General features: G+C 39.0%; 1 protein-coding gene and 1 pseudogene across 2 annotated transcripts; both read right to left on the bottom strand.

Annotated features, from left to right (window-relative positions):
• Positions 1-31,618: 31,618 nt before the first annotated feature.
• On the bottom strand, positions 31,619-32,065 carry LOC145995360 (protein GVQW3-like). The gene has a single exon (XM_083131968.1). The coding sequence runs from the start codon at positions 32,063-32,065 to the stop codon at positions 31,619-31,621; it is 447 nt and encodes a 148-aa protein (XP_082988094.1).
• A 64-nt stretch (positions 32,066-32,129) lies between these two features.
• On the bottom strand, positions 32,130-41,908 carry LOC145995359 (protein DDI1 homolog 2 pseudogene; annotated as a pseudogene). The gene is made up of 3 exons (XR_014442441.1): positions 41,782-41,908; positions 35,099-35,949; positions 32,130-32,195 (listed from the first exon to the last, which is right to left on the bottom strand). The product of XR_014442441.1 is annotated as a protein DDI1 homolog 2 pseudogene (transcript).
• Between the last annotated feature and the right edge of the window lie 30,181 nt (positions 41,909-72,089).

Below are 72,089 nucleotides of genomic sequence, written 5' to 3'. Positions count from 1 at the left end.
GTACCACTTTTAAACATAAAGATATCCATAAATATACCTGGTCTTCTCCAGATGGTAAAACTCATAATCAGATAGATCATATTCTCATTGATAAGAGAAAGCATACTAGTATAATTGACGTTCGTACACATAGAGGTGCTGACTGTGCCAGTGACCATTATTTAGTAATTGCTAAATTAAGAGAAAGACTCTCAGTGATAAATCATAAGCAACAAAATCTAAAAGTTCTAAAATTTGATACAGGAAAGTTTACTGATGAAAGAATTAACAAAGATTACCAAATTAAACTGTCAAATAGATTTGATGTTTTGCAGGATTTAAATGATGATCAAAATATAAATGAAACAGACGTAAATAAGAATTGGGAGCACATACGTAATGCAATAGAATCAGCAGCTAAAGAAAGTATAGGATACCATAAACCGAGAAAAAGTAAGACATGGTTTGATAATGAATGTCATAATCTAATAGAAATAAGAAATCAGGCTAGACTTAGGTGGTTAAATAACTCTGATGATACAAATCTAAACAATTATAATAGAATAAAGCGAGAAGTTAACCGCACGTTTAGAAGTAAAAAAAGAGATTACTTGAAAAGCAAAATTAACGAAATTGAAACAAACAGCAAAAATAAAAATATCAGAGATTTATATAAAGGTGTAAATGAATTTAGAAAGGGGTGGCAACCTAAAGTAAACTTGATAAAAGATAAAGACGGTGATTTTCTAGCTGACCCAAGCGATATTCTAAATAGATGGAAGAACTACTTTAATGACCTTTTAAATGTCCATGTAGGAGATAAATCAGAAGTGAATGAAGTACACACAGCAGAACCTTTAGTCCCAGAACCTAACTTTACTGAAGTTAAAGATGCTATTAAAAGGCTAAAGAATAACAAAGCACCTGGCATTGATTTAATACCAGCTGAGTTAATTAAATATGGTGGAAATTCATTAATTTGTCAAATTCATAAATTAATTTGTTTAATATGGAATAAAGAAGAAATCCCTCAACAGTGGAAAGAATCCATAATTGTTCCTGTGTTTAAAAAAGGTGATAAAATGAACTGCAATAATTACCGTGGAATTTCTCTACTCTCAACAACATATAAAATATTATCTAACATTCTTTTTAACAAGACTAACCCCATATGCTAATGAAATTATAGGTGATTATCAATGTGGATTTAAACGCAACAGATCAACTACAGATCAAATTTTTCACATCAGACAGACACTTGAAAAAAAGTGGGAATATAATCAAAATGTCCATCAGCTATTCATTGATTTCAAAAAAGCATATGATTCTGTCAAAAGAGATAAATTATATAATATATTAGTAGAGTTTGGAATACCTAAGAAGCTTGTTAGTATGATAAAAATATGCACCAGTGAAACAGAAAGTAAAATTCGTGTGGGTATTAATATGTCTGACAAATTTACAATTCATGATGGGTTAAAACAAGGAGATGCATTACCTCCATTGCTCTTTAATTTTGCCTTAGAATATGCTGTAAGGAAGGTAAAAGAAACTAAAGAAGGACTAAAATTAAATGGTGTGACTCAGTTGTTAGCATATGCAGATGATGTAGACTTACTGGGGGATGATGTGAATACAATTAAGAATAATGCTAAAATATTTTTCAAAACTGCTAAAGAGATAGGTTTGGAAGTTAACAGAGAGAAAAATAAATATATGCTTACAGGCCGAAACCAAGTGTTAGGTAATAATCAAAATCTAATTATTGATAACAACTCGTTTGAAACAGTTTCCAAATTCAAATACTTAGGAGTAATATTAACAAATGAAAATTATATTAAAGAGGAAATAAAAAGTAGGCTTAATTCAGGAAATGCATGTTACTTCTCTCTTCATAAACTTTTGTCTTCTCGTTTAATATCTAAGAATCTAAAAGTTAAAATATACAAAACAGTAATTTTGCCTGTAGTATTATATGGGTGTGAAACTTGGTCCCTTACATTGAAAGAGGAACATAAATTGAGAGTATTTGAAAATAGGATCCTTAGGAAAATATTTGGACCTAAAAGGGATGAGGAGACAGGTGAGTGGAGAAGGTTACATAATTTAGAACTACATAATTTGTATTCATGTCCAGACATTATTAGAATAATTAAATCAAGAAGACTTAGGTGGGCAGGCCATGTGGCACGAATGGGAGAGGAAAGAGGAGTTTTCAGGATTCTTGTTGGGAAACCTGATGGTAAGAGACCAGTAGGAAGGCCAAGACGAAGATGGAGGGACAACGTCGAGATGGACCTAAGGGAAATCGGTAGGGATGGAAAAGAGTATATAGATCTTGCTCAAGATAGGGACAGATGGAAGGCCTGTGTTGCTGCAGCCATGAACCTTCGGGTTTAAGAAGGCTAGAGAGTTAGTTAGTTAGTTGGTTAGTTAGTTAATGTTTTTCATATAAAGTCAAACTACGCACTGTTGGGGCTTCACTTCCGTATAATGAGTTTTTCGCTTGACTTATGGGATGATAAGAAAAAAGTGTATTAGATATGAAATGAGTGTTGTTATTATCTGTGGCTTGTAGACGATGAAATTGCTGTTTTTAAATAGCAAGAAATCCTAGGTAACAGTTCCGAATGTTTCATGATTTTTCGCAAGTTGTATTGGAGTATTCGGATATGTTTAGAATACTGGAAACGATTGTGGGAGTAGGTTAAAAACTTAGAAAAACTAATTAGCACAATTAAAACTTTTACTAAGTATTAGTTAAAAGATAAATGATGCTTTGAAATGTATCGTGCACGAGCAGGAATGCATGGTTTCTAGTCGACTCGGACAAAGAGATTTTTACAGATTTTCATGCGAAGCTCGAAGGTGGTAATGCTCAAAGATATTACAAATCGCAGGAAGTCCTATTAATTTCGGAACAAAAAGGATTTCGTCTCGAAATTTTTCGCGCTTGCAAAATTTCAGCTGAGGCTTAAAAAATAAACTTAACTTACAAGGAGGTGCTAACAAACTGTGCCTACTTAACTTAACATGCTTGTGGAAGTGTATTTTCATATAAATCAGTGCAAGATATGGGTAATTATTATTATTACTACCTTGAATTACAGGAGGTTCAGAACAATACTTTTGTTCGCAAAATGTTCCACAATTCTGCACAATCCTTGACACCTCTTATTCAGTCTCCAATTACAATGTAGGTATTTATTTTCCGAAACAGAAAAATGATTGCCGATATCTCTAAGATGTCTTTAAACTACACGCAAATGCTCACTCTCTCTCTTCCTTCTGCTTTCCGAAGACGTCAAAACACAGATTGTGGGCCATTTTGGTATCTCTCTTTTCCTTTTTAGTCGTTGGATATCACATCACAGCATATGGCGAATGTGGTCTGCTGTAGCCCGCTGTAGGAGGGTAGAGAAGGGTCCTACAAGAAGTAACCACATCTGTGGCCCGATATGTCGTCGACTACAGCTTGTAGATCGTATCGAGATTAAAGTAATCTAATGGACGAGCTCCGAATACACAGGCTTGACGATCCAAGGACAGTCCGCGACCTGCTGCTGCTCTGGAAAATGGGAAACTTCGCTCTCCTCTTCGGATCTCACAATTTAAATTACGCGTTCCTAACAATAAGACGCGACCTAATCATCAAACATTTTTTGTGAATAGAGCGCGAACAAACATTTTCAAGAAATCCCAAATCTGGAGAATGAGTGTTCTCTACAATGCCTTAGGAAAGCGTAACAAAAATATTGATTTATTCTGTATGTCTTATATGCAATTTAAAAACGCTGTAATGAAAACACTATCAAATAACGCTCACTGAACCATGTATGAAAAACTGTATCTCTGATCCATAATGTAACCTGAACTCTTTAAATGGGCGTCAGCCTGTTGAGTTCATTAATGTAAATAAATAAATAAATAAATAAATCGCAAATTGAGGAAATGTCTATATAATTAACTACGAGCCTGTCGTGGCTACATATCAGACTACATGTCAGACTACATAAATTTCGTGGATCGCCCTGTAGATCTTACTTCGAGTAACTTTTGAGTGTTTCTAAAAATCAAATTTGTTCTTAAGGGAACCCTTTTCACACCAGTAAAAGAAGTCAAAAGAGAAACGAACTTTCAGTAAGTGACTGTCAGCTTTATTTCAAACAATGGTAACTTCTAACAACACTCGTCACAGCAGACAGAAAATACATTGAAGAAGATACCATCCGCTTCGAAGTGTATCGGGCAAACACAGTGAGTTATGCTAATAGTCCCGTATCTTTTGCGTCACACTTTGTTTGATCGTTTGTCTGTGTGTTCAATTATATTGAAAAATACAATTGCTCTATCTCTGATTTGTTGTGCAACTGTCAACAGGACTGTTTCCTATATACGGTAGGAACTATAAAAAAAGAACCTTTTGATGTCAACCGTAACTACAACGTCGGGATTCAAAGGTAATCTTTCAACCACATCAAGATAACCGCTCAGCACACAGAACTGAAGTATCTGTGTACAGAGATGTCTGTAATTAATGCACTTTGCAATCCCATGCACTGTTTATATCTCAACAGGTTTAATGATTTATTGACTGTTAATTGACATAAAAACGGATTGAAAGTTCTTTTCCGAGAACTGATAAACACCAAAGCCTTTTGATGTCATTAATAACTGGTCTAATTCTTCACCTGTTGTCTGTGGTTTTCGTATTGTCACCAACTAATGAGCCAACGAGAGAATAAATGTGGGGTTCATACACTGCAACCCAGTGTTTCCATATCGGATTATTTAAAAAGAGCTAAATTGTAACGAAAATGGAAACGAAATCGTTTTAAGATTTGGAATGTGTGATAACTTGTCTCCTTGTCAGAAGTATTGAGTTTTGAGTTGTTTTTTAAGTCCACTTTCATGCACAGATAGGCAAATTTGGACTGGACAGTTTAAAGGGGAATCTGAACCACTATGAGCCTCCACCAGGTATGGAACCCATGACCGTTTCCATGCCAGATAGACGATTTTGTTCATCTGTTCTGTTCACTAAATACTCCTACAACCAGCAACACATGGTGCATTCTTTATACACAACCTCTCTAATGATTGAGAACATTAACATCGATCTCAAAATAAACAATTTGCCTATTGTCATGAATAAAATTGCCAAAAATCTTGGTCTGGTCTTTGATGAAACATTGGACTGGTCAGAACATGTAAAGACGCAATATAGGAGAGCTTATGAAACACTCAGGAGTCTGAATCCGTCAGAACATGTAAAGACGCAATATAGGAGAGCTTATGGAACACTCAGGAGTCTGAATCCTTCCCGTGACTTCCTCCCTGTTGAATGAAAGCTAAGACTCATCCAAGCATTCACTACCCATTTTTTCACTATTATGATAATGTTTACGGCTCTCAACTCTTACAAAAGCTCAGTAAAAAATGCAAATGGTGCAAAATGCCTGCATCAGATACATTTTCCAACTAAAAAGGCCCAATAATACATCCCGATTTTAAATAACAAACAGGTTTTTACTATGGCAAACAGAAGGGAACTGCACTGTCTCTTTCTCGCCTGCGGTATATTAGCAGAAGGTAAACCGAAGTATCTGTTCAAAAACATGCAATCTCGAAAGGATATCCGTGAAAAGCTAACCGCAAGCGGAACAATTTCGATTTACCCCATCATTCTACCACGGCCTACAAATCATCTTTCTCCTATTCCGCTCCCAAAGCTTGGAATGCATTGCCTGCAAACATCGCATGCATAAAGAACCAAGTAAGTTTCAGAGGTAAAGTAAAAGGTTTACTGTTAATGGAGCAATGGCAGAGTCGCGGCACATATGAAGGTACCAAGTTACTACATGAAATTGTATTTTTATTGTTACGTACTATTTTTTTATTTTTAGTATTACTTATTATTTTGTCTTTGTAGTTAATCACTTTGTGTATATATTATTTTACTTGCAGCTTACTGCTCCACATGTAGTTTATTAAATATGTTTCATTACATTGACTAGGGTTAGGTGGCAGAGCTGCCTATAGTCTGAACCTCGCCTGCTTAATAAAAAAATATATTATTTCGAGCTTGCTCTTTCCTTCAGTGGATATGTTGACTGATGTGATTTGATTTGATTATTTGTTGCAGATGCATTTTTCCCCAATTACAGTGCACAATAATTGACTATTACTAACAGATGCACAATTCACACACCACCGATAACACAACGCGATAAATTTGACGAACATGGTCAAAAGAAAGAAAGCAAAACAAAAAATCCGAATAGACTATGTATTCATCTGATTTTTCAACATCACCGAAAAGGCAGTATATTCAAAATTGGCACTTATTTCTAAAATAGGCAAAATGGCACTACACAACTCATGTATTCCTATCAGAAATGGCCTAAAACTGTTTTTAAACTTACAAGCCTACTCTCCTGACCAAGGACAAAACATTAGCTTAGTTATCACGAAGCACGGAGAAACGTGAGGCGTAACATTTAACGCTATCGAATTTCTTAACAACAAAGCAAGAACGTGGAAATTATGAATATGATTGATTGATTGATTTGATTTATTTTACTTCGCTTTTCTGCCACTTCGGGAAATCGTGAAGATGAAGATTATTGATGAAATTGATGAAAGACACTCTCAAAGAACACTCATGTCCAGGCCAGGATTGAAGCCCTTGGCGTCATAGCGCGCTGTGCTAAACCCTCCGCAATTGAAGTCAGCAATTATAAATATTGTAACATGAGGGGCATTGGGGCACAAGTGATGAAGAAGCGAGAGGAGAAAAAAATGACTATCCACTTTAGTTTGTGAGTTTCTTAGGGTCTTTGCCATCTTTGTGGAATTGTGAGAGTATAAAAGATGCATATCTGGCTCCTAAAGTGGCAGGTTGGCAACATTGTCGAAGCCCGATGCCAGAACATTACGTTAGCATTAGATGGGACAGTTCAAATTCAGCCTCACAGCCACACAAGCTGTTCGGTTCTGTTGAAAACTGTTGCCTTCCTTCATCAAACGGGGTTTTAAAAATTAACCTTTGTTGAATTCCGTACCACAAATCTTTATATGTGCCGCCAAATTCCTCCTAATAACCGCGATACGTCTAACTGTCACGCTAACATGATAATGTATGAATGGGTCCGGGAACAAACTTGGTTCAGGGATTCGGGTTCCATTCCAACATCGCTGTCAATGCGGTATCTCTCACTTTTGTACGCCATTGTTATTTATTAGGCTTCATTTCCAATCTCCACCAAAGTAGATAAAGCCGGTCGCTTTCGACACATTAATTATATGCCTGATTAGGCCGCCATTGCAATTCGTCATTCCCTTATCTGGCTTTTATGACCTCGTACATAGAGAGTTTATTTGTTTGGAAGCACGACAACAATGGCCCATTTTACAGAAATACAAAAAAGTGGATTCTTTTGTTGGTTGGTTGAGGGAATCGTGTACAAACAGAAACAGCTTTGAATATATTAATGGATCGTTTTTTACGCGGCAAAACGAATGAGTTATATCTGGTATAATTCTGAAAATAAAACAAAACTTTATACAATGGTGCTTGTCTTGCTCGTTTTGTGAATCCCGTGCAAAATTGGAATTCATAAAATACACTCATAGTTTAATTTATTTATTGTCTGTAGCATAGACAATTTCTCCTATTACAGAAGGCCTGCATGCAAACAAATATACACATAATACCTAGGTATAATGAATAATGACATGCATAGGGGAATTTACGGAGTAACAACGGTTTCGTTCAACAGATACATTTCAAAGGCCCGCGAATTAATACATTATTATTAATAACATACCCGGGTTCTATTCCCGAGCTGGCCGGCCTCCGTGGCGGAGGGGTTAGCGCAGGGTGCTGTGACGTCAGGTTCCAGCCAGGGCATGTCATCAGCTTCATAATTGAGTTTGAGTTTCTTTCTCAGGCCACTTTATGCATAGATAGGCTAATAGGGACTGGACCTACAGTTTTAAAGTTAGATCCGAACCACTGTGTATTGTGCCTCCACCGGGTGTCGAACCCTAGACTCCTTGCTTACAAATCAGTTTCATCATATCATGACTCATCCTCATCTTCGGAATTAGCCAAAAGTAGCAGAAAAGTGCAGTAAAATGAACCAAATCAATCAATCAATGTTCTCTATACTCTATCCCGGTAATCTCGGTAATCTCTGGAGCAAGGCTTTGCAAGCAAGGTACAGAAGGGGAGAAAGCGAATGAGCGGAGCGTAGTATTACACGCCACTGCAAATGTTGGTAACTGCAGTCGCTCTCCTCCTAAATGCATACCAGTCCCACGCACGAGTTTATTGGTCGAGCCGTCCTGCGTCACTACTCGCTCGCTCTAGAGATTCCTGGGACAGAGTATAGGTGTATGATTTCAGGTCGTAATTTCTCCAGCAGTGTCTCTCATGGAGCTGTTCTGGAGTTTATTAGGTCTCTAATGAATGGACACACAGAGAGCTCCGGGGAGGAGTGAAGCCATCCGTAGCGTGGTATTGATCACACCACATTCACAAATGGCCTAGATTTTGTATGTGTGTGCGGCTCTTCCCAACATCCGCCCATGTTCCTTCACAGCAATTTGAAGGGGCAGGTTTATCTATTTATAACACAAACGATCGAGCAAGTATCTGATTTGTCTATTGTTATTTACAGTTTTTCTTCCACTTTTGGCAAATAGCGACGATGAGGATAGGTGATGATATAATGAAAATGATGAAGAGGCACACATAAAGAACGCTCATGCCCAGACCGAGATTCGAACCCGGGACACCAGGCGTTGCAGTGCGCTGTTCTGAACACTCCTCCACGTATGTCGGCAGCAGCTCATATCGAAATAATCTTTTGTATAATTTCGCGTCTTGTCTGCATAATTTCAAGGGTTAGCATGACTTTTCTGTCTAATACAGGGTTGTCCGAATAGCACCTTCGGCCAAATTTTTCTGCTCACGGACTCCATCGGTTCAACTTGGGCCATGAGGAAGCCTGCTTGACTCTACCCCTCCCCTCCACGCGGGAGGAGTTTGATGCACAGGACTCGCGGGTCTACGCAAGTTCTTTTGTCTGTAGTTCCACGATAATTAATTCTTCAGGTTACCTTTTTTGGGGCCAATCTGTATTATGGTTCTATTTTAATGAACCTGACAAGTAAACATCAGAGTTGAGGTCTCTGTACAGAACACAACAGATAATATCCCGCCAATGAAAGAAAGCCCGAAGCAAATAACAGTTTTACAATCTGGAAGACGTGACACGCTAAGGAACAATACTACATCCTCTAAAGACAAAACAAACAACGTTCCTCTCTTGTAGCAAATCCGCGAACAAGGGTATTTTCCCGGCATAATACGAAGCTCAAACAAACAAACAGAATGAACTTTGCGGAACGTGACTGATTGTTTGCAGTGGGTCGGAGGGGGAGAGGAGGCAGAAACAATAGCAAGAACCTCGGGGAAACAAGGTGGAAATGGGGACGAAGACAAAATGAAATAATTTCTCCATACCTTCACGCAGGATTCTAACATAAGCAATGTGGTCCACGTGGAGTATGTGCCCTCCAGCGGCTGAAATGGGAAGAAGAAAGGTCCATAGAGAGAATACGCACTTCATTTTATCTCCTGTCTGGATTGGAGGGAGGGTGCAAGGCAGGAGGGCGGAGAGACTTCCGTATCCTGTAAACTGCCGATAAACTTAATCCCGGTGTTTCATTGGGTGGAAAAATTGCTTTTGGGGGACAGGCTGGCGTACGTTTATTGTCTTTCAAAAAGACAGGACTCAGTAGGAGGAAGAGGATTTTATGTGTGTTCTTTGGTAAATAATTGAAGCTTCAAGGTTCTTCGAGCTGATTTTCAAAGCTTCGTAAACTTGAACACGGTGAGGATTGTCCTGCAGTCGATTCTATCAAAGCGATCCCCACCCGGTTTATGGCTTGCGATCAATGGGAACGTAAATTGAATATATCGGAACAGCGACTGCCGTACGCAGGGTGGAGCTGATGGGGGTAGAGCCCCTCCCGAAATTTGAGATTTTTTTCCAAATGAAAGCAACAAGAAACTCGTGAAATCCAAAGTGGTAAACGGAAACCAGTCTTAAAATGACCCTCTGTTATCATTTGTGTCTCTGAACAACAATTAAAACGATGGTTAAAAATGCTAATGACAAACTATGTTATTGTGTATGCCACCACCTAGAACGCGTCTATATATTAAAAGAGCCAAGCGAAAACCTTAAAAGTCCAATAAAAATTGTAAGGTATACTACATACAGCTCAAATTCACATCAGCTATCTACTGTTATTTACAAAACGACCTCAAGGCTGCAACACTAATCAAGCAAGTTTAATAACGCTATTTTTGTTATTTTATAGATTGCGTCTCATATTCATACTTGCACAGTGTAGAGCAGTATTCCATGCGCTGTGTCAGCCTAAAACGTACAGACATTTGTCGGCAAATGATAATTCAATATCTCTGTGCATGCTTACCACAACAGCAAGTTTACTAATGTAGGAGAAAGTTCGATAATGGCCTCAGTTCGCAGGCAGATGGGTGGAAAGGCCTTGGCAGTGGCTCATAAGTGACTGCACGTGGACCCAAAGACTTATTCTTCTTAAGGTATGCAGGCACTAACTCAAAGTTGAAAATACTGTAGATCAGCAATAGATCTGTGCTAAAATGCAGCTCACTTGTGCAACCCTAGAGACAGAAATCTACTAGATAAGAAACAAAAACAAATGAAGGTTTTAATTTTACTCTGCCTTATAATATCCACCTTTACAATTGCAGCCCCTCCGAAAAATAAAACTTGCCTACTCTGGTGGAAACAGGTCGAATTAGCATTCTTTCTCCTTGTGCCATCTTGTTAAAATGGTGTTAAAAAATTGTACCTTCGTTATGTTTTAGGCTATTATCTCGAAAACGGTTAATTTTGGAAACAAAACAAATTCGAAATAGTAGACAATTAAGAATAATGCTAAAATATTTTTCAAAACTGCTAAAGAGATAGGTTTGGAAGTTAACAAAGAGAAAACTAAATATATGCTTACAGGCCGAAACCAAGTGTTAGGTAATAATCAAAATCTAATTATTGATAAAAACTCGCTTGAACCAGTTTTCAAATTCAAATACTTAGGAGTAATATTAACAAATGAAAATTATATTAAAGAGGAAATAAAAAGTAGGCTTAATTCAGGAAATGCATGTTACTTCTCTCTTCATAAACTTTTGTCTTCTCGTTTAATATCTAAGAAACTGAAAGTTAAAATATACAAAACAGTAATTTTGCCTGTAGTATTATATGCATGTGAAACTTGGTCCCTTACATTGAAAGAGGAACATAAATTGAGAGTATTTGAAAATAGGATCCTTAGGAAAATATTTGGACCTAAAAGGGATGAGGAGACAGGTGAGTGGAGAAGGTTACATAATTTAGAACTACATAATTTGTATTCATGTCCAGATATTATTAGAATAATTAAATCAAGAAGACTTAGGTGGGCAGGCCATGTGGCACGAATGGGAGAGGAACGAGGAGTTTACAGGATTCTTGTTGGGAAACCTGATGGTAAGAGACCAGTAGGAAGGCCAAGACGAAGATGGAGGGACAACGTTGAGATGGACCTAAGGGAAATCGGTAGGGATGGAAAAGAGTATATAGAACTTGCTCAAAATAGGGAAACATGGAAGGCCTGTGTTGCTGCAGCCATGAACCTTCGGGTTTAAGAAGGCTAGAGAGTTAGTTAGTTAGTTAGTTAGACAATTTCATACTAAATAATGTCTTCATATTGTGTCTAAGACTTTCCATTGTCGAGAAATGATGGTTGATTTCCGATGTTCAGTGTTACAAGGGCAGATGCAATGAGTTCTTTGAAATTATTGTTGAAAGAAATGGTTAAAACGGTGCTGGTTTGCAACCATATATCTCCGTTATTTTAACACTATTCAAATTAAAACTTGTGGTTTGTTACTCAACGCAATAGCAAAAAGGTGTTGACCACCCAGTGGTGTCTTAGCTAATAGACGTGCAGTCTGGAGTGAGGCAAGAATTTTATCACCCACAATGTTCCTGATTAGATGCGAAATGTAATAGGAGGGAAAAGACGTGGAATCCAATAGGGACTGAATACGTTACCAGAAGACCTTGATTTGGCAGACTATTTGTCTTTCTTGTCTGAACCACATGGTAATATGTAAACAAAACTAGCAGATTTGATAGAAAATGCAAACAAAGTAGGACTTGTGATTAACTCCAAGAAGACCAAGGCGCTGAGGATCAACTCCAGAAAACAGACCCCGTTTAGTATCGGTGAAGAGATTATTGAAGATGTGGAAAGCTTTACTTACCTGGGTAGCATGGTGGCAAACGACGGAGGGGCTGCACAGGATGTTTCTCAACGTATCCAAAAAGCAAATGGGACCTTTGTGATGGATGCTCTTGTATCGTGCCGTGCCGATCAACCACTACCTTCAGTTTTCCTTTCCTCCAATTCCAAGGGGAGTCCTTTCTTCTTTCAGGGCTGCCAATATTCCTATCAGCACATATCAACAGGTGAATGACTATGAAGAGCGACGCATAGCGTTACGCAAAATTGGGAAGGAAAGCATAACAACTGATGAGGGAAAACGCTCAAAATCAAAATAAAACAAATAATATATTTTTAAAATCATCATTGCTTAGCTGCATGGCTGGGGAGAGACCTGCGCTCGATCGCCAGCTATAAACTTCGAAGGAGACGAAGAAAGTGAGCGGAAACATCCATCGCGACACTTTAGGCTGCTCTCATACTGAAACTAGGCTTTGTGGCGGTTCTTCTCTCGAACCTTTAGGCCACCCTCTGTCGTCAGCGTCCTCGAGCATAAATCGCCTTCGAAAAACTATACAATCGCAGCTATTACATTTTAAAAAATCACGAAGACAAAGCGTCCATCCTCATCTTTACCTTCCTTTTCTTCAATCACCTTTCAATATCCTATGTCATCTGTTTCTTCACCTCGGCTAAAACTCAGTGGGCTAATGGGATACTCTGACCCCTCTCAGGTACGGGTATAGTAGTAGAAATACGTGGGATATGAAGCTTCGACTGTTATGTACTAAATCATTTGACAGGCTATGGAAAAGGGAGATTTTATAAATGAATAACATCTGTTTCCGAAGAAAGTTCTGCGTCTTCAGTAGGCTTCTTTATGGGCAATTATTTTCCTGAAGATGGTTTATTTTCAAGATACTTTTATAAATTTACATCTTAGTTACAGATCTCCATAAATAAAGGACAGAACAGATTTCTTTCTTATAATTAAATCTACGCGACTTTTGCAGTTTATTTACATAATATGGATCAAGCTGTCATATCAGTTATATAAAGACGACCAGGCGCTTGCTTGGAACTTTATGAACGCTCCTTGACATAATGAAGCATAACTTTGACGTGACTGGCGAAGGTTTTAAGTATTGACTCCGAGTTTAATATAAATTGGACATTATGGTCTGGCTTCAAGATATATGCAGAAATACAAACTGCTATAATTCGTAAAATATTAGAGACATCGACTTGATATCGGGTATGGCATGTTAGCATGTTCACAGGGCGAAACCTAACCATGCCAGATATCAATAATGAATAACCTGATCAATAAATAATAATCATGGAGACGAAATAATCTGAACTTATTCTTCCGTATGATGGCATGTTAGCATGCCCACAGGGCGAACCTACTCATACGGCAGAATAACATTAAGTCCTGTTGCATTATGCAAAAATTGAAAATATATTACGTATAAGTTTCGAAGAAATCAAACTGAATTATCACAAAGTTGTGAGCAATCGTAAATTAACTTATTCTCACGCATGGTGACATGTTAACATGTCCACAGGGCGAACCTACCCATGCGTCAGAATAACAGTAAGTTCTGAGTCGAAATTTAACATTATTTTGCGAAGATTTAATTTAAAATTTCATAAAACTTCAAAATAAAGTTGAAATGAACTTATTCTTTCGTATGGTGACATGTTAGCATGTCCACAGGGCGAACCTACCCATACGACAGAATAACTATGTCTCTAAGCTCATTTGGGAACGAAGACTGAGTTCTTGAACCCTCCCATAAAGGGAGCTGTGTATTTAAGATGTTAATCCATCGGAGTCGGTGATGAAAATGCCCCAGAATTAGGTTCCGAAGCTGTATTTATATCCTTGCATGTCAAGCAGAGCGCCTCCCGTGACACAAAAGATAAACATAGCTACAGCTGTGATATGCAGAACTAATTTGTGTATAATGGCAATATTCTAAAGATTAAACAGTATGTTCCATAAGGTTCATTTTTCTATGTCTAAAACAACAATTATGATCCTTGAAGTTTCTATAATATTATCTACTACAAAGTTGTCACATTCTTAAAAACTTCTTTCCAATGTCCATAAGGCTTATATTACTAATAACTCCAACTGAAATTTAGCTCTTATGGCTTTCATAATACAAGTAGTTTGATTCTAAAACTGAGAACACATACTTTTGACTAATTGTCAACAATGAAAGCTTTTGCTTTCAAGAAGCTTGCAAATAACAAATTCTAAACTTCTCGAATGATAGAATTAGGTCATTAGTTCAAATATTAAATAACTCATCTTTCATAACGTTTTTTTATAGTGAATATAAAAGTAAAATAATTAAGAATAATATTAAATATGACCGAATCCTTGATATGGTTCGGGAGGATCATATCACTCTATCCAGTATGAAAAAAAAGAAAATATCTATGAAAACCAAACTTCGTATTTTTCGATGTAATGTTAAGTTTGTGCGGTTATACGGATCTGAGGCATGGAAAGTAACAAAAGCAATCACCTCTAAATTACAGACATTCATCATTCGCTGCATGAGAAAAAAATTGAATATCTCTTGGCCAGAAGTGATTCAAAACTAAGAACTTTGGAGAGAGAGAGAGACTGGAGAAACCGAGGTGTCCATACAGATAAATTGGCGGAAATGGAATTGGATAGGGAAAATGAGAGTGTCGAGAAAAAGCCACTAGACTGGAACCCGCAGGGAAGAAGGAAAAGAGGGTTGCCGATAGAGACGTGGAGAAGATCTGTTCACCTGAAGCAGCTGGAATACATTGAAGAGAATTGCCGTCAGTAATATCAGGTGGAGATGCTTTGTTGATGCTCTATGTTCCACAGGGAACAACAGGAATTAAGTAAGTAAGTAAGTAAGTAAGTAATTAAGTACCCTTCGGTATAGACCTTCTGATACCACCATCTCTTAGGTTTAATCAATCATAAGCAGATTACAGAAAAATTACCTAAGCACTCTTCATCTTCTTATCTCTCTCGATTTTTAATTTTCTTATATCTACTTCTCAACTAATTTCTCACTTTTAATTTACTTTTTTTCGTACTTACTGCCTCTCTTTCTGATCGTTTCTTCTTGTATGTTTTCCTTACAGTTTTCTATATCATTGTTTCCTTTAGTTAACTTTCCATATCGCTACCGAAGTTTTCGGTTCGAATCCTGACCTGCTGTTCATTTTCAGTGTACTTTCATCAATTTCACATAATCATCAGTCATACTTACCGTCACGATTAACCAAAAGTAGCAGAAAAACTCCGTAAAATAACAAAATATACAAATTATCTTTCTCTCTTACTCGTATTTTGGTTTTCTGATCTACCTGGTTTCTTTTTTTCTCTCTTTCTTTCTATTCTTATACTTCCCTCTCTCTATCTTTCTTTATATTCTTATCTTTCTCTCTCTCTCTATCTCTCTGAAAATAGCTTATTAATTTCTTTCTCTTTATCTTTCACTCATTCTCTATTGGTCATTTTATATCTCTTGTTTTCCTCTTCCTTAAAAAAGTTTCTTTCATAAAGTATCACGAAAACTGATAAAAACATATCGTATTAAAAACTTATAAATCTGTGTCCCGTAAGACAGGCTGAAACTGCACTGGCAAAAAAATAGGATACCTAGATCATGAAATCGCAGACAAAGTGAGTGCAGAAAGGGCCATTTTTATAAAGTACAGTCACCAGCAATAAAAATAGCACACCTAGATCCTGAAATACTCACTTCCCAGCTAGACGTTATGTGTGTTGCCTAAGTCTACGGTGATAAGTGGATTTTAATAGCAAATGTTCATGTCTAGCAAGGAAGTGAGTATTTCAGGATCTAGAGGTGCTATTTTAATTGCTGGTGACTGTACTTTCTAAAAATGCCCCTTTCCGCACTCACTTAGCTTAGAAACTCTACTTTAACAAACCAAAGAACCAAGCGACAATTCAACTCCGAAATGTGAAGGGATGAAGGGCTCTTTTATGCATCCTTACTAACTGTTATGTGTCTAAGTACTGAAGAGCCTCTTCTTACAATAAACAATTCCCCGCTAATGAACTGAAAATTAAACGGAATTAGGTCTTGCCCATCTTTTGCAGAACAAAGGCCCTTAGGCCGAAGTCGTGAGTCTACAATGCCACAAGCAGAATTCCATCTGGGGTTTTTGTTTCTTGCTGTTCTGGTTCTAGGTCTTGTCTCCCGAGTTTTAAGTTGCTGGAAATGTCAAGAAAGACCTTTGTGGGTTTGTACGCGCGTTATAAAACAGAACAAGGTCTCGTATCTGTCAAAGAAGTCTCCTCAAGGCATCCGCGATACTCTGAAAAAGTATTTGTAAGTTGGTGCGTGTTTTGAATTCTCCTCTTCCAGACAGTCCCTTCCTCAACACTGACTTCTCTCTCTCTCCCTTTTTCTCCTTTCCCCTCTCTCTCTCTCTCTCTCTCTCTTCTTCTCGCGGTACTGCACCAAGAGCAGACGTGTTCCTTTTTCTTTCTGTTCCCTTCCGAGGAAGGCAAAATTGGATTCAATTTTAGGGACGAACCACGAGCTTTAGAAATGTTGGAAAACTTCTTCCTACCAACTACTTCCCTCTTTTGTCCTGTCGTGCAATTATCTCACACTTCCCTATCTTCGTTTTCCCTTTTAAGTGTACCTTCTTCGTGTATCTCATTTACCAGTTCGTCCCTTATCGCTTTTGTTTCAACAGACCCGCGTTTCGACTGCAAATGATGTTTCCTATTGAGTTCCTTTTGCAACTCCCTGATTCCTCCCACAACTCTCTCTGTTTCTGTCAAATTTACTTTCCGAACTTCATTCTTCTCGGCGTGACTTTCTAGTTTTCTTATTTTTTAAATCGTTTTTCAAAGTTTCTTGCATTCTTCCACTGATATTAGCTTGTTAACTGCAGCGATCTTTACAGTTCTTCCATGCATGTTGTTTTTAATTATTATAGGATTACTTAAACTGTGTATCTTTTTGTACACCAGAGCAACTCATTTGGACTTGTGGAGGCCAGCGAGTGCTTCTGTGCGGTGTGAACTTACCGCCTGCACACCGCACGAACGCCACCGACGAAGCCTCCTGCCTCTCTCACTCACTTCTCTCCGTTCCTCTTACAACGCTACAGTACCGCCGCTCTCTCAGCAGTCCGCACTTGCATACGTGTGCGCTCTTGCACAATTTCAGCGGGGTGAACAGGCCTGGTATAGAATTTAAAAATGGAACCGAATAGCTATTCTTTATTAATCGGACAGCTCTTTCATCTGATATCTAACGGTCTCGCTGGGTGAGGGCGTTGAGTGGGAGATTCATATATCGACCCTGGTTCGATACCCGGTGGAGGCACATCGTGACTCGGATCCCACTTTAAACTGTAGGCCCAGTTGCGATTAGACTATCTATGCATGAAGTGGACTTAAAATAAAATCTCAACTCATATATCGACACTATAAGTTCCAGTTTCGAATCCTGGCTTAGGCATTCTCTTGTAAGCAGCCCTTCACCAATTTCATCATTTCAACATTCTAGATTGCCTGGGTTGCATATTCGGTGGAAGCACCTAGCGGTTTGAATCGAACTCTAAACTGTAGGCCTAGTCCCAATTAGTCTATCTGTGAATAAAACTGAACTTAAAACGAAACTCAAACAAAACAAAATAATTTAGTCAAAAGCGGTAAAAAAAAATGATGAAATAAAAGAAACATAATATGTATTCATATTTTCACACCTTCACATTTCTAAAGAATAGTGCTTTTTTCCTACCACTACATCAACATTCTAACCGTAATCAAAATTTCTTCAGCCTAGTATTAGGCGCATCCAGAAAGTAAGTTTCCTTGGGCTCGTGCACAAAAAGGAAACATTATTGCATTCAATGATTTATGGCCACAGATACAGCACTTGTCCAGTAACTTGTCAACATAATTCCCGTCGGAATTGAGGCACTTGTCATAGCGTGGAACCAACTTCTGTATACCTGCGTCGTAGAAGTCCATCACCTGGGCGCCGAACCACTGAGTGACAGCCGTCTGAACCTCTTCGTCGCTGTCAAAATGTTGACCGGGCAGGACCTTGTTCAGGTGCAAGAAGAGGTGGTAATCACTGGGAGCGAGATCCGGGCTGTACGATGGATGATCGAACACCTCCCAGCCGAACCTGTCCAGAAGGGCTGCAGTGCGCCTAGCCATATGCGGCTTCGCATCGTCATGCACATTTTGCCGGCCTTCAAAATGTCCTGCACTAACGACGCACCATCTGCTTACTCATGACGTCTAGCCCATACACCTGGCACAGCTGACGATGAATTTCGATCGGCTGTATATTTTGTGCGTTCAAGAACTTGATCACCGAACGTACCTCGCACGCGGCGGGAGATGGAATAAGAGCCGCCTTGTTTCTTTGCAGCCGCGACGCTACTGAGGACTTTCGGGAGGCGTCTTCTAGGAAATTCACTAGCCAGGGCATGTGCCTCTCACGCATGCGCAAAACCTGTTTCAATACGCATGGCCTGCCACCTGTGGGCGAGTGGGAAACTTACTTTCTGGATGCGCCTAATAAATGTTTGTTTTTCTAGATAAACAGAGAATTGAGGGTAATTCGTGTCTACTTTCAGAATTTCTATTAGTGTCATTTGTGTTCGATAGACACACAAAAAAGGGGTCAAAGTCTATTTTAGTCCACTTTATGCTCAGAGAGGCTAATCAGTATTGGAACTACAATTTAAAGTGGGATCCAAACGACTATATAATGGGCCCTCCAACGATAATCGAACCTACAACCTTTTGATTACAAGACTACAGCGTTACAAGTACGCCATGAGGAAGCCCTTTGCAATGCCAAGGGCACGTGGACAAGTCATGCATTAACGATCGCCTTGTAGAAAAAAAAACGGTAGGACCCACTTCGTAGACTCACCAGATTTATCACGGCATTCCAATGATTCTAGTGTCTCCTAGACAGTAATTAGCTTGTTCTGAAACTTTACTGTCTGAACTTCTAAATTCATTTTTAATTGATCTCCAAAGCGAAGACCAGTCGTGAAAGGGATGTGGAAAGCGAGGGAGAGAAGCTAATTGCGATTATAAAATTAATTCCAAAGAGATTAACCTAGTTATGAATATCCATGTAGAACTCCAGAAATATGCGGGGGAAAATGTTAAAAAAGCGTCATAGTCCATGAACGACTCCTCCTTTATTTAAACAAAAAGAGTTAGTTGTTCTCAACGAATACGTTTCTGTTCAACCAGTTATCAGAAATTCAAAATAATATTTCTATTGCAAAGTATTTCGGTCTACGTATTCTTTCTGCTATGCTGTCTTGAACGAGAATATCTCTATAACGTCTTTGATATTCAACGCAATACCAGTTTTAGTTTTAAATTAGTAAATGCAGTTAAAGTTGAATTATAATTTCCCTGAGAATGCTTAGAGAAGCTTTGCTGAGTTGCCTTGTTTATTGCGACAGGAGTAAGTGTGTGACATGAGCGTACGTCACAATGGGTCTTATACGTATTAAGGTACTCCTGTACGTTAGGAACTAATTAATGACAGTATGCGCTCCGATGAATATTTGTACTATTTTACACTCGAATATATTTCGAGCCATCCAACATCATAAGCTGTAAAATTATCCTAGCGATGCTGTTCGGTTGACTTCGGTTGATCCACACGTACAGCAACCTCCGTAGCACAGCGTGCTACGACGCCAGGGGCCCCGAGTTTGAATTTAGCCCTTGGCATGGGTGTTCGTTGTGAATGTGTCCGCATCGATTTTATCATATCATCACGCCACCTCATCGTCGCGATTAGCCAAAAGTTGCACAAAAGCGACGGTAAACAACAAAATTGAACTAAATTATTCGCACATACAGACATTCACAGTGGCGGCGATTAGGTGAGGTGCATCCCCTCATCTTTTGCTCCACTCTATGGCCTCTTAATACAAAACCAAGAGAACGTCAACTGTTCTTGCCCTCCAACCCTCAGTTTTGGCACCCAATCGCCGCCACTGTACACTTATGCCATCTATTCATCATAGAGGATCGAATTAAATATCCCCATCCTTTTGTAATGGAGTTAAGGTCTTCGTTTCAATTCAGAAATGATCTCATGTTCCTCAACGGAGAACTCCACATTTCAGGGTCTACAAAATCCAATTTTTAACATTTCTTTCGAGGAATCCTTCTCGCTTTCACCTTTTCGCCGTACTTCCACTTTCACGTGCCATTTGCTTCTTCTTCCTCCATCATTTCTTAACCCTTCCACTTCTGCCGGAATCTTTAGCATGGAAATCTCCAGATCCACTTCCTATTTTATATTCCTGACCTGCCGAAACACTTTGCACAAGACCGTGTTAACACACTGAATACGTGATTGACAACCCGTTTCTTCAAACTAAAGATCTGAACTTTGTCAGAGTGAGGGAAAGTTAACCTGCGCGCTTCTGGTTGCGAGGAAAGCTTCGGAAATGGGGTGAGAAGGGGAAAGGGTGAGGGGTGGATGGGTGTGGAGCATAATGAAAATCTCGGAACCAAAGTTCAAGATGTCAGGAGACGTTCGCTGAAGTTGGTTCCAAGATTAAACTTCCAAGCAAACACAAAAGACGGGTGAAGTTCGTGCACGAAATATCTAATTCGTGTTGGCATTGTCGATGCCGAGAATGTGAGGATGGGATGTTCACTGAGTTACTTGAAATGTCCGGATTCGCACCTTGATCCATTTTCACGAGAAGAAATAATGTATCAACTGAAAGCTGGAGATAAGCCTGATGATAGTGAGAGCAGAGTTTAGCTAAGGACGACAGAGGAAAAGTATCCATACACTGGATGGATGGACAAATGTGGATACTCTGAAGGAAACTGACACATTTAGCATACATAACCCAGTAATCATGTTAATGTGAAGTTTGCTTGATAAAAGGATTCACCTCAATATTATGAAATCAACAATATCGTAAGGAAAATTCAATTTTTATTAATAGATGGTGTCGTAACAGGTTAAACTTGCCGACTTCAGGTCTCAGTCCCACCAGTTTCCGTGGCCCGGTCACGCTACTCATTCGTGGCTCCCCACTTTCTTCACGCTGTTGGGTGGCCACCGATTCCATATACAAACCGAAATCTCAAAAGGAAAGTTATTACGCTTCCTCCAGGAGACTCGAATCTGCGCTCGTAGCCGGGACCAAAAGTTTGCACCCTAGACCGCACAGGCACGGTGCGGGACGAAATTAAATAATTATGTACAGTGTAATTACGTTCGATTACTTCAGGTTAGTCATATATATGTAGTTAATGAAACTATCTTATATTATGATCTGAGATACAACTTATTATTTGGCCTCCCCGATGACGCAGCGGTAGCGTCGTAACCTTGTAATCAAGGGGTCCCGGGTTCGATACCCGGCTGAGGCACATATGGCTCGGAACCCACTTTAAACTGTATGTGCAGCCCCCATTAGCCTTACTGCGCATAAAGTGGACTTAAAACACCAAATCAACCAACCAACAACTTATTATTTGCAGATTCGAGTGTAAAATTCTTCTTTTGCCATACTGTGTGTGCTTTGAAGCTTTCGTAGAATTCTAATGAGCTGTAAAATGCCCAAAATTCAAAAATTAATGTGGATAATGCGTTAAGGAGCAAATATCCGCAATGGTTAATTCTACAGATTAAATTCTGAATTCGTCTCTCCTCCATCTTGGTTACACTCCTGGAATTTCCATCCTGTTACTAGTACTTAAAAGTTAGTGCTCCTTTAATAATTTTAATGTTCTTTCAATACCAAAAGATTATCGCAAATCCCACAAGGTTTGTACATTTAGGTCGGTCAGTATACTTTGACGTCATCATCATCGTTGGTGATTAATGTTGCGGTTGCAATTTTTAATATTAAGCTTTTCATTATTCACAATATTATATGCTCAAGCCTATTGCGTGCCATTTTAGTGACTACTGTCCTGATTTTCTCCAAATTTTATCGCCTTCTTGACTACGCATGTTGACGGATTGTACTGCCCTGAGATCTGGACTCTAGTGATTAGTGATGAGCGAATTGCTTTGCTTGACTTTACAATTAGATACTGATCTTGCTGTGAAGCGTAAAATTCAGATTGGTATAAAATATCAGAAGAATGACATTACATGGTTGAATTCAAGAAGAGCATTTGTTGTCTCTCCAGTATTTATCACGGTCAAATAACCCATGCTCCTACAAAGGAGAACAACGAGACTTACTACGAGAGCACCTCAGACATGAAGCAAACTATGGAACAATTGATAAAATGTCATATGTATCCATACTGCAGTATTACCATTCCTATCAATCAAAACTATACGCAGGTTTCTCTGTTATTAGTTCGATGATTATACTTTTAAAAGAAACACGGAAGCAGATAACATTAACATGAAGGAAACATTCATCAGTTTACACTTGTCAAAATTTCACAAAACAAAACCGTGCCGTTTGGAATCAGAATATAAGCACATCATCCTCCAAAAGCAACCGAAAGAACCTACAGATTAGTCAATAACCATTTGCCAAATTTCTACAGTTGCGTTGTAATAGAAATGAATACTTAACATTAGTAAAGTATTCTGTTTTAAACCTTATTAATGATGAATTTGCTAAATCAGTGGTTTTCGATCTCTGTGAGGTCGCAGCCTGGTAAATTTGCTTTTAAAAATCGATGCCTTCGCCATAACAATATTACTCGTAAATACAGGGTTATTACAAATGATCGTTCCGATTATAAACTTGAATAACTCACGTTTAATAACACTCAAATACATGAAAGTGGTATCAATGGAAACGGAAACTCAAAAAGTTTTGTATTACATTTGGTTCACAACATCACATCACATGTGCTCAATGTGAGCTCCATGTATCACGCGACACACATCGAGCCTCTAGTCCAATTCCTGCCACACACGTTGTAACATTGGACGATCCACTAATGGCCTCTGTGATGCGAACACGAAGATCCTGGATGGTAGATGGTAAAGCTGGCTGATACATTTGTTGTTTGACAAAACCCCAGAGAAAAAATTCACAGGTTGTAAGGTCGGGGGAAAGTGCAGGCCAACGCAAACGTTGACTATCGTCAAGGCCAGCACGCCCATTCAGTTCACTTCTGACATCTAAGTGGAAATGGGGTGGTGCCCCATCCTGTTGAAAAATTAAACCTTGCAGAATACAACTTACGGATACTGGGCCCACTGGTAAATCTTCACCAAACTTCCTTCTAATATTACGTTGCACAGTGATAACAGACTGGCAGACGTGAAAATCCAGCACACCTTCCTGTCTTCGTTGGCAGCCATTTTCTTTCCTATTGCCCCTAGCGACAGTTATACCAACCACTGAAACTTTTTGAGTTTCCCTTTCCATTGTTACAACTTTCATGTATCTGAGTGTTATTAAACGTGAGTTATTCAAGTTTGTAATCGGAAAGATCATTTGTAATAACACGATTTGAATGTTTTTAACATTAAACGTTTATTAATATGTACCCTTGAAATTTAAAATTAATAAATACATTATTGCATAATCATAGAGCGAATTATGACTAGCCTTGATAAATACAAAATGAGGTTTAAAATTACTTGGCAACGACTGGGTCAAATAGAATCTTTAAATTCCCTCTAGCCAATATTATTAAATTAGTAATTCGGTCAGTGCTTGTTTTCATTTGCATGTTCCTTTTCCGACATCCAAATATTCCAATTCAACAGAATATTTCCACTTGAATATATTTGATAATGATAATTGCTGCACAAAACAAATTGACCGCGCTGTCCATCCAGCAATCTCCAAATTTCGAGAAAGAATTTCCTCTTATCGCTGGTGAACCCCGAACGAAACTCCATGTTTCCATGTGCTTGCCAGCAGTGATGTGCCGTACATTATATTTTTACGTCTACATGCGTTGTCTACATAGCAGTTTACATAGACTACGTAGACAATTTAAAGTGCATTAAAATTAATTTTCAAGGCTTTCATGAAAGGAAAGTGACATTTTCAACTGTATTGGTTCTTAACGAACTGACAATAATCCTATTTACAACAAAATTTATCTTCTCTTCTTTCGTCAACTATGGAAGAAGATAAATAGTATGCAAAAGAAACAACAGATGGCAGTCGAGAGACAAAATTAATCCATTTCCCATAAAACACTAGAATATTTCCTATGGTAGATTTTTTTCTAGGTGAGAAATTGTTCAAATTTGAAGGGGAGCGTACCAAAAGTTCTCCTCACACATCAGCAATTGATACGCAGTATAATTTTGTTTTATTTCCACGGCGCCCTTTGCTAAGTTATAACCTCTCGCTATGTTGCTTACATAGATTACGTCATCTACGTGTATAAAATAGTCTACGTGTATAAAATAAAATAGTCTACGTGTAGACTATCGTTGTTTACGCGTAGACACACTTCACTGCTTGCCACCTTGGGCTGCACGTCGCAAACTTCAGGAGGTACCGGACCGAAGGCTCATCGGTTGAGAAACACTTCGTATTCCTAATTGTGCAGAGGCGTAACACACTTGTTAAGAAATAATTTGCATAGACCATATACTTCCCAAGCCCGTGGGTTGAGAAACAGTTTTTAAAGACTACCAGTTTGTTACAGAGGTAGGTTCAGTATTCAACAAAAAACTAAAATTGAAATAGCAACTCTGAGAAGTGTTTTCATGTTTATGCCATTTCGTCACTGATAATTACCAAGCGACAAGTCAAACAACTAAGCTTTGCACTAGTAGATCGCTCTCCACCCACACACCCCCTCCACAGCCTTTCGTTTCGCTTTAATTATATGTAATTAGGGAGTGATGTTATCTCAACGCTCCACACAGAACGTAATGGTTGTTTGGGCAACCATGAGCACGAGTGAGGGGGGAGGGATATGTGTGACGTGCATGCGTGCCTGATCGAATGATGCCTGTCATATTCGAGGATGCCAACCGTGAACACTGTCAACACATGTTGTTTCCGCTCCCATGACAAATTTAAGCTTTTCCATCAAACGTTCTGTAGCCAGGGATAGATTTCTTTCGAGGAAAAATTGAAACAAGATCCCGCATCCTTCAAACGACCCCGCTTTTTTCCCCGTATTCCGCCCCTGATTAATGTTTGTTTGGTCCACGTGCTTCATAATGGATTGTGTCGTCATGCATTTGCCGCTTCTCTGATATTGCTGACAGTTCGAAATGAGGCGTAGCCTCGGTGATGTACCAGCTCGTATTAACATTGGTTGAATATTAATGCCCGCCACATACGCAATTTACGCACTGCGCATGGAATAGCACAGCTTAATATTTCTAAGTACACTTGAGTTAATAAAAACGTAATGGTTTGTGCCTCTTGGATAATGATGATTAAAGATGAGGGACGCTCCCCTTTTATTTTGTATTTGGTTCAGCGTTTTTAAGTTCCTTGACAGCTTGGGAAACTGAAAAATCTTAGAGCTATTTGTTTTTGTTTCTTACCTAGTATATTCCTGTATGTAGGGTTGCACAAGTTTGCTGCACTTTAGCACAGACCTATTCTTGATCTACATATATTTTCAACATTGAGTTAGTGCTTGTATACCTTAATAAGAATAAGTCTTTGGGATCCACGTGCAGACACTTACGAGCCACTGCAAAGGCCTTTCCACCCATCTGCCTGAGAACTGAGGTAATTGTCGAACTTTCTCCTACATTAGTAAACTTGCTGCTTTGGTAAGCATTCGCAGATATATTGAATTTTCATTTGCGAGATAAATTCTGTAAGTTGTAGGCTGACAGAGGCAAGAAACCACTCCAATTCAATGGTGCAAGGGTGCAGAGAGGAGGCGCCATCTTTAAAATGACAAAAATGACATTTCGAAACTTACTTCTGAGGTCGATTTGTAAATAACAGTTGATACCTCATGTAAATTTGAGCCGTATACAGTCTGTTTATTAATTTTTATTGGACTTTTAAGATTTTAATTTGACTCTCCTAGTATAATTGTAAAGGGCCCGGCAAAAAGACCTGACGGACAAGGAAAGAAAACTAGAAAGTATTGTATCGTATCCTTGAATACATACATCTTTGCCATTTACAAAAGTGAAAGAGCAAATGTCAGCGAACCACATTTAGGTGCGAAAAAATGACGTCGTCCAATGATGACCATCTTTACGAATAACTTCTGCAGAACTCGCTGAATTACTGCTGGGGTATGTTCTGAATTTCACGACGAAACGCTCCATTCAGACTAGCAATTGTTAATGGTTTCTGAATTGTAGCAAGGCGATCTGATGGTGTTATGTTTGCTAGTGCTTAGGCTAAACGGTAGAAGGCGTTACCAGATAGGTGGCGCTATATGCTACTACTCTTATTTCAGCTACCATGGAGCAACAAAAGTATCATAGCTATTGTTCTGTCTTCCTGCAAGTCGGTGATAAAGGTTTATATTTTAATGTGACAAATACGAACATCGTAGCGATCAAGATAGTCTGGATCTCCAAATGTGAAGCAAGTAACTCAAGTCAAGAATGGTAAACAAAATAGTCCAGTACTGGGACAGTTATGGGAAGGACATTTAGAGACGAGACTGATTTAACCCAATCAGCCATTTAAAAATATTAGACAATTTTGAGCAGAGTCCTAATACAAGAACTGACACTCACTAATAGACAAAACCCGACATGATAAGACCTTGACCTTCGCCTTAATATTGAAAATGTATATTGATAGAGCACAGATTATCTGTTTTGTGCTCCTATGGCAAGCACCGATCATATAAGCGAAAAAAAAAATTCACAAGCTCTCATGAACATTTCCCTTAACTACTATCTGTTTCTCTTCCACACATCAATATATACACAAATACATTCTAAAACAATTTCTTAAACATGTAGCCTATACTCACAAGGAATGTACTTTTGTTTTCTCACGACCAGTCCTGTCTTTATTGTATGCTCTTTGCATGTCGACGATTTGATTAAACTATAGAGGTATAGAGTCTACCAGTTTATAGAAATTTGTAAACACACAGTCCTTGTATTTGGACATTTTTGTATGTCTCAAAACAACGTCAGCAGCGATGCCTGTCTACAGGATTCCTCCTATTGGCGGAGACGCAAACAAACATCTATCACAACACTCGTAGGACTTCAGTTCAGTGCAGAGTGCAAAAGGCCTTTCTTCCAAGCTTAAAATGCTGATAACAACAATATCCATTTACTTCGAGTTCTTTCCCGCGATCAGAGATTGCGTTAACTATCGGATATAACCATTGTCTTATTTTCGGCTGAAACGTTTTGGAGTATTCTTAAATAAATAAAAAATTAGGGACATTTTGACTTTCTTGCTTTTCATTCCTGGTTGATTCCCCATATTTAAACAAGTTTCACGGAAGTATAAGGTTATTTTATAGAGACATAGCTTCAAATCTTTGAGCGTCTCGAAGCAACTTTAAACTATAAACAGTTATATGTATTCCAAACTGTAATCAAAATCTATTCGCTTAGTCATTCACTCATTAGTAACACTTCAGAATAATTTTTAAAAATAGCTTCTAATACTACTACGTATTCCTATATTTTTTTTTTAAAAAAAAACAAGGTTATAAAATCTATAGAACACCGTTGTATAAGATTCAAACTAAACTTTATCTAAACTACATCTTAACCCATTAACGTTAATTTTATCCGATGGTCTTGAACTTAAGAGTTCCACAAATCTTCTGGAATTTCCAAGTAGAAAATTCAGAACTCCATCACTCACCCCTATAATTCGTAGTTCATTCATCATTGTGAGTTTGATGTACTCTCAACAGAAAAGTGGGTACCAGAATCAGTCTGCCTTGTTGAGAAACTTTTGATTGATTACTGTACCTGTAAAGCCTTAGGAAGAAGTTCGTTGGAATGAGATTTGTAAAGAAAGTATTGGTGCATTATTGTTTTTCTGGGAACGATCGTGTTTCGTTGGACACAACACGATGGAATTTGAGTAGGAAAGTGAAACGGAGAACTTCGTCAATAACCTTTTCTCGTGTTGGTATTTCGATAACTTGAATGACACGCTAGATAAGTAATATTTTCAGAGTTTGAGAAGCTCAATTGATCGTCTTACTGGAAGCCAAAGGTAGTTTGTTCAAGAAAGTTTCAAGTTCAGGGACTCCAATCACCGAATCACATTCTATTATAATTATTTTTATTTAGTGTGAATACGTTTCAACACACACTGCAAACGACTGTATAATCTCCATGATGTAATGGTCCTATATACTTTGTCCTAGAAGTCCGTACAGCAAACAAAAGAAAGCAAATAATCTGCGCAAGTATTGACTCAAAGGGTTTCGATCAGTGAACGCATGAGAGGGAAAGGAATTGCATGGAGGGGGCAACATTAATGCAGCTATCAGCTGTTTACGGCAGAGCGTACTGCTTTGCTCCACTCACTCGCTTTCTCCTCTTCTTTGCCGTTATCTGCGGTGTTGTTCTCCATAGTGACCAGACCCGACTTCCAATCGTATTTTGCATGTGGAGCCTCGCTTATATGTGCGGTAATCTGTTCTGAAGTACTGCCAGACATATCGGCGGTATTTATGAGAATATGCAATGCACAATGCAAGTAACTATATGGGGAGGCAATGATCATCCGACCAAAGCGATACATAAGTGTTTTTAAAAGCTACAACTTCTACTACTGAATACTCACCTCATCACCACAAGCCTCGTGGTACATAGTTGTACATCGAGTTAAGTGACTCTGAAGAGTAAGAAAAATACTTTTAAGTTGCTGAGACAATGTGTACTGCCGATAAAATACGAAAAGAATAAGCCAATTATACGTACATCACACTTACCTGCTTGAAGTTATATATGTCCAAGAGCTTTGTGACGGAAATCTTAACACCTAGGGAATGCTAACAATTCAGATAGGTCATAAAGCAACCATAGACGTATGTAAAAATGCTTATCAGGCCATGTAAAGTCGCCCAATAAAGATTAGTAATGTCACCCACCGACACGGATTTCAACGAAATGTTGAATACTTTTAGCTTTGACCTAAGAAACCATATATTTTTTTCTGTGCCTTGTAATTTAACAGTTACAGGAAGTCACAGGAGTTATAGGAGGTCAAAGTTTTCAGGATTTGCATATATTTGTCGGTCCTGACTCTCCGTTGCAGGAGTGTAGTGCATTAATAACATAATTATATTTTAGTATGCAACCTTCGTAGCTCCACAAAGTGTGCAAATTGAAGTACAAAGTTCCCGAAATATATGTTTTTCCCATTGTTGCAAAAAATGATTTTACATTAACAAAAATGGACCTTCCTTCACAAAACATCAAACTGCATAAATTAAGATTTTAGCCAAATCCGGTTCTTTGAACTTGCCTATATTTCTACTTCACTGATGCTGAAAGTATGTTCTAACATATTATGAAAACAAAAGTTGTGGGATTACCATGGCTTATGTATAAAATTTATACTACTTTATGAAATACACTAATGGAGACTTAAAATTAAAACACTGATATTACCACTCAAAACACTGATATTGTACATTACCAAGATTTTTCTTAATTTATTATATCTGTCAACAGAGAGTGACAATGTTTATATTTATCACTATTATAAAAACTAATTGCATGAATTTTCGTGCTACAACTTATATTTAGAAGATTTACATTCGTATTGGAACCATCCATTTAAAAAGGACGGTCTGATACAGAAAAATCCAATGCCGCAAATCACGATGTGGCTGAATTAAGAAAAGTCATGAGCCATGGAAACCCCACAACGTTTGTTTTCATAATATGTTAGTACATATTTAGAGGATTAGTGAAGTACAAATATAGACAAGTTCAAAGAACCGCCTTTGGAAATGTTAATTTATGCAATTTGATGTTTTGTGAAGTAAGAAATATGTTTTGCTTATGTAAAATAATTTTTGCAACAATAGGAAGAACATATATTTCGGGCACTTTGTATTTGAATTTGCACACTTTGTGGAGCTACGAAGGTTGCATACATAAGCGGAGTTCTGGAGGGGCCAGGGGGAGCCTGGCCCTCCAACTAACATGTTTGTTATGAAGCCATACCGCAAATCTTGATGTTTGGCATGGTGGCATGTGCGGTAATTGAGCCGCAATAGCGGGTCTTAGACGATTTGATTGATGTGTACAGTTTGAAGAAAGAAAAACGAAAAATGAATTTGTGTTGAGTCAACAATTACTGCTGAGGCATCAAAAGAACTTTTCAATTTAATTTTTCTAAAATTTTTGAAGCTTACTATCGTACTGTTTTGCTTTTTTTCAAACTGACAACCAATATACTAATTAATATTTGTTTACTTAAGCGAGGAAATTTCACAATTTCAAATCTAAAAGGCCTAAAACTCAGTGTTTATACGTTTTTTTTTTAATTTCCGGGGAAAAGCCTCCGGACCTCTTATAAACTAGGGGATATTCAATAACCCTCAGGTACATCATATGCTTCTCCCAGAGTCTGCCCACCCCCCTAAAGCAAAAGCTTAAACTCCGCCCATGGTTGCATACTGAAATGTAATTATGTTATTAATGCACTACACTCCTGCAACGGAGAGTGAGGAGCCACAAATATAAGCAAATAATGAAAACTTGGACCTCCAATATCTCTTAAGGCATAAGGCAAGGAGAATAAAAAAATATTTGATTACTAGGTCAGAACTACAAGTATGCAAGATTTCGACAGTGGGTGGGATTTCCGATCTTTATTGAGCGAATTCACATGGAATGACCATTGAAATATTATGTTTTTTAAATTGGAAAACTATAGATGACGTTGGAAATTTTAGAATTCAGTATTCCAAGCACTATTTTGAAATTATAATCCTAATTAGACATGTTATATATTAGTCAATGTGTACTAGGTAATGTAAGTTTAATGAAAATAGGATCAAATTGGGCCATAATATAGATATTAATAAAATAATATATAGCGTTATACGTGGTGCACACCAAAAGTACGTGCCGTTTCGTTCTAATTTTCAAGAAAAATGAAATACAATGAAATAACCTGTGTTTATTTTTCAACAAACTCTCCCTCTTTATTGATACATAGTTGCCATCGCTCAGTCCATTTTGTGTAGCATGTGGCATAGCCATATTTGGAGGTATGTTTTAGATACTGGAAAACAGCACTTCACAGGGATGATCTATTGGCAAAATGGCGTCCACGAAGAGAATTCTTGAGGTTTGGGAACAACCAGAAGTCACTCGGGGCTAAATCTGGTGAGTATGGTGGATGTGTCAGAAGTTCAATACCGTGGTCAGCCACGTGGTGGTCGTGTCAAATTTGCAACATTGGATCGAACGCGAGCATCTTTTTGATCGTCGCTAAGCAATCGTGGAACCCAGCGAGAGGAAACTTTCTTTAGGCACAAATCTTTGGTGATTATTCGTTCTACTGTTCCCATTGTTAACCCCAGGGTATCACAAATCTCCTGCATGGTGACACGCCTATCTTCCATGATAAAATGTTCAACACTGTCAATGTTAGCATCAGTTGATGCTGTTTTCGGACGTCCAGACCTCTGCTCGTCTTTCACACTCGTTCGTCCATCTTTGAACTCACGCACCCACTTCCTAACAGTGTTTTCTGCAAGAATACTATCACCACACACGGCCTCCAGTTGGCGATGAATATCGGCTGCACAACGTCCAGCTGCGGTAAGGAATTTCACAATTACCCGTTGCTCTTCAAGTGGAAATTCCATTTCCCCAGGCAGTATCAGAAACACGTCTTACTCCTTCAGGCACTGTCACTCAACTACTTTCCACCTAGCACACAAAACTGACACTGCTTGAAGACGAAGGATGGAAGTCTCCGATGCCATAGTTATTTCTCTAAAAAGAGAAGAAATGTTGACTTCAGAACAAAACGGCACGTACTTTTGGTGTGCACCTCGTATATAGCTTTCTCTCTCTCTCTCTAACTACATCCATAAGGGACAAACTTTCAAGAAGCATAATACGTATATTGTTCAGCGTAGCATACTGCTATCACTCATCTTTGGTTTTGTATCATCAGTTACCTTTGTATTACATACTCATACTTATAAATTGGCGAAATTCGTGGCACAACGGTTAGCACAATAGTTAGCACAACGCGCTACGATCCTAAGAGTCCCGAACTGGACATGGGTGTTCGGTCCGATTGCCCCTTCATAAATTTCATCATCATCACTCTTTCTCATTGCCGCGATTATTCAAAAGTGGCAGAAAAGGATCGTAAAATAACAAATATGCAATACAAGTATAATACAATTTGTTGTATTTTACAAAAAGTTATTTACAATTAATATGCTTATGTTAGTGCAAAAACAATGATGGATAGTTTAATCATAAATATGACGGAAGAAAATGTAATAACCATTAATATAATATGAAACTTTGAAACTTTATCACCTGAGATATTTATGGAAATGTAAGTAACTAATTCGTTCTAACAATGCGTCCCGAGGATACGTACCGGTAATTCACATAATTTGTATAAATTATTTAATTCGTGTTTTCTGTAAAAGGCAAAATACATCTGCCTCTTGTTAGTGGAGGTTTTGTCTCTGTTGGAAGACAATAGATATGAGATGAAAATAGAAATACATAACCTCCCCACCCCAAGGATCATATTGAACTGGTGGTATTTATAAACAATCCATAAGTGACTAAATAGAGACGAACTCCAGCTCGCCTCATAAAATCAGAACTATGACTGCTTTAATGTAATTAAAATAACGCGCAATTACAACATAATCTAATCATATCGAACCAGCATGTTCTCTTCTTACTTTTATTACAGCAACATCGAATAATACTACGGTATCTCAATGCTTTCGCCATTATCGGATGTCCCCGGAGAATCCTGCATTAGCTGCATGAAGCCAGATTTACGTTGTTCCAATGTAATTGTTTGGACATTAGACACATGAGCTAGCTATCAGGTTTAGCCAGTCAATATTGACTTGTCCGGATTTCAAAATTTAACAGCGATATTTAGACAAACGAGGAAATTACACATTGAGCAAGCCAGCTAGATTGCAATTGCTACTACTGACCTGATGCAAATTAAACAGAACAATGAAAACATAACAGCAGCTGTTGCATTTTTTGTTATTGTTCAAATATTGCATGAAGGCGTGACTTTTTTATTCTCATTTCATGGTAAGTTAAATAGCGAAAAGTATCCAGGTACATGATGTATGTATGTGTGGGATGATATGTATTTGTATTTGCAAACCTTATGTCAGATATTCCTTTTTCGTGGGGATGAACTGATAATTGAAGAAATGCAATGATGATACATAAGTAAGTCAGTAAATAGTTCACAAACGTTTATTTAAGAAAATACTAAGTGAGATTCTGACTTGAAATCCGTTTTTAATCCCAAAAACATTGATACACGTATCACATCGCTTTATCAGTCCCCCAAAACCTGCAGCATAAAAGTCTTTGGGCTGCTGTCCCAGAATCTTTCGCACCTCACGTTCAACATCTTCATAATACGCGATACGTTTGCGGCCACCGTGAGCACACTATTCGGAAATTCAAACGATCCTGCATTATGCTGTAGGCTAAACAATGAGAACACACTATTGCAATTGCTATGCTTTCTATCGTCACTCGCTTGTCAGCTCGAATCTTCTCCTCCACCCGTGCCATCTCCACGTACAGTCCTCGAGTACAGTCGCCATTTTAAAACTGAGCTGTCCATGCGTGCGTCTGCTATCTAGCAAACTGCTGACTGAATGTTATAAAGCTGTATTGTGCTTCCATCTAATGACACCTGTAGAAACTACTCACTACTATTTTCAGCTGTCCCGCATCAGTTTGTGACCTATTTACTGACTTCCCCTCGTACATTCATGCTCAACCACGGCTCGAACCTTGGATCTCTGACTTCGTACAGTGTTACACTGGCTTATCCGTCATCTCCTATGAATGAGAATAATTTATTTTGGTGTATATATATGAGTATATTCCGAAGGTTCTGAATGTTATTGAAATAATTATAACATTCACTGGAAGCTGATGCCATTTTGGTAGTCGTGCAACTTTAACGGTGGACTGAAGATCTTTTAGAAATAAAATGCGATCGAATGATAATAAAGTATGTTGATTCATAACTCATTGTGTGTCTCTGTCGCGGAGGGTATAGAGCGATGTTGCTATCGACGGTTCCACGTTCGAGTTCCGGCCTGGGAATGAGTGTTCCTTTGTCAAAATGTTTGTCAAAATTTCTTTCAGTTCCACCGTACTCTTATAGTTGCTAATCGGGAGTATATCTTCAGTTTAAAGTGGAATCCGATCCATTGTTCTATGTGGTTCCTTGCAGAATCGAACCCGGGATCTCTTGATTTTAATGGAGCAACATTTATCACTACAAAAATCGGGGTGGCAGGGTCTTCCTTCTTAAGTGTCCCTTCATTGACTTTACCCAATCATCATTCATCCTTATCATCTCGATTGCCAAAACAAGACGAAAGAAATTTGTCTGCACTCTGTCCCGTCTAAATTCTAATGGGTTCTATTGGGTTCCTCTGCAGGACTCGAAACTTTTTTCTCCGACAATTTAAATTCGGTCCAAGTTGCGTATTGTTTCATTGAAAAAAGGTTCCTGGACCTATTTTAAATCGATGCTGAAATAATATACCTGGACCGAATTTAAATTTATTCTGTAAAAGGGTTCCTGAACCATATTTAAATTCATCCGGAAAAAATGTTCCTGGGCCGAATTGAAATAGGTTCTTTACAAATATCAAATCCATATGAGAGCAAATGAAACCATGTGGGATTCTTCCCAAGACCTTCTGGACCCCCACGCCTTTTGCTATTCCTGCCCACCTGTTGTCTACCAGTCTCATGATATGGCACCTTTCGGCACATGCAGCGGACATTATTGTTGTTTGAGCTCCTGAATCAATGAAAGCCTTGACAGGATGGCCATTCACTCTGCAGTTGATGTAGAGCATAACCACAGTTCCGAACGTCTCCGGATTGTATTCCATGGCTGCCTCCATATTCGCTTCAATGTTCTTCTGGCGGATCTCCTCCGCTTTCAATCTCTGCGCCTCCGTGTCAAATGGATCTGCATTCATCATTCGAATCCTCTGCCTTTCTCGATCCGCACGGGCCTCCTGCTGCTCACGTAAAACTGATTCAAACCGTTCTAGGTCACCGCTGAGCAAAGCATCTGCCAGGCGAGGGTTGTTCTGTTTAAGCAAAGCAAGCTGGTCGGGGTTTGCCATGAACATGTCCCTGATAAAGGACGGGTCGTCTTCCCTCTGAGAGCCTACAGGCGCAGGTTGCGTCTGGGGGACTTCAATGCCACTAAAATCCAAAGTTGGGACACCTGAACCTGGCAAACTTTGTTGGCTTTGAGCACCAGACAACATGTGCTGCATAATAACTATATCTCCGTCCTTTATGCTTAAGTCTTTTAAAGACTTTTTATCATCCATAAGAGGCCTTCCATTAAAAACAATAACAATTTCCGGTCCAGGAAATCCGGATTCAACTTCACAAAATGCTTTAAAATTTTCCAGCTCCAAGTCTTCACTCACGTCCAACGTAAAATTTCATCCGCTAATGTCGTTACAGTAACCTTGTCACGGACGCACAAACGACGAAACGATCGCAATGACAGGATCGCAAATTGTCACGAACGCAATGGCAGTGCCACTTGCCAAGGACGACGTGACTTCCAGTCGGACGTAAAGTTGTATATCCAAATATACTGTGGACAAATAAGGCACAGGCGAAGAAAAACGTACAACCACTGATCGGTTGCACGGCAGCTGCTAAACTGGACGCGACGAACGTCTCGACGCTACTGTCAATTCAACCTCTTTCACAGCGAGCGCGGCTCTGCTCGTCTTACCTACCTGCGAGACTTACTATGGCCGTTACGCGCGCTTATTCACGCATGAGGGTTGACCTTAGCTTAATGTAAGACGCAATTCATCTGCGTAACATATATATATGTATGTTCATATAACTATAACTGTGTGTTATTTCACTCTCCACTATAGATAACCTTTCAGTAACACACACACAGAGAGCTGCAAGTTATGGTAATCCTAGCCTGCCTCAATCTTCCAAATACCTTATGTTCTAATTTCACCTCGGCTAAAACTCAGACGGCTAAAACTCAGACGGCTAAATGGGATACTCTGACCCCTCTCAGGTACGGGCTTGGTGAATAAAGCATTGAGAACTTAAGGGTGTTGTTGGTGAATCATGAAATAAATGAACGACTATTCTCAAATTTTAAGATTGGCAACTGCATCTTCTGGGAGGTTACTTTGACCTTTCTTTTCATTCATTTTTATCCAGGAGATGGTTTATTTCCAATACATACGAAAGCTTACATTACACTCAAGTTACAATTTACAGTCCATGAATATCCTTAAATTTAAAATAAATACAGAATCCCCTGTTCGTTAATATTAGATTCGATGAATCCAGAATTCTAATTTGCTGCATGTCTCCACGGGAAAAATCCAAATATGTATATGTGCAGGGAATAGTTACGTGTGTATGTGCGTCGCTAGGAGGAAGCCGTACCAGGGAAGAGAACCCTGTCGTTTTTGCAACCGTAGACGAAGCTTACGGCCTACCATTCAGTAGCAGACAAAAACTTTCGTACGTGCCCCTTCCTACAGTATTGCGACCAAAATGTGTCACGAGTGTCGATGTTAATACGGGCAGGATTTTTAAACAGAATAGAATCTACGGGCTCCACTGAGTACTTGGGATCGAGAAACGTTAATAGGCCGAGCTTGCAACAAGATACACTCCAATGATGACATTTCCATTGAAAAACGAGACATATTGCATTACATGTCTAGTTTTGCTTCCTTGCCCAAATAAGTCTACGTTGAATAAATTTTGAAGAAGGCCAAAATAAAGTTCGGAGATCTGAAATTCTATCATTTATCCGTAAGAATGAGAATATATGGGTCAACAGTGACAAATGCATGTCCAATAGGTAGGCGTCATTAACCTCAAAGGATTTCGGCCGATCCTAACCTGTCGTCCCATAACATTATAAATTTCGAAGTATAAATTGTGCTTGGCGAAATACAGGTATCTTTATTCCCAAGTGTCATTAGATGTTTATATCGTAGAGCCGACGCTGATGGAATGCGTGCAAACTAAGCTCCGCATTTACTTATATACCTTTCCAATCGATGCTCACTTGTTAAGCATTACGTAATTTGCACAGCGCGACTTGCGACATTTCCAAAAACTAAATACTCATCAATGTCTATATTCACAATCTCAATATCAAAGTTGAACTAATTTCCACGTTGCAGCAAAACCAAATAAAATTGTATAAGGGGAACGATTCATCTCTGTTAATAAGGACTAAACTCTAATCATTCCCCGTTGCAACTTGAACCTTATTGAATACATTAAACTTAAAAGAACAGATTCGATCTTCCCATTGTTGTTAAACGAAATCTATGTCAATCTAAATCATAAACATTTTTCTGCCGTGAAAGAACACAGATTTACATATCCAATATTAAAGATTCGGTCAGAAAATTAACATATAGATTATTACATTAGGCTGCGTTTACACTTATTGTTACAATAAAGAAAATATTAGTGGATTTTATAAGTCTAATAGTAATCTTTCTATTTATCAAAAATTATGAAATATTAAATATTAAATATCAAATAATATGAACTAACTAATATAAAATAACCCAGAATAATTAACGGCACATGGATATGAGCCGTGAGGTTCATATCATATGGCCCCCACTTTGAAAATCGTTTCTTGGACGAAATACATATATACATATATAAATGAAGGAGAAGAACGATTTACGGAGAATATGCACTATACGAATTACCCTTTTATCACAAAAATACTAAATAATACGATAATAATACAAAGGAATATTTACAGGTACAGTCATCTACTAAAACCATTAAATATCTATGGGTATTACAAACATATTATATACACCAAACACCTGGAGTGTTAGTCATAATATTTCCTTTAAATTTCAAGGAACTTTCATGCAAACAATGCCCTTATTGACACAAACATGTTTCATCAGCCTTTTCTTTAATTTGCTACGGCTGCCCACATACTTAAGTTCTGCAACCATACGGCTAACAAGTTCTTCAAACTTCAGTTGTTTTCCAGCGATTTGCTTGGAAATCTTCTCCTTAAGATTCTGATTAGAACCTTGATCGATTTCACACACTAAAGGAAAATTTCCTTTCGAGTCTACCTCACTGATTTCTTCCATTTCACTCCAAACTGACTCTTCACCAAGGGCACTAAGTTCGTCATAAAGTCTTGGCGATATGGTTAGATCCACCAACATTTCATCGTCCAGACTAATCTCACTTAAACCATCATCTTCACATATTGTTCGGGAACATTCCGGTTTTTCTTCTACAGGCACTTGCATTTTCATAGTCTTTATAATTAAGTCCATTCGGGATTCTTTGCGACAACCGCAAAGGTTACACATCTCGATTTCTTCTTCAGTTTGTACCGCCACATCCATTACATCTCTCTGCACATGCACGGCGCCTTGCATCATCGTAGAGAGCAACGGATCTCGACCACCATCTTGAATTCCTATAGGATTCTTGAAGTCTTTATTGCCAGCAATTTCCTCAACTTCTTTTACGTTTGTCCCAGAGAGTTCTGCGGTTAACGACTTCCTCAACAGGGAAAACTGCAAAGACATCTCTTCTTTCAGATATTTCTTGAAGTCGGCAATTTCTTTTGTCACGTGTTCACGCAGCGAATCCTCCAAAGGTTGGATCTGCTCGGACACAACTTCTGAAATTAGTTTCTCTGTTTGTATTTCTCTGTACATATCTTGTTCTGTCTTTTCGAATTCTCTCTGCCACTCGACGTATTTTCTTGAATTTATTTCATGTAGCTTACGCTGATACTCCATCCTTTTCTTCCCTTCTTCTGGATTTACTTCGGGTCGGACGTAAGACATTAGCTTTAGTGGATCCTTGTTATATAATTGCGCCTCTGACACAACTGATGAACATCCTAAGGACGTTGAGTGTTTTATCTTAAAGGACTGCATCTCTGGATTCAATTAAAATGTTTATCTTCCTTCCGTCTCAATCTAGCTTTCACCAATCTTTTTCTCAATCGAGCCTTCACCAATCTTTTTCTCAATCGAGCCTTCACCAATCTTTTTCTCAATCTAGCCTTCACCAATCTTTTTCTCAATCGGGCCCTTCACCAATCTTTTTCTCAATCTAGCCCCACGTTTAGGGTGCCAATTGTCACGGACGCACAAACGACGAAACGATCGCAATGACAGGATCGCAAATTGTCACGAACGCAATGGCAGTGCCACTTGCCAAGGACGACGTGACTTCCAGTCGGACGTAAAGTTGTATATCCAAATATACTGTGGACAAATGAGGCACAGGCGAAGAAAAACGTACAACCACTGATCGGTTGCACGGCAGCTGCTAAACTGGACGCGACGAACGTCTCGACGCTACTGTCAATTCAACCTCTTTCACAGCGAGCGCGGCTCTGCTCGTCTTACCTACCTGCGAGACTTACTATGGCCGTTACGCGCGCTTATTCACGCATGAGGGTTGACCTTAGCTTAATGTAAGACGCAATTCATCTGCGTAACATATATATATGTATGTTCATATAACTATAACTGTGTGTTATTTCACTCTCCACTATAGATAACCTTTCAGTAACACACACACAGAGAGCTGCAAGTTATGGTAATCCTAGCCTGCCTCAATCTTCCAAATACCTTATGTTCTAATTTCACCTCGGCTAAAACTCAGACGGCTAAAACTCAGACGGCTAAATGGGATACTCTGACCCCTCTCAGGTACGGGCTTGGTGAATAAAGCATTGAGAACTTAAGGGTGTTGTTGGTGAATCATGAAATAAATGAACGACTATTCTCAAATTTTAAGATTGGCAACTGCATCTTCTGGGAGATTACTTTGACCTTTCTTTTCATTCATTTTTATCCAGGAGATGGTTTATTTCCAATACATACGAAAGCTTACATTACACTCAAGTTACAATTTACAGTCCATGAATATCCTTAAATTTAAAATAAATACAGAATCCCCTGTTCGTTAATATTAGATTCGATGAATCCAGAATTCTAATTTGCTGCATGTCTCCACGGGAAAAATCCAAATATGTATATGTGCAGGGAATAGTTACGTGTGTATGTGCGTCGCTAGGAGGAAGCCGTACCAGGGAAGAGAACCCTGTCGTTTTTGCAACCGTAGACGAAGCTTACGGCCTACCATTCAGTAGCAGACAAAAACTTTCGTACGTGCCCCTTCCTACAGTATTGCGACCAAAATGTGTCACGAGTGTCGATGTTAATACGGGCAGGATTTTTAAACAGAATAGAATCTACGGGCTCCACTGAGTACTTGGGATCGAGAAACGTTAATAGGCCGAGCTTGCAACAAGATACACTCCAATGATGACATTTCCATTGAAAAACGAGACATATTGCATTACATGTCTAGTTTTGCTTCCTTGCCCAAATAAGTCTACGTTGAATAAATTTTGAAGAAGGCCAAAATAAAGTTCGGAGATCTGAAATTCTATCATTTATCCGTAAGAATGAGAATATATGGGTCAACAGTGACAAATGCATGTCCAATAGGTAGGTGTCATTAACCTCAAAGGATTTCGGCCGATCCTAACCTGTCGTCCCATAACATTATAAATTTCGAAGTATAAATTGTGCTTGGCGAAATACAGGTATCTTTATTCCCAAGTGTCATTAGATGTTTATATCGTAGAGCCGACGCTGATGGAATGCGTGCAAACTAAGCTCCGCATTTACTTATATACCTTTCCAATCGATGCTCACTTGTTAAGCATTACGTAATTTGCACAGCGCGACTTGCGACATTTCCAAAAACTAAATACTCATCAATGTCTATATTCACAATCTCAATATCAAAGTTGAACTAATTTCCACGTTGCAGCAAAACCAAATAAAATTGTATAAGGGGAACGATTCATCTCTGTTAATAAGGACTAAACTCTAATCATTCCCCGTTGCAACTTGAACCTTATTGAATACATTAAACTTAAAAGAACAGATTCGATCTTCCCATTGTTGTTAAACGAAATCTATGTCAATCTAAATCATAAACATTTTTCTGCCGTGAAAGAACACAGATTTACATATCCAATATTAAAGATTCGGTCAGAAAATTAACATATAGATTATTACATTAGGCTGCGTTTACACTTATTGTTACAATAAAGAAAATATTAGTGGATTTTATAAGTCTAATAGTAATCTTTCTATTTATCAAAAATTATGAAATATGAAATATTAAATATCAAATAATATGAACTAACTAATATAAAATAACCCAGAATAATTAACGGCACATGGATATGAGCCGTGAGGTTCATATCAACCTTCATTGTGCTTAGTCTTTTTTAACAACAAACCAAATAACCTGAAGATTCGATGTACTGTGTAATTTTGAAATATAAAGCCGAAACACAAAGTTTTGTAGCAATTACACTTGAAATTTATTCCTCGAGTAAATGAAACATGACTTTAAATACATAGTATCGATATAAATAATATAATACAGACACAGCTTCACTAAGCACTGAATAATTATAATACAATCAAATCTATTGTGAATTTAAATGTTAAGACAATGACAATATATTTCTATTTATTATTGAACTATAAGGCACGTCCAGAAAGTAAGTTCCGTTTGGTAATAAAATTAAATTGTGTACAGATACAGAAAAGTTATTTATTGCACAAAATTCTACAACTCTTAAACTACTTTTCCACATAACTGCCGAAATTTTGCAGGCATTTGTCATAGCGTGGCACAAGTTTTTGTATACCTTCTTCATAGAAATTTGCCGCCTGTGTCTTCAACCAGTTGGAAACAGTTTCTTTCAGCTCGTCGTCATTGTTGAAGTGTTGACCGCCAAGGAAAGACTTGAGATGTAAGAACAGATGAAAGTCGCTAGGAGCGAGGTCAGGGCTGTACGGAGGATGGTCAAACACGTCCCAGCCAAATCCCTGTAGGAGGTTTTTCGTCACATTTGCAGTGTGTGGTCGTGCGTTGTCGTGAAGAAAAACAACACCTTTTGACAGCAATCCTCGACGCTTATTCTGTATTGCGCGGCGCAATTTCCGAAGTGTCTCGCAATAAGCATCTGCTGTGATTGTTTGACCACGCGGTAAGAAATCACTAATTGCAAACCTTCGGTTTTCCTGGATCTTGTCATCAATCGCGTGAACCAGTTCTTCTGTAACCAAAGATGGACGCCCACTTCGTTCTTCATCGTGCACATCACTACGTCCGTCATTGAACTGTCGGACCCATCTTCTCACCATTGAATCACTCATCGCATTTGGTCCGTAAACATCGCAAATTTGCCGATAAATTTCACTTGGTTTCACTTTCCTCGCATTCAGAAAACGAATCACAGATCTGATTTCACAAGCGGCGGGATTTTCAATCAACACCGACATTGTAAAGAAGCACAACAAAGCGTACGTGACTGACAGCGATCTCCAAATGGCTCACGTTTCTTCTCCTTGATACAGAGCGTCTACCGCGCATGTGCGGAACTGCGATCGCAGCGCTGCAGCGGAGATAAATTGAAACGGAACTTACTTTCTGGACGTGCCTGTATATGTTATAAAAGGAAGTGCTAAGTCTACTTTAATTCCCTTTTGAACACGTTTGTTATAATTTGTGCATAGTCTGATAACAACTGAAGATTTAAGTGTATCATTTTTCGATTTATCAATAAATATACTTCACGAATGCGGTTTCTAGTGGATACTATACTCTGTCCCGGTTTCTCTTGAGCATGCGAACGAAAACACGTAAGAGGAAATTATATTCCTTGGAGGGGGAAAGCGACTGCAGTTACCAGCCTACCGAGCAGCGTGTACTACTTTGCTCTGTCCACTAGATTTCCCCCTCTGCTCTGGTGTTATGCGCGGCCTTGCTCCAGAGATAAACGATACAGAGTATAAGTAAAAGTGTTGACATTTATGTACTTCAATAAAGGACATCCTTACACCTCAGATAAGCCGAGATAAGCTTTAGATTGATAATAATTAACACTGTGTGGAAGGTCACTTGGAAGTTGAAAGTACCAAGATATCCGCATTTCAAACCTTCGCGGTGAGAGATAAATCATAAATCACAGTTTATCTCCTGCTAATGAGTATATCAGCGTCAGCGTGCGAGCAGCAGAAAGAAATAACTCACTTTGCACACGAACAGGAATAAATTCATGTTAACATTAAAATCTTAATGACAACATTAAATAAACACTAGGATAGGGAGTGTATATAATATATACGTATAATCGATATGTTAAAGGGAAAATTGGCCTACATTCGTTGACAGTGACATATGACGATCGCCGAGGAAAGTAGTTAATGAGCAAAGGAAGCCGGGAACGAGGCGGTATTGATGGCATGGAACTTATTTGGAAATAGGTGATGAAATTCTAGCAACCATTCGTCAAACACCCGAACCTCTTTCTCATCTGTAACAGCCATCACGAAAATGCGTGTTCGATCTTCATCCTTTCCTTGTGAAACGATTTATCATCTTTGAGGAAGAATGAGCTTTGCTTAGAAGAAAGATTTCCATTGGAAGTTACTAAAGGTTTGAATGTTATTTAACGTCGCTTTTAACTTTTCACTGTTTATATCAACGGTGTAGAATGACTATAGTTAGAAGAAATAGCAGACAGAACGAACATAATGCAACAGCTATTTTCGCGCATTACCTCTAACCTGAAGCTTTTACACGAATGTTTTGTTTGTTGCAAATAGCCAACGTACTAACGCACCTAGCATTTTGATATCAAGGTTCAGTGTTTTCATGGGACAGTTGTGCTTAAACTGATCTACATTCTAAGAAGTTGTTCATCAAGGACATTTACTGGCACTTATCAGTAGCTCCATAAAGGGGGGGAGGAGAGATTGACATAGATAATACTTTATATATTTATATGTACACAATATCTGCCCCTCTTGAAGATTTTGAGAGGGAAGATGGTGCCTTCTCCCTCAAAGGCGACATCTATGATATTGTGAGGTTCATTCAATGAACACATTTTCTCAGACTGCAGAACTGGAAGATATCCTTGCGTATAGGCAGCCCCAAAACCTTCAATAATTCACGGGATTGTATAACATTTAAGGATGTCGCTCCTATTGAAACAGTGAAAGAATAGAACATCTTGCAAAGGTAACATCATCTTACGTTCAGTTTTAATTTCACAATTGATTGAATTTATTTATTTTTCCGCGCTTTTCTATCAGTTTTGCTAATCGAAAAGATGAGGATTAATGGCGACAAGATAAAATGGGTGAAAGGACAATAACAAACACTCAATGAAAGCAGACAGAACTTATACGGGCTGTGATTCTAGATGTCAGAGCCACACTAGTCTGAAAAATGGAGTCAAGGCTGTGCTACGTGAAAGGGAGGTTGGCAATTGGGTATCTTCGCAAAGGGTCTCCTTAAACTCCAGAAATTAAAACGAGACCAGAAGTGTTAAATCAGAAGTGAAGAAAAGAAGTCAATGAGTGCAACAGTGAATCTGTTAGAAAACCCATTTTGATAACAGACTACACAAACATTTGTTAAATATCAGTAATAATAATAATGTTATATGTTTAAAATTCATATTTAGTGCAGTAGACTTATGAGTAGTGAACGTAGAGTTTTGAATTGTCAGAATCACGAATCCTTTCATAGTAAGTTATGTTTAATAATTATTTTCCTTTGTGTTATTCTTCTAAATAAATTTTATTTTTCTTTGTCTTTCTCTTCTCAAGTCTTATATACAGAGAGGGGGCATACAAACAGAGTAAAAGGCTCCTGGATCACAAAGCGACAGGTAATAAAGATCGGCAACGTCCTGTGTAAGATATCGTTTAGTAAGTCCGTGCAAATATTTTGCTCTTCCAAGGAATGACAATTGTGATATATTTTATTTACCCGTTTCCTGATTTGAAGATGCAAGACCCACTTCTGTTGCTTCCCTTTCTTGACTCTTCTCTCTTCTCCTGTATCCTCCATTTTTTATATTTCTATGTTTATCTTTTCCATTTCGATGGCCCATCTCGCTTTATCTCTGTGCTCTTTCTTTTTAGTGTTTCTTCATTTGCCTTCTTTCTATTTCTCTATGTGCTGATTTTTCTTTCTTTCTCTTCCTTTACTTTTCCTTCTATCTTTCTTTCCATTTCTTCCTTTATTTTTCTTCTATCTTTCTTTCCATTTCTTCCTTTCTTATCTCTTTATTACTTTTTACTATTTTTCTTACTCTTCCTCCCTTTATTTATCATTTTCTCCATGTTCCCTTTTCTTTCTGATGTCTTTCTCTCTTTCTTTTTCTTTTTCCCCTTCCCTGTCTTTCTTCCTTCTCTCACTCAGTTTAGGGAAAAAATATCATGCTCCACGAGAGAGAGAGAGAGAGAGAGAGAGAGAGAGAGAGAGAGAGAGCGCAGCCGAAATCATTACGAAATTTGTCTCTGCTCGCCACCAAAACGGAAGGGAAGTTAATTTGCTCCCGGTTTACCAGGAACAGCGGGATCGAAGGTTCCCGGCGTTGACTGACGTGCCTTCTCGGCTCTCCGTGAAGCCGACCGATACGTTTCATCGACGCGAAGTAGGCGCGAGAGAAAAGAGGGAGGGGGGAGCTCCCCCTCCCCCTTTAATCAGCTGACCCCACGGGCTCTACCTCCGTGCTAATTGGTCCATTCTGTATCAGTCAGAGCCACTTCTCGGGGGATGACTTACTCTGGCGGGTGATGGAGTTGCTATCGTATCCGTCCCACCTCCCCCTCCCCCTCCTCGGTTGCCTATCCCCACCGCAAAAATGGGGATTGCTTTGTAAACCGCAGGCACGCTGAGGGTTCGTGTTGCTAACACGTTCGTGCAATGTTAGATTGTGGGCAGGAGGAAACGAGGATACACTTCTCTGTACATCAAGAACTCTTTCTCTCGGCAGAGGCACTCAATTTCCTATTAGACATATTGGCTCTCACACACGGAAAACAAAATCTGTTAATTGACACAAACACGTATGTTGACTTCACACACATCACTTGAAATGCGCCGACCTCCGTAGGGGAGTAGTTAGCACACTGCGCTACGACGCCAGGGGTTACGCTTTCGAATCCCGGTCTGGGCATGGGTGTTCGTTGTGAGTGTCCCTTCATCAATTTCATCATATCATCACTCATCCTCATCTTTGATTAGCCAAAATTAGCAGAAAAGAGAATAACAATAAAACAAATCAATGCACTGGAAATGCATCAACTTTGACGTATTTTGAGTGCATCAATTGGCACAGTTGTACATGTAATTTTGGTTTTTTATCGCATTTGAACTACTTAATTGATAGTGCAGCTATACCCTCGTATGCATTCCACTGTATTTTGATGCACCAACAATATACAATTAGTACAATGTGCGTCACATTTTGGGTTCTGTGTGCAGTACCACATTTAAGTGCATTAATTGCTGATGATGCATTGTGGTACATCAAAATATACATAGAAGTGCATCAAAGGGTACTTGCAGTGGCGGCGATTAGGGGGGCAGTTTTTGCCACTTTTGCCCCCGCACTATGTTAAACATTATCTACTAAAGGGAGTAAACTGTCCTGCACCCCAGTTTTGGAACCCAATCGCCGCCACTAGGTACTATATCACTGTTGTTCCATGTTATGCACTAAGAATGCATCAGCACAGAAGATCAGACGCGATTATTTCAAAGAAACCACAATTCCGCGTTTAACTGTGACAATTAATATAACAAAAGCACACACCATACTTAATTTGATTTAAAAAATGGCAGAACATAAAAATAAACACAGATCTTAACTTTCACTTAACGATGATTTGGTGTCTGTGTCTAAAGTAAGTGTGATTTTGTGTGAGATTTGCGTTGTGTGCTGTCCATATGTACTTTCGCGATTAGCCAAAAGTGGCATGAAACCGAAATAAAATATATCAATCAATACAAATACAGATAAAATGTAGGGCTGATGCGATACCACTTTGAACCGGAACCGATACTCTCACCGATATCCACCCATAACGATACTTGAAAATTGTAATAATTAAAAGTTATTCAAAATATTAAGTGATATTAGTGTGTATGTATTCCACTTTAATTACATGCATTAATTTACCAAGAATTTTGGCATTAAATTATTCAAAAATTACGTGAGGATATTGTTTGTTTGAACTAAATTGTTGTTTTGCTAATCGGGTCTGGACCTACAGTTTAAAGTGGGATCCGAACCACTGTAAAATGTACCTACCTGCACGGGTATCCAACCTGGTACTTATTGAATACAAGGCGACGACTTTTCCACGACACCATTAAATTACACGTTACGTTATCACAAAGAAGTCTTTTGCACAGAAAACTGGTACAAAATAGAAGGAAACTGGGAATTTTGCATAATTTACAGGATATTTTGAGTTTCGCGCAACAATTTTGCGTAGCTCGTGGAAGACTAAATCCCAGAAAAGTAACGGTCGGTATCTGTTAATAAAATCCAACCGATACTTTCCGATACCGATACCAGTGGTATCGGCTCAGCACTAGTATAAAGGCAAGGTGAAATAACCAAATTAATATTTTCAAAGATGAAGATCACTTTAATTTTTTAGGCATTACTCAGTCCACTCACACAAGAACTTACGGGGACTAACAACAGGAGTATCACGAAATGATGAGTTACGAGTTCCACATTCATTATGTATTGAAAAAAAATACTGAATGCGAGTTTAATAATGCTATCAAGAAATTGAAACCTAAAAAAGCAGCTGGTCCCGATGGCATACCGCCTTACGTATTAAAGGGATGTGACGAGGTCTTGAAAAAACCTTTACTGGTGATATTCAATTTAATATTGGAATTACATACCTTTCCAAATATTAAAATTAACACGAGTGTGCCCAATTCTGAAATCTGGAGATAGTGGTAACATGGAAAATTATAGACCAGTTGAAATCCTTAGTGCTCCAGTCAAAGTACTAGAGCAAATTCTATATACTAGAATTTTTAATCATGTAAAAAGTTACATAAATAGTAACCAACATGGATTCTTTCCCCATAGATCCATTGTAACAAATTTAGTAAATTTCATTCAATGTTTATAATGCAATTCATAATCGGTCAAGTGTTCACACTATTTACATGGATTTCTCCAAAGCTTTTGATAAATTAAATCACGATGTATTACTATGTAAACTTGCAAACTTTGGTTTTACGAGTGACATGTTATCTCTCATTATTTCGTATCTTCACAATAGGAAACAATATGTGACTTACAAACAATCAGATTCACATCAATACATTGTAAATTCTGGATTCCCTCAAGGTTCGAACCTTGGTCCACTTCTGTTTATTATATTTATAAACGATATGTCACATAAACGTCAGTACTACAAACCTTTCATGTACGCAGACGATGTTAAACTGTATAAAGAAATTAATTGTACTCAAGATATGTTAGATCTTCAGAATGATATAAATGTACTCTATGATTGGAGTATGGATAACGATCTAAGGTTTAATATTAAAAATGTACCTTTATGGTAGTTTCGATGAATAAACACCCATATGAGTATTCATACAGAATTAGTAATGAAAAGCTGGAAAAAGTGTACTCTGTCAAAGATCTTGGTGTTGTTGTTGATTGTAATTTATCCTTTGAGGAACATATTTCGAATATTGTTAAGGATGCATATAGACGACTAGGATTTCTCATAAGAAGCTCAAAGAGCCTAAATAATTTAAACGTCATTATGCTCTTGTATAACAGTATGATAAGAAGTAAACTCGAATATGCGTCGGTTGTATGGTCTCCTGGGTTTATATCTTATAAAAATAGAATAGAGCAAATTCAAAAAAGATTTCTACGGTACTTATACTACAAGAAGAATCAAGTATCTGCTTACGAGATGAAATTATCTTATAAGTATATATTGAAAGAGTTTTGTTATGTAAGCCTCAGTAGTAGAAGAGAATTAGCACAACAAATATTTCTTTACAAAACAGTAAATGGAATTGTGGATAATAGTAACTTTCTTCATCAGTTTAAATTTAATTCTAGAAAATCTAATCTTCGGATGCGACACCTTTTCCTCTCTGATATCCCGAGAACAGAAAAATACAAATCATCACCTATACAGTATTCAGACTTTGTTCTGCATATAATAATATTTCTACAAAGCATGAAAATCTGGATTTTAGTCTGCCACTTTCTTTGTATCTAAAAAAACTAAAACCAATTTTTGAAAAAGACTAGATATACATCTTGAATCCATTCTACTGTGCATTTTTCCATTATTCTGAAATTATTTTACCTTCTATGCTATTTTTATTATTATTATTATTATTGTTATTGTTATTATTTTTTCCGTTCAATACTATGTAAAGGCTATGTTCTGAACAATGAATATTTATGTATATGGTTGGATGTATATATGTTTCTTTCCTGTTGTACTTCACTTATTATCTTGTCTATATAAATGCGTTTGTGTGTGTTTATATGTAATCTACACTCTTATATGTTAATTATTTGAATTTTGTAAGATTTCCTGTAATTGGAGATTTTCTCTGTAGGAAGCAAACGAATAAATAAATAAATAAATAAACCTAGCACTAACACTTACATTTATACACTTCACCCTGAATCAACGATAACAAGGAAACTAATTCCTTGAAAAAAATGCTACAGCCTTTAAAAGCATAAGTTCGGATTAAAATAATGTCAATAAGTTTAGAATGATTTAAACACTTAAACTTTGACTTGAGGAGCAAAATGTTAAAGGTTTCATGGAGCTAAACCGGCTGAAAAGGACCGTAATTTGAAAATCGTTCATTGATTTTGTCCGATATATCTATCCGTGCATTTCCCGTTCGTGTTAATCAAATTTTGATTCTCAGTAATCAAGTTTCAATGGCGCCCGATCGTTGCTCGATTATGAATTCCCAATAGAGCGGCTTCAATTTGGACTGTAAAGAGACAATTTTGGACGAAGAACGCCAGCACACAAGTATATTTCCATTTTGTATTTTCTGTACAATGATCCAGTTTAAAAATGCATCGTTTCTATTTGTATGATCAAGCAGTTCAATCTAATTTGTCAAGAGAGACAGGTGCCTGCACGGGTTTGATACCAGGTGGAGGTACATATTGGTTTGAGTCGAGCTTTAAACTGTAGGTTCAGTCCAGATTTGCTTACATGAAAAGTGGATTCATATAAATAACTTTAAAGAAATAAATTATAGAATAATGTACGAGAATGTAGCTCGTACATAAGGATTTTGTGGATATCACAATCACTTTTGATGAAAGTAGATTAATCTCGTAATCATTTAATGGTGTTTATTAGGCTCTAAGAGAGGAAAAGAAAGGAAACAAAATATATGTATATACTAATAGGGTGAAGCTCATAAGAAAGGAAATGTAATATGTAAACTGTAAATACACTTATATTTCTCTTGATTTAAAATTCAGTAATTTTTATAGGCAAAAATAGAAAACATTTTGTGTGGAATAATATACAAAATACTAATCATGTTAAATGGTAAATAGTGTCATTATCATAAAACCCTTCATAAATTTGGCAGCTGATATTTCACAATCTTTCATTAAGAAAGTTACCATAATTCAGTTAAAAAACTGTAAAAAATATTTTAAGTTGCAATTATGTAGTACATCAAGAAAGTTTTATTTACACTAGAAGAAAAGTTACTGAAATTATCATAGTTTCATTAACACACTTAACAAACATTTACATAGTAGGTTCATACGTACATCATCAGTCACAGAAAAATGTATATTTACATATAATTTATTACTTGCTTTAATCAAACTCTTCAAATATTCCACAGGGCCGTTTACCTAAAAAGAGCCTTTCTATATATATAAAAAAACAAACATGTATGGTGCCGAAAACCATACAAGAAATTTTAAGCGTCTTTTTTAATCGATTGAAATCAAGTAATTCTGATTTGAATAAATAGATTCACAAATGATTTTTTAAAATAAAAATCATTATTTGTATTCACCCTGCCTGCATGTGCATAAAGTGGAATTGAAAACAAATTTAAGATCGACAAAGTTTGGAGTCTGTAATTATGTGAAGTCCATTTGATGCTTACATTGGACGGTTTGATGTTCAATGCAGTACACTGTGGAATGCGCCACCACTGGGCCAAAACATTTTGAAATATAAACACATTTGATTAATTTGCGAAAGTGGTTCCAATCAAGTGTTCTAGGAATTCACGACAGGTTAAGTTGATTATTACCTCCCACGTTTCGAGCGCATACATTACTCTGATCATCAGGAAATATTGATTGGACACCAGGTGTAAGTTTAAATATGAGTAGATGAGAAGGCGGAACTTAGACTACTTCCTGTGATTGGTTTGCTCTGTATCCTGGTATTTCATCGACAGATGACGTGCTTTTACAGAGAAGTGGGTTTCAGGAGCAGCTGAGCTGTAGTTCCATGTTTCTGTTTAGGTTTGTGCTTTCTCGGACAATGGCTGTTATATGGCTTCGTCCCAGTAAACGGCACGTTTGGCTATGAATGCCTGCAATTAATTTTTTGTGACCCTCGATGATCTGTATTATGCTACTCCTGACATTTCTGGTTGGAGAATTCAAATGAAACTTTGTTCTTCCTTTCGTAGCTTCAAGTAAATTGGGTTTACTATGGCTGGAAATCCGGTAACACCGGTTTGAATCACGTCTCCAGAAAAGCTTCAATCTCTATCTTTGGTAATATTGTTTAATTGAATTTTTCACTCGCAAAATTGGAAACTTGTTATATCCGGTATACCGACAATATTAAAGAAGATGGTTCATTTTAATATTCTCCTGAATATCCACTACAGCCACCTGTTAGGTGCATAGACGTCCGCAGGATTTTTTACAGGGAGGGGCAAGAAAGGTATTTTTTTCCAAGGGGGCAAACAAGGCACATTTTCCCCAATAATAGTGGTGTTCCCTCAAAAAACATTGCTTACATTTGGATTTATCATATTCATGCAATAATTAACACATGTTATTGTGGCTGAAATGAAATTATATGTGAAAAATATATAATTTTCAGTTGACTTTCATTTTCCAGGGGGGGAACGGCATCCTTTGCCCCCCCCCCTTCAGGACGTCCATGGTTAGGTGGTCATCTTTCGATCTCGCTACTAAAGTTCTCGTGTAAAAAGCAGTTTCAATATGATTCTAGGAAGTGTCCTAATGTGGGTAATTTATAGCATATACAGCGTGTCAGATAGAATTACTACTAATAACGTTAGAAAATATCCCCTAAATCAGAATAATGATTGTTGCTTTTTGTGAGAACTCTTCAAGCTTTACCACTAACCATAAAATAAAATAATTGGACTAAACATAATGACAAAAGTTGTGGCTTTCCCAGAGCAACAGAAAGTTCAATACTGTTTTTGGTTTGCTGCATTTCAATCTCGGCTTAGAGTAGCTCTATCTATCAAATTTGTGAGGGCATCCAACACACACCAGAAAATAATCCCAAACGCACAAAATGATAGGTGCGGGTAGTGGCCTTCGACAGAGAAAAATATATATTTGTTAGTCCGTTATACCACAAATGCTGCAAAACACTTGTCAAGAGATATTCGTCGGGTTAGCAAAGGCGACCATGTTCAGTTTACTCAATTGAAAATCAAATTACCCTTAGTTTAGCATTATTAGTTAAATATATCAATTTCTTATTGGTAGTAATTCTACCGGACATTACAGTATTTTTGAAACACACTATACTGGCATTCAATCCAACACTTGAACCTTCAAATTATTGTAACAATCGTCAAAGCTTGTAATTTCTTAAGACAAGAATAAATGTCAGCTATATTCTCACAACCAAGTTAGTCAGATGAAGTCTAAATTAGTCTTGTCCAGGGTTCACAAAGGCAGCTTATTTCGAACACATTTCTATTACCCACAACAATGAACTTGAAAGATATTCATTTGCTTACTTTGGACGCATATTAACCAAACCTTTGTAAAGTTCCACCTCTCAATGGTTCCCTTGTCACAATAAAGCACAGCCTACGCCACTCTTCAACGACCAGAAGAGCCGTCAAACAACCCACTTTGGACCCATTCGGCGGAAATTATGGATCAATAAGTCACCGCGAGGAGAACAATTTGCCAACATTTACACAACTTGTCCTTCGTTGTCCTTTCGGCCATGTGACAATGGACCGCAAGACACGTAGGAGGCAGCAAGTGACCTGGAAACTAATTGCAGGTTGTGTATAAACCTTCTTGGAAAGGAATGCCAATCGTACGTGAACTTTTTTTGACGTGGGTTGAATCGACCGTTCAACGTGAGGCTTTGTTCTCAGATAATGAGCAGGTTGTTGGTGATTTTGCGTCCCATGTGGGACTTTCGCGGGTAAAGGGCGGGGTTTCATAAACCTGGTTGCGGCTACTTGTCTTCCCCATCTAGAGTGACTACGACACTCTTGAATGATTTGCTCAAGCGTTACCTTTGAACTTCCCATCATTTGATTCTTCCACTAGTCAACAATGTATTCTAGGGAGAGGAATTTTAATCTTTTGTTTGAAAGAAGATGCTGTGGAAATGCAATATATTGTTTCTACTTCGAATTTTAAGTTTTAATTGTTAAATTCTGAAGAGTTGAAATGAATTGAGAGGGAAAGAGGAATCTTTAGAAATATTTTCCAGTTTTCATTATTTTGACGTATTAAACAACGGGTCTGCTGCGGGCCACATTTAGCTTTTAACATTTACTAAAACTAATTGCCAAAAGCTCTAAACCTGGCCCTAGTAACCTAACAACATGTGCATTATTAGAACTGAGCGGAATTCTAGGTTAGGAATTGTTAGGTAAGGATCGCCATTTTTAGAGCTCTTCGCAATTAGTTTTAGTGACGGTTAGCACCTAGATGTGTCCTGCACAATACCCATTAACAAAACAGTGTTTATCATTAAGTTACGTATCTTTCCAAATCTCATGTGGTTAGTATTTATAGTGTACTCGCTATAAATTCATTATCAGAGAAAGACTTAATGAGCACATTGTACATAATAAAATGGCTTTTTATTAGCTAATAGTTAATTGAAATAGGATAGTGGATAGTTTATACTAGATTACTAAATTGAGGATATAAGCGTGCCATTGCCTATCTCCGCGGCGGAATGGTTAGCACGAATCCAGTGCTGGGCATGGGTGTTCATTGTGAGTGTATCTTAATCAATTTCATCATTACATCATTCATCATCTTCGCAATTATCCAAAAGGAGGAAGAAAAGCTACGCAAAATAAATAAACCAAATCAATCAATCAATAAGGGTAATATTATGTCTGGAGGCTAAAGTTTTAAAATGGTCAATCGTTAAATATCTAGTAACGTCATTTTTCAATATAGTATGTATTCAATTTCTGTCTCATAGTAAACTCTCAAGCCTTGAAGAAATTCCTTCAAAAGCTGTCAAAATAGTTTTACTATTCCTCGCTGTCTTTCAACAAAACCTCTGGAGCTACGAGATTTCCGGCGATCAAGAACAATCCTAACTTGGAATAGAAGTAGTCAATTATCTTAAGAAACCTAACTGGTTTTCCAATGACGACTTTCCTGCGTGATGCTTGCTTCCTCCACCTCTTCTCCCCCCACCCAAGAGACCCCTCTCCTATCATTTAAGGGGAAACTTAACCAAAAACTAATCCGGAAAGTTTACAGAAGTTGCTTCATCGACTTCCACCCTTAGGTTAAACTTGTTTTTTTTTTTCCTGGTCCTTTCTTTGCTTTAACGATATTATCATCCTTGATCGATAAGAGTGCCACCCCCACTGGAAACTTTTGCGGCAAGTTTTATAAATAGAACTTCTTCCTTTCTTCAAGTTTTGTAGATCCTTCACTTTGGGAATGACATTCGAGTCTAAACTCCCGCTTACGATCAAAAATCCTCGCCACCGTCTGTGCTGTACATGGACACTGAACAAAAGATCTGCGCTCGTTAGGGACAGAAAGAAGAGTGAAAGATGAAGAAAGAATGAATGGATGAAGAGAACCGATTGTTGCATGAAGTATGCAGATAATTAGGGACGTCCTCAAACTTTACACTTGAAAACAAACCTTTCGAAGTCCTGTAATGAATTGCTTCTTTTTAAAAATTCTTTTTGTAACCTTGACGATATCTAAAAACTTTTATTTTAATGTGTACTGTATAATTTTGAGAAACTCGTGTATAGGGGAGGATTGTTGGAAGGAAAGTTTCCCGAGAATACGATAAAAGACAGGAATGGAATACCGCATGGATGTCTGTCGCGATACTCAAGGTGCGCATATTGAGGTATATTAGGTAAGTAAAAATATTTTGAATTACTGTCTTGGTAAGCAGAAACAAACGAAATATCTAAATCAACTTTCATGTTTTTCATTTTTGTTTTATTACAACTACAAGCCGGACATCCTACACAAAATAATTTATTTGTAAAAGGAAAACTTTCGCATCTAATGTCCGAATGTCACTCCTAATGCTTTAATATCACCATTCCGTTACTTTAAAGTTTGTTCGGAGATGTGAGGACCACGGATAATTCTACTTATTTATTTTAAAATTGTCTGTTGAGCTCTGTAAACACCAATATAGTTACCATATTGCTTTTGTTCTTTGTACACGTATTATAATATATTCTAAACGTATTATATTATATACGACCGTATTCAGGTTAACTTAGATATGTTTGACGTTCCTCTGCACGCGAGTGATTATATTCATTTATCAAAGAATACCGGCTAGATGGCTGGGCAAGTTAAGTGGTCGACTTTCGTACTGTTCCTGACTACGAGTCTTCGCTGAACACGGGTGTTCTTTGTGAGTGTCCTTCATCAATTTCATTTAATCATCCTCATCGTTGAAATTAGCATAAACTTACAGTAAATTTAACGAAACCAATCAATCAATCGAATCCCAACCTGGGCATGAGTGTCCTTCGTGAGTGTTCCAGCATCAATTTCGTCATACCATCACACAACCTCATCGTTGCGATTATCCGAAAGTGTCAGAAAAGCGACGCTAAATAACACTAATCTATATCGTCACGATTAGTCACACATGATATAAAACGACACTATGTAACAAAATTACTAAGAAAATTACTTTGTTCACACAGATCATATCGTTCCATCACTTTTATCAGTTTGCTAGTATGCGCTTTACGATCGGATATTTAATTTTTCGTCCATAGATCACAGATTAACCCATACCGCACACAAATGTCCAAAATACATCCATTGGATATTCCGTGGATATTTTTGTTGGAAGTTCTGGATATCCTGAATATCCAATACACATCCAGTGGATGTCCCCTGGATATCCATTTGTCCGCATACGTGATATCCATGGCATATCCAGAAATGGATATGTTATGGACGTTTCCGGATCACTTTTGGACATGTTTTGGACATCAAGTGGGACGTAAAACGGACATTATTCTTTGATTCAGACATTTCTTGTACGTACTTTGGATATTGTATGGATACGAAAAGTACATTTTTAGACTACATTTGGATCTTATCATGACACTATTTAAATATGAAAATAACATTTTTCGGACTATTTTTTAACATTTTCAGGATGATATTGGGATGTAAAAAGGATGTTTCCATGTGCTTTATTGACTAGATTGGAACATATTCTGGACATTTTCTTAGCATTATATGGATATAACAGGCCCCCCCTCTCTCTCACACACAGACACACTCACCACGCGGGCCATCAGCGTTAATCAAGTAATAATTTACAAGGCGTTTGCTTCGACTTCTTAAATATTGATAAGAGGCTGCGAGGGTCATAGAACCACTTACACAGGGGTATAAATGGGAAAATTACAATTTTAGATCACCTACTCGCAGTACCTATCCTATCTAAACGGAGCACATTATCTACTTCTTAATACATTTATTAGTTTCCACAATCATCTCTATTGCTCTCAATCACATTAGTTAAGTTCACCTTGCAGAAAATAACTTCTCTTATCGTCCTTCCTTCGCACCCCAATTGAAATTCTCAAGCTCACCGTCTTTTCCCGTCTTCATGGATCCCTTTGCCACGCGTAATCTCAATTGGTCTCCTAAGAAGCATCTGGACTCTAAGTCCAAACAAAGCCCTCCTTAATGAGTAGCATTCCCGTCCAATCAATTTCAAGATCACTCCTCCGTCTCTTGTAAAACAGACGAGATCTTCCTACGCCTCCACAACGCCCCTTCAAGAGATGTCGAGGGTTCCTCTTTACAATTCACGCATGGGAGAAGATGACAAATTGGATAGAGTTCTACAAAGAGAGAGAGAGAGAGAGAGAGAGAGAGAGAGAGAGAGAGAGAGAGAGTATCAGAGAGAAAAATTACGGAGAGGAAACACATAGTGTGAAGAGATAGATGGGGAGAGGAAGATAGAGATAGATAAACAGGAGTGCGAGAAAGAGAAATACACATACACAACGAGAGAGAGAGAGAGAGATAGAAAAGTAGAGGAAATGAGTTAAAAGAGAGAGAGAGAGATAGAAAGAGAAAGAGAAAAGTAGAGGAAATGAGTGAAAAGAGAGACAGAGAGAGAAGAAAGAGAGAGAGAAGGAGAGAGAGAAAGAGAGAGAGAGAGAGAGAGAGAGAGAGCAGGAAAAATGTGAGGAACTTGAAGCTTATTTTGTTTGCCGATACAAAGCTTGTAGAACCACTGAGGCACGAACGGCTTTGTTGTTCTGCGCGAGCTCTCTTTAAAAAAATGCTTGCCAGTGTAAACTGAGGCGTGTTTTTCAACGGAAATGGATTTAGACACTTTCTTTAGCTATTTGCTCATTTATTTTTCGTCACTTTGTTTTATCCGCAACATCTACATTGAATAGAACTGTTTTGAAGATAAGTATTGCTGTGCTTCAAGTACGTGTAACAAGTTTGAAAAACACAATCAAGTTATACCTGAATAATTAACATCAAAGATGAAATATTGGGTCAATTGTCGAGGTGCCAGGTTATCAGTGACTTATTACTAATTTGAATAATGACTGCCAAACACATTTCTTATTCTCTTTGAAGGCAAAGAATTACAAAGAAAATGTGTAGTGTTATTGCAAAGCACTGACACAATATGTCTACGGGAAATGATATTAGAATACTAAATGCTGATTTAGATAGAATGTATGCAACAAAAAATCATACCTCTTATGTTGCTACATTTAAAAGTTAATAGTACGCATTCTAGAAACGCATTACAGACCGCATTTCGAAATTCATGGTGCCTTTTTCATTTCCATAAGGCTAATTTCTAATTTTAAGCAATGTGATTTCACGTTACTCATTTCGATGAGTATTATCATTGTATAAATTATAGATTTATTGATGGACAATTTGTACACCGTACATTAAATAGTATCCTGAATGTCACCTAAAAGAATTTGAAACACATGACTGAAAAAGAGATTTCTATTGTTAAGAAGCAACAGTCAATAGCTTATACAGGGCCTCCCCGATGGCGCAGTGTTAGCGTCGTCTCCTTGTATTCAACGGGTCCCGGGTTTGACACCCTGTGGAGGCACAAAGTTTTTCGGATTCCACTTTAAACTATAGTTCCAGTCCCAATTAGCGTTATTGTGCATAACGTGGACTTAAAACACCAAATCAACCAACCAACCAATCAATAGCTTAAATGGGCTTAGATGACGGTTATTGTACAGGTACTTTTATTATTGTACGCCTTCTTCAGTCACTTATAGCTGATCGTGAAGAAAGTGGATGAGTGATGATATAGATGAAAATTGATGAATGAACACTCATGTCCTCGCCAGGAATCGAACCCGCGAACTTCGAAAGTAGAGAAGCGTTCGGCCACCAATGAATGTCATTATCATATTCTTATTCCAAGTGAGATAATTTTTGAGACGATATGTACCTTTCTACATCTATTGTGATGGCGGAAACTAGACGCAATGAAGACTCTTACCTGTATACATTTGTGCATATTGGCTATCCAATATTTTGAATGAAAAATATAAGGCAAACGTTTATCTAAAAACACGAATTTCAGCTAAAATGGCATAGCGAAACCATACTTCGAAGTTCTTTATGAAGGAAATTTGATGAAGGATGAACTGAACATCAGATTTTAAAGTACATTTTAGGCTAAGAATCTAGAGATTAGAAAGGTGGATCATAACCATTTGGAACTGAACCACGATAATGAAGATATTAGTGCTCTCTCTCTCTCTCTTGATATATATATATATATATATAATGTGTGTGTGTGTATTATATATACACAGGGTAAGTAACCTAACCGGAAATATTTCGTGAACGATACGATATATGAAAAGCTAGTTCCACAGATGTAAAATTATGAGAGGGCGTAATGAAATTAGTGGATACAATACGCAAAATACGCGTACGTTCAACTACGTAACGAAGTATGATCTTTAACACAAACTAACGTTTCCAAACGCCATATTATTTTTAGTGCAATTTAAAGTAGGAGAAAATACCTTAAGAATGGCATTTGTTACATTGTAATAAGTCAAGTAGTTCTCAAGTAATAGGCCGTGAAGTTGACGCTTGAAACAAACATCCCAGAAGTTGATTCCTGTGCAGTGACAAACATGTCACCCTGTTGACTGTAAATTGGTGCAGTTAAAAGGGTAAAGATGTGTGTGTATGTACGTATGTATACATATACAATACGTATGTACATATATAATACAGAAATTACACAGTTCTCGCCTTGGCTAACCGAAAAGAAAACTTTCAACTGTTGGGAACACACTTTAGTTTGGTGCAACGTTTAACGTTTCTACCTTGTGTCAATAACAACCTATTCGTCTATCCGTTCCGTCTCCACCTACCTTTAGATTCGACACGCCAATATCCGGATCGCTTTCGTGACCAAAGTAATCGAAAAAAATCCCCGTCCAGCTGTTTGTTCCGTCCCTTTATTCCTTTGTTTCTTTCTTCAGGCACGACACTCGATTCTCCGAAGTGATTTTTCAAGAATCGAATGGAATTATAGGGAAATGGGGAAAAGGAAGGGGCGGAATTTGAAAGTGCGAACTGAAAGCAAACACTAGTCTTCGAATTCAAGAACAGAAACACTTTATAAAATTCATACTCTTCATATTTATTATGGAATTTGGATATTTTCCCTGGTATGATAGTATTACACTTAATACACTAGTAGTGCAGATTGGGGAATTCAACGCCCTCAAGTGGGGATCGCCTTAATGGATTTCTCTCGTAAGGCATGATCCCCACTTGAGGGCGCAGTGTTGCCAACTCCTTACCCGAAAAAATCACCAAGGTTTTTGGTCTAACCTAACCTAAAGCAAGGAGCTGGCAATTTTTTTCTCGCAGTGTTGCCAACACTGCGCCCGAAAGTAAAGCTCGGTGGGGCTCGCCTTGATGGTTTGCTCTTGTAAGGCATAAGCCCTATTTTCTCGCAGTGTTACCAACATCTTACTCGAAAAAATCACCAAGGTTTTTTTTGTCTAACCTAACCTAAAGCAAGGAGCTGGCAACCTTGCTTGAGGCTTGCCTTACAGTGCATAAAGCAAGGTTGCCAACCTACTGGTACTTTTGCCATAGCCTTTTACAAAAAAAAAGAGAGAGGGGAGAGAGAGAGGGAAGAGTTAAACAACCGACAGCCTACCTACAGCTTTTTTTTGTCTAACCTAACCTAAAGCAAGGAGCTGGCAACTTTGCTTGAGGTTTGCTTTACAGTGCATAAAGCAATTTTTGCCAACCTACATATACTAAACAAGGAGAGCCGGCACTGCCGTAAAAGAGAGAGAGATGGATGGATGGCAACACTGCACGGGTTCAACGTCATCAAATAAAAATCGCCTTAATGGTTTTTTCTTGTAAGGCATGATCTCCATTTTCTCGCAGTGTTGCCAACTCCTACCTACACCTTTTTTTTACTTGGCAAGGGCTAGAGAAAGAGAAAAACCTATAGCTGGCAACAGTAATGAGCGAATGCGCCATATCGTAATTTTCCAACTCCGGCAATGTTTGTATATCGTGACCTTTGTAAACCTCTCTCTCTCGGGGGAACGATGTGCCACACACACACACACACACACACACACACACATACACACGCGCGCGCGCGTATGTATTGTGACGCAAACAAACAAACAAAATAATAATTGTTGTTTTTTAGGATACCTGGCCCCTATAACCTCGCCAGGGTGCGTGGTGCCCAGCCAAAAAGTAAAGGTTTTCTAACGGCTGCGGTTATCTACAACCGCACCTCTGTAGAGTTTCACGTGTTTTTTTTTTTTTTTTCTCAAACTTCCATGAAACTCTACAGAGGACCTCCGTAATGCATGCAACGTGTTCTAACGACTCTAGTGTTATTTGATGTTGTGATATTTTTGGATATAGAGTTTTATTGTGAGATATAGATAAAAATAATTATGTTTATTATAATATTTTCTTGATGAAGATGGAGAATATGTGTGTGTTACAAATAAAGTTGCATGCTTTTTTTTTTCTAGTGTGTGTATGTGTTTTTGATGTTTCGACAGCATCTGAAACGATAAAAAAAGAAAGAATTTTATTGTTAATTTTCACGTGTAAAAACAACAACAAATTTTTTTGTGCACATTTTCTGATTGTCTCGTGCTATAGTGCAAAAAAAGATATTGTAACTGATAACTAATGAAATTGACATTTGTAACTGATCTGAACTAGTGAAATTCGTATTGTGCCATTGTAACTGATTGTGCTAGTACAAAAAATTTCTTATTTGTGCAAGAAAAGATGTTAAAAACTTGTTAAAACTGCTCTGTGACCCTCTCGTTCTTCACGTCGTAGGCGAAGGACTTCTCTGCAATCAGGATGACACTGCATAGGGTATCCTCGGGCAAGGCATCGTGGAACTCGCAGACGACCTTGATGTTGGTTCGATCGTTGACCACAACCTTCTTTCTCTTAGATGTGTTGATGACGGTCATGGGTCTCCGTGCTTTGAATTCGCTGGGCGTGTAGTACATGTCCACGCTTCCCTCGGTCACGCGTTTGTAAGCCGAGAACGCTTCGTAAAGTTTGAGGTAATCGTTTTTGGTCACGTCGAGGTTGTAATTCTCGCGCGGGAACACTTCGTTCCTACCGTTCTTCAGATAAACGTTCTTGATCTTGCAGTCGTCGAACTTGCTGGAATCTTTTTCCTGATTCTTGTCCCTCCCGGTCTGAAAAAGCACTACGACGAAATCTGGCATGTCGAACTGTATGTTGTTGAACTGCGTCGTCACGTCGAATTCCATGTGACTTCCCGACGCCATCTTCTGCACGCACTGGTAACCGTGAAAGTGAATCGGCACCTGCGGACTTTTCAAGATCTCCGCTTTGTACTTGAGGGCGTAGTTCGTTTCGTATTCCACCACCGGCATTCTCAATTCCATGCTCCGGATGACGCATTTCGCTGCTTCGGGTAAAGTGTTGGCTATCGGCGTGGTGCCGTCCGGACCCAAAGTAGCGTATCGCATCAGTGCGTCGTTGTCGTTGGCCGCTCTTCGAAACGTGATCCTCAGTCCTCCCTTCCACATGATCTCCTTGTAGTCCGAGAAGAAACCGGGCAGCAGACGCATGGGAAAAAGCACCGTGTGACTTCTCGCCGATATTTTGGTCCCGGCTTCGAATCCCCCGGCCTGGTAGTACGCTGCGTCCGTTTTGGATAATTTCAATGTTCCCACTGCCGTCGACGAGATGCTTGGATAATCTATTCTGTCGATGACGGTGTTGTGTTTCCTCACCTCCACCTGCGAGAACAGGTGAGGTACGAAGTTGTCCACGAGTATCAAGTTTGCTGCTGCGGGAAACGCGTCTCCGCTTTCTTTCTTCACCACGTCGAATTGAAGGTAGAGGTCCGCTCTGTGAGGATGAACGAACCCGTCGCCTACGTCCACGTCGTATTCGATCTCCCTGTTCGCCTCGTTGAGATTGGCGAACGTGCGACGGTTGGGAGGAAAAGATTGCAATTCGTAACTTTCGATTTGCTCCATTCTCACTATGTATGTTATTTATTATACGCTGATCTCCACGATGGCCGTCGTCGTTGCACCTGCAAAATCCACCACCTCTCCTTTCTCGTTCGTCACCACCAACTCTATGTCGTCTATGCGGTTGCGACATACTGGAAAATAGATCGGCGAAGAGGGCGTGTAGATGATCGGTTCCATGAACTCGGAACTTGGTTTGAAAGTGGCTATGATTCCCGTCTGCTTGTGACTTCCTAATAATCCGTCCGAAGATTTCGTGATCATGCCTTCCGCCACGTTGCAGTGTACGTTCAGAGTCTCTATGGCCAAGAATTTAGGAATGTTGGTTGCTACGTGCTTGATGCCAGCTTCGAGTTTTGGGTGGTTGTTCTCGAAACCTAAAAGTTCTCCCATGGTGCCCAGGTCCACGGTCTCCGTCGCGGATAGGATTTCCACTCTGTGCGTGACCGAATTTTGAGAAAGGTACGTGCCTTTGGGTAACTGAGCTTGCAAAGTGGAAAGATTGTATTGTCCTGGCGTGACGACGATGTGTTCGCTTCCGACGCTAATTTTGTTGTTGTGCTGCGTGACGTTAGGTATGAGGTACATGCTGTAGAATGCACGCAGAGCCACGGATTTAGGATAGACGATGTCGTCGTGCAGCGTGAGTTTCAAGATCGAAGATTCGCTCGTGAGATGGAACACGCCCATCCTAGTGATGCTGTTTGAGGTTCCACAATGCTTTCTGGAAATCCTCGATCGTAGGGTTATTTATTTTAGGGAGAAACGCGAGCACGGAGAGGCAGAGATGACCGCAGTTCACGTCTCCGAAATCTTGAATGCGTTCGTCGTTGTAGTATATAGAGGTTTTGTTCGTTTTCAGATAATGAATTAAATTTGTAGGTGGAACACCTCCGAAAGAATCGAAAACAAATGCTTTGTTATTGTCATTGTTTTTGTGGTAACATATCCAATGCGTGCCTGGATTTTTTTGATTGTCCAAGTTGACTACTCCACATTCTCTTCTTTTGACGGTTGAAGGTAACGAGTCGGACATGAAAACTCCTCTGAAGTGTTTGATTCGTAACGGTTCGATCAGAGATTCAATGTCTCGGTTGGTGAGTGCTGCTGTTTCTTTTTTTTAAACTTTCTCATCACGCCCTTTCCTCCTTTCTTCTCCATGGCCAGGTTGTGACGTTTCTGTTCTTCCAACTCGGCCTTGTACTTCTTCGAGTCGATGACGGTTTTCGCGATGGCGGCACTTCCGCCGGCCAAACTTCCAACGGCCCCCCAATGCTGCCAGGATGGCCGGGATGCTGAATATGAAACCTCCGATCTTTTGCTGTTTCCGCGAACGCTGCAATCTTTTCAATTGAGGTGTGGTGAGCAGCAATTTCATTCCGTGCCCTTTCGACAAGCAAGAACGTTTCTTCTCACGTTGTTTCTTGGTAAGTAACCCATCGAGGGCACCTAGATTTTTTAGATTCGAATATGGTATCTGGTACACGACACCCTTGGGCTTCATGTTGATGCTCTATGTGTTATTTTTTCACGGTATGTTATTTATATATAAATGTTCTGAGATTTTTTTTTCAATGGATGTTATTTTATATATACTCCGCGTAGCCCCGTTACACAAATTTTATTACATGCTTTATTTTCTTACCGAGAAGTTCCTTTGTCCTCTTGTACACGATTCGAGTTTTGTTCTCGATTAAGATAGCTAGCTTCTCGTCGGATAACATGATAGCGTATCGATCTGGTAAAAATAGACTGTATTGTCCGTTGAGCAACAGACACACCTTGGGACCATACTGGGTAGAAACGATTGAACCGGAAGTTATCGTGTAAGGTTTGTCGACTTCCAATTCCTGAATTTTTACATACTCGACTGACAAATTTAGCATTTGTTTTAATGCTTGGAGGTCACTCATTTTTTCAGTTGTCATATCGAAGAAGAGAAATTTTCAGTGTGCGTGTTAGAGAAATTTAATTTTTTTTCACGATGTGTGTTATTTATATATACCGAAGATTATTTTTTTTTCACGATGTGTGTTATTTATATATATTTTTTTTCACGATTTGTATCGAAGATTTTTTTAACAGAGGAAGAAAGTTCGTGCTTCGGAGAACGCGATGATGTGCGTGATGATTTCTTCAGTTTCCTGTTTGGACTTACGCCAATCATCAGTATACCGTCTTCTCCCCCGCCTCGCCTCGTGCAGTTCGTCCAACCTCTCGTTCAATTTCTCCCCCGCGGCCGACATAAGAGTGTCGAGATCACCGCACCTCATTCCACTGATCTCCCGAAGACGGTCTTTGAGAACTATTTCACACGGAATTCGAAATGCAGGCGTCGTTTTAGCTATGATCACAAGTTTATTAACATCTCCGTTAACTACCTTTTTGAATATTTTAGATAGTAGTTCGTGCGGCAAATCAGTTATGCAAGCCATGTTGTTTTTTTTACTGTATGTTATTTATATACCCCACCCCAATTTTTGTTTTGTGTTCAAGGCGATGGAGGTACCCAGTGCGGCTACCCGTTCACCCAACGATGCGTCTCTGCTCACGAACCTTTCGAAAGCTGCATGTTCCAATTTTTTGTCTGCTTCGTGACGTGCGTCCAGATACGTCTGCGTGGTGTTGTAGGCGATGTCGTGATCTTTGCATGCCGCGTCCAACGGATTCACACCCTTGTCTCCTCTCTCCAATCTTTTCTCGAGTTTGGTACCCGGTCCGCAGTACTGGTAGCCAGGTAGATGCATCTCGAAAGGTAACTTGTTGATGATGTCGTTCACGAGTCCCTTTCCTTCGGCCACGTTCCAAAATTTCGGAGGCAGCGTGTTGATGATTTTGATCAGGTAACCTATGCCCTTGTCGTCGTTCACGATGAAGTTGGAAAGTTTCGTGCTGATCATGTCCACGATGCCAACCTTCTCGTTGTAGAAATTACGGTTGCCTGCATTCTCTTCGCCGGCTATCACCAACAATCGGTCCACGAGCTTCCTCACGTCGTCCACCCAAACGAATTCTTTGGGTAACGTGGTGTAGCGTTTGACGCCGCTGCCTGTTTTGACCTGGTTCCAAATCGGTTTGATGAGATTCCTGTACTTCTCGCCGCTGCTCGATTTCACCCTATTCTGCGAGGCGTCGTTGTTCTGGTACAAGGCATCCGTCATGATCAGAATTTCCTTGTAACTTTGGTAATCTTCGTCGGTGCAATCTTTCGGCTGCTTTTTGGCAACGAGTTCCCACAGTCCCACCGTACCCGGATACCTGGTCCAACTATCCTTGTCGCCTAAATTGACTTTAATGTCGTTGCCTTCGAAGGTCACCTTCGATTTCCCTATCTTCCACACCACACCACCGCCTTCGTTGGTTTCCATGCTGGCATACAATCCGAACACTTCATCCTTGTCGAATTTCCCCGTACTCAGGTAGTCTCGTGCCAAAGGTCCCAACTCGATTTTATCCGAAGACGACGACGTGCTACCTATAGCTCGACGTCGTGCCGGTGCATCCTTCAGTTCGAACGGCGTCGAAGGAATGCTCGAAATGGGCGTGGGTACGGCGTAACTTTTAGCTGCGAGCGGTACGAGTTCGTTGATCAAATTTTTATTTTGTTCCGTGACACTTTTAATTTCTTTACCTAGACCGCTGATGGCATCGATCACAGGTTGATCCTGACGTTTCTTCTCTTCGTAGAATCCGCGATTCTCGGATTTCCAACCTTTGAAGCGTTTCGCGAGGTAATCGCGAAGCTTGAGATTTTCGTCTTTGATTTTTCGTTTCGTCATGACGTTATTTATATACGTCGTTTCTCACAACGTTGCAACGTTTAGAAAGTCGTTGATTTTGTTTCTGTATTTTCCGTCGTTGGGTTTCCTCGTCATGTCGATCGTCGCGAATCCGAAATCGTCACCGTTCCAGCAAGTAGAGCAGCCTTCCGAAAATTGATTGTAGTTCATGTCTCCGCCTACGTAGTCATCGTACGCGTGCTTGAGGTTGGTGTGATCTTGACGAAACAAACATATGAAATTAGCGTTGTCGCGTACTAACTGTTTTGGAATTTTGGAAAACGTTTGAGCTAGGTAGAAGCAATCCATTCCTTTGTGACGACCTTGCGTGAAAAAGTTGCGAATTTCATTTTGATTTTCCAGGATGGCGTCGTCGAACACAACGACTGAATTTTCACGACAATCGTCGAGTGGTTTTATTTCCGAGGTGAACGTTGCAATGTCCAGACCATCGTACACTTTCATCAGTTGCTGGTATTTGGATTGCTCCAAACTTTTCGAGAACACGTACAGGTGCCTGTTCTTCCAATCTAGCCAATTCGGTGCGAGGAGAAAATTGTTTACGAGCAGTGTCGTTTTCCCACACCCCGAAGGACCTACGATCAGACAGCGGATGCTGTCGGGAAGCAACTCACCGTTCTTTTTTTTTCTCGTTTGACTTTCCGGATCCGGTAGACGCTTCACCACGTTCCACGTACTCACAAGATCACTTCGTTCGCGTCGATCCAACTCTTTTCCGGAAGTCCCAGCCATTTGACAAACAGTTTGTCACCTTTCCTACGCAATACTTTCTCGATGAGGTACGTGTCGGGGTGTTTCGTTTTAGAGAGTTCCTCTTCGTAAAATCTTCCTTTCAAAATCTCGCCGCTACTATCTTTTATTATATACGTGTGTCGGTTTCCGGGTAGAACTCGAACCACCGTAAAGAGTTCCGTGCTCCAATTTTTTGTGAATCCCTTCTCGAAGGTGCGTTTGAATTTGCTGATCCTCACCCGGTCTCCAATTTTGTATTTAGCTTTTTTTGTCGTGGGAGTGTACTTTGGACAGTAAACTGTAGAAATTAAACGCTGCTCGTCAGATTTCGTAACGACAGCTGGCTTCATGCCTATCGTTCTGTGTACCGTATCATTATAGGTGTCGACGAGTTCCGGCAGGATGTCGACCCATTTGTAATTTCCCCGAAGCGTGAATCGTTTCCACATGTGTGTTTTCAAGGTTCGATTGAATCTTTCCACGATGCTGGCTTTGATGTGACTGAAGGTTGAATAATGTCGAATGTCATGTTTTTGAATAAACTTTTGGAATACGGCGTTGTAAAATTCCTTCCCCTTGTCCGTTTGCAGAAACCGTGGTCGTCTGCCACCGCTTTCGCGAAAAATTAATTTGAATGCTTCCGTGACGCACGTTCCCGTTTTGGCTTTCAAAGGTAGAGCCCATGCGAATTTCGGAAACGTGTCTATGACGGTGAGGAGGTACTTGTTGCCCTTGTTCAATTTATGTACGTTTTTCAAATTACCGCTACTCATCTCCACGAGGTCACTTTGCCAGAGGTCGTCGATGCCCTTGGTTACCACAGCCAAACGTTCGTAGTTGCGGCGTGCAGGTTTATGCAATTCTTCGACGATGGCTTGCCTAGACATTTTTTTTAGAGATTACGTTTCAAGAGAAGCACCAGCGTGATGGGATTCAAAGAGGGTGGCACCTCGCTCGTGTTTTGAATGATCAGCTTATCGCCGGCACTCACGTCGAAAACAGTAAGATCTTCGTCTTCGTGTATTTCATATATGTTGCGCGTTTCGTTCCAACGTGCCAGAGGAATGTTTCCTGCTTTCTGGACACCACGATTCGATATCAAAGTCATGGTGGGAACGCTAGCTTTTCTACCGTGAGACCAGTACGAAAATTCGTTTATCTGAATCGTGCCATCGAGGAGAAACTTGTAGTACGGATGATAAGGATGCAACATGTACAGTTTGTTACCTTCGACGAACGTGGAGATTCTCTGTTGATTGGGTACGCTGTTGATTTCGATGGCTTGCAGAGAATGCAGTTTAGCGAATTTAGTGTCGACGCCGAGCAGATTACTGTGAACGTGTCCGAGTTTATTTTCGATGGGCAGCAAATGCTCGACTATGGTATCCGTCACGGCAGACAACGACGGTTTGATTTTCACTTCCACCGTCAACTGCTTGTAGTTTTCGTTGAGTTCTTGCAACTTGGCACCGAAAGAAGTCAGCGTCGATTCCTGCGTGGATTCCAGCACTCCGACTTGATCTCTGATGTTGACGACGATGTTCTGAAGGTTCTCGACTTGATTCAATTTCGAGCTCTTCTCGGTAAGATCGTTCACGATGCTTCGCATCTCTGTAAACTGCGTGTGAAGATCGGCTACGCTCTGCGAAGTGGGCAGCGTCGACACCAGCGAACTGATTTCGTCCCGAATCTCTTCCACGTTCGCCGTTTCCGTTTCCAGTCGTTTCAGCATTCGAGATATGTTCCTTTTCAAAACGTGCAATTCTTTGGAGGTGGGGAGATTGGCCACCCTACTCTCGAGATCGCTCAAAGAACTTTTGACGTCGCTCGAATCGGATAGTGCCGTCACCGCCGTTTTCAATTTTTCCAAATCTTCGCTCGAAGGTACGCTCGTCCGTAACGATTCCAAGTCACCCTGTATGTTGTCCAGTACGTGATGAAAATGAGCGAGATTGGATTCGACGTTCAAATTTTCTAAATATTCGATCTTCTGCTGAACCGTGCTCAACGTGTCTTGAATGCTCGTCAACGCTCTTGCTTCAACGTGAATATTTTTAATTTCTTCGTTGATCAATTCCAAGGATGCCTGAAGCGTAGCGATGGTGGTTTGAATATGTTCGAAATCTTGATAGGCCTCCAATTGAATTTTTATGTTCGCGACGCTTTTACCGATGACCTGCAGTTCGTCCGACGATGGTAGGTTCGTCATGGTATCTTCCAAAGTCTGTAACTTGGATTTAATTTCTTCCAACGTGCCGGTGAATTCTTCTTGTAATTTGGAAACGGCGACGTGCAAGCGTTCTACATCAATATCGTTCACCACGGTTTGAAGTTCGGAGAAATTCTTTTCGATTGCGGAAGTTCGTTCTTCGATTTCGAGTTTCAATTTTTCCAAATCTTCATTTTTCGATTGAAATTGCTGTAATTTGGCCAAATCATTTTGAAGCGAATCCACACTCAACTGTATATTTTGAACGCTGTCGTAAGAAGGTACGTCGACATAATTTTTTATGAGCGTTTTCAGTTCGGAATCGATTTTCAGAATGGGGTCGAGACATTGCGTTTGGAGCGTAGCGATTTCCGACTCTAAACTTTTGTTTAAGGTCTCCTGCAAAGCAATCAAATCGGTCCTCAACTTCTTAACACGAACGTCCAACATGAGAATCTCCTCTGCATGGTCTACACGCTTGGTGTTGCCGAAAATGTCGTTAGGCATTTTTGGTTAACGGTTATTTATAATAGGATAGACGATTCGTAATTCTACGAAGAGAGGAATGAGTTTGTCGTAATCTCCGAGGAGTTCCATGTAAAGGTAATCTCCTGCAGAAACATCGTATGCCATGTTAGAAACCATTTTGTCGTGCTTGATTCGAAAAATGTTCTTGCCGGTAGATATTTTGATTTCGCCTACGTTCTCCGGATTCACGGTGATCCGAAGTTTCCCGTTGATCGGAATTTCGTAGAAATGTAAATTGTTGTTGAAGACGTAAAACATCTTGCCCACGTCCTCATCCAATTTCGTCCAAATGCTGTTGAGGTGAATGATCAACAGACCGTTGAGTTTAGGTAACACGTAAGGTAAGACTTCATGATCTGGTATGGACGGTGCAGTTTCCATGATGATCTGTTTTTTGAAACCGAACAAGTTCATAGGCATGCTGGTTATTTATTTTTTGTACGTGCAAGATTTTTTGTTATTTTCAAATTTTTTGGTTCGATGTTAGGTATACTTTTTTTCAAATTTTTGGTTTGATGTTAGGTTTACTTTTTTTGTTATTTTCAATTTTTTTTAGTTTGATGTTAGGTTCACTTTTTTTTTATGGACATTTGTAACATTTTTTTCCATCTCTCAAACGGTTGTGTCCCCATGGGAGTGTGTGGATTCCACATTGGAGAACGCACCTCTTGTCGTCGTTGGGATCCAGGGCAATCTTCCTCACCTCGTTGGTGGTCAACACATGGTCGACGCTCTGGATGCGCTGTTCTGCTCTTAGAACCGACGACCTGGTCTTGAGGCAATCGACGAAGTCCTCGAATGTGAGATGCTCCCGAACCACCTGTCTGCCAACACCCTTGGCCTTCTTGGTAACGCTGCCCTCGGCTTTGATGGCATAGGCCTTGGCGCGAAGACGTGCAAACTCGAGAATTACATCACCGTCCTTCTCGTCTTTGAGTTTGCCAGGCACCTTTTTGTTGCGGGCCAGGATACCATACTTGTTTTGCTGGGGATAGCCCGAGGTGTCGAAGAGGTTAACCAAAGATGGAGCTGTGGCTATATCCCCGTACGCGTCGTCCGTGCGAACGTGGTACACCAAGCTGTCCGTGTCCGTGTAGAGTAGGCTGATATTGTCGTTATAGTGCTGGCGTAGTTTCCCATAATATATTTGAAACATGTGCAGCTTGCTCAGGTCTAATACTGAGGCGCCAACATAAATTGGGTTGTTGAGCATCACCTCGCTCTTCCTCATATGCACCAGAGCAAGCTGTTCGTTATAAATGGTCCTCGATTTGAATAACGGGTTTGCTACGAGCCTGCGACATTGTGCTTTGTTTGATATTAGCCTCACATCTATACGATTCCGTACATTCTCCATGGTTTTCC

This window comes from Lepisma saccharinum, chromosome 11 (genome assembly GCF_977018435.1).
Source record: "Lepisma saccharinum chromosome 11, izLepSacc3.1, whole genome shotgun sequence".
NCBI classification, from domain to species: Eukaryota; Metazoa; Arthropoda; class Insecta; order Zygentoma; family Lepismatidae; genus Lepisma; species Lepisma saccharinum.
Note: the sequence above shows the minus strand (reverse complement) of the source record. Positions and strands in the feature narration are given on the sequence as shown.

What these genes read in the sequence shown, in the direction of transcription:
- LOC145995360 (XM_083131968.1), bottom strand. Translation starts at nt 32,065, where the DNA reads ATGGAATTTCCACTTGAAGAGCAACGGGTAATTGTGAAATTCCTTACC.